This window comes from Carcharodon carcharias, chromosome 7 (genome assembly GCF_017639515.1).
Source record: "Carcharodon carcharias isolate sCarCar2 chromosome 7, sCarCar2.pri, whole genome shotgun sequence".
Classification (NCBI taxonomy): domain Eukaryota; kingdom Metazoa; phylum Chordata; class Chondrichthyes; order Lamniformes; family Lamnidae; genus Carcharodon; species Carcharodon carcharias.
In genome coordinates this window covers 100,722,150-100,794,238 of record NC_054473.1, presented here as the reverse complement: position 1 = coordinate 100,794,238, position 72,089 = coordinate 100,722,150, and the positions used below count along the sequence as shown (strand labels likewise).

General features: G+C 48.9%; 1 protein-coding gene across 1 annotated transcript; it reads left to right on the top strand.

Annotated features, from left to right (window-relative positions):
* The first annotated feature begins 17,309 nt into the window (after positions 1 to 17,309).
* On the top strand, positions 17,310 to 68,911 carry mrps25 (mitochondrial ribosomal protein S25). Its single transcript, XM_041190763.1, has 4 exons — positions 17,310 to 17,472; positions 52,547 to 52,653; positions 52,932 to 53,019; positions 68,696 to 68,911. Exons 1-4 carry the CDS (start codon positions 17,339 to 17,341, stop codon positions 68,886 to 68,888), a joined length of 522 nt encoding a protein of 173 aa, XP_041046697.1. The 5' UTR covers positions 17,310 to 17,338; the 3' UTR covers positions 68,889 to 68,911.
* The last annotated feature ends 3,178 nt before the right edge of the window (positions 68,912 to 72,089 follow it).

Genomic DNA, 72,089 nt, shown 5'->3' with positions numbered 1-72,089 from the left:
TGCTCAATGCGTGCACTTCTCACCACAAACACTGCTTGCAACACAGACTGCTCAATGTGTGCAATGCTTGCCACGCACTGCTCACCACACACACTGCACAATGTGTGCGCTGTTCACCATATGCACTGCTCACCTCACACACCGCAGTTTGCACGCTGTTTGCCATACGCACTGCTCATCACATGCATTGCTCGCCAGACATGCTACTCACCACACGCTGCTTATTGCGCGAACTGCTCACCACACACACTACTCAGTGTGCACACTTCTCGTCACGCACACTGCGCACCTCACACAGCGCTCAATGCGCTCACTGCTCTCCACACGCACTGCTAGACACACGCACTGCTCGCCACAGACACTGCTCAATGTGCACACTGCTTGCCCCACACACTGCTCAGGGCGGGCTCTGTTCGCCACACACACTATTCAATGCGAGTTCTGCTTGCCACACGCACTGCTCAATATGCACTCTGCTTACCGCACACTGCTCAGTGCATGCACTGCTCGCCACACACACTGCTCGCCACACACTGTTCAATGCGCGCACTGCTCGCCACATGCACTGCTCAACGCACACACACTTCAATGCGCACACTGCTCACCACACCCACTGCTCAACGTGTGCACTGCCCACCACCCACATTGCTCAATGCCCGCACCGCCCATTACGCACACTGCTCATTGTGCAAACTGCTCACCACACACACTGCTCAATATGCACACTGTTCACCACACATACTGCTCAGGATGTGCATTGCTCACCACACGCACTGCACAACGTGCACACTGCTCGCCACACACACTGCTCAATGCACACACTGCTCACCACACAAACTGCTCAGGATGTGCACTGCTCGCCACACACACTGCTCAACACGCACACTGCTCACCACACGCACTGCTCAATGTGCACACTGCTTGTCACACACATTGCTCAATGTGCACACTGCTCGCTATACACGTTGCTCAGTGTGCGCACTGATCTCCACACTCACTGCTCACCACACAAACTGCTCAGGATGTGCACTGCACGCCACACACACTGCTCAACGCGCACACTGCTCACCACACGCACTGCTCAATGTGCACACTGCTTGCCACACACATTGCTCAATGTGCACACTGCTTGCCATACTGCTCAGTGTGCGCACTGATCGCCACACACACTGCTCAATGTGCACTCTGCTTGCCACACACACTGCTCAGTGCATGCACTGCTCACCACAGACACTGCTCGCCACACACTACTCAATGTGTGCACTGCTTGCCACACACACTGCTCAGTGCGTGCACTGCTCGCCACACACTGCTTAACGCGCACACTGCTCACCACACGCACTGCTCAATGCGCACACTGCTCGCCACACACACTGCTCAATGTGCACACTGCTCACCACACACACTGCTCAGCACGTGCACTGCTCGCCACACACACGGCTCAATGCGCACACTGCTCACCACACGCACTGCGCAACGTGCACACTGCTCGCCACACACACTGCTCAATGTGCACACTGCTTGCCGCACACATTGCTCATTGTGCACACTGCTCGCCATACACACTGCTCAGTGTGCGCACTGATCGCCACACACACTGCTCAATGTGCACTCTGCTTGCCACACACACTGCTCAGGATGTGCACTGCTCACCACACGCACTGCTCAATGCACACACTGCTCGCCACACACACTGCTCAATGTGCACACTGCTCACCACACGCACTGCTCAATGTGCATACTGCTCACCACACACACTGCTCAGGATGTGCACTGCTCACCACACACACAGCTCAACGCGCACGCTGCTCGCCACACACACTGCTCAATGTGCACACTGCTCGCCAACACACACTGCTCAATGCGCGCCACACTCACTGCTCAATGCACACACTGCTCACCACACAAACTGCTCATAGCGCTCACTGCTCACCACACGCACTGCTCAATGTGCACACTGCTTGCCACACACATTGTTCAATGTGCACATTGCTCGCCAGATACACTGCTCAGTGTGCGCACTGATCGCCACACACACTGCTCAATGTGCACTCTGCTTGCCACACACACTGCTCAGTGCATGCACTGCTCACCACAGACACTGCTCGCCACACACTACTCAATGTGTGCACAACTTGCCACACACACTGCTCAGTGTGTACACTGCTCGCCACACACTGCTTAACGCGCACACTGCTCACCACACACACGGCTCAATGCGCACACTGCTCACCACAAGCACTGCTAAATGTGCACATTGCTTGCAACACACATTGCTCAGTGTGTGCACTTCTTGCCACACACACTGCTCAATGCGCACATTGGTCGCCACATGCACTGCTCAATGTACGCACTACTGCTCAATGTGCACACTGCTCGCCACACACTGCTCGCAGCACAAACTACTCAATGTGCACACTGTTCGCTACACACACTGGTCGCCACACGCACTGCTCAATGCACGCACTGTTCGCCATATGCACTGCTCACCACACACACTGCTCAGAGCACAAGCTACTCAATGTGCGTACTGCTCACTACGCACACTGCTCGCCACATGCACTGCTTATGATGCACTGTTCATTGCGCAAACTGCTCGCAACACACACTGCTCAATGTGCACTCTGCTTGCCACACACACTGCTCAGTGCATGCACTGCTCACCACAGACACTGCTCGCCACACACTACTCAGTGTGTGCACTGCTTGCCACACACACTGCTCAGGACGTGCACTGCTCGCCACACACACAGCTCAACGCGCACACTGCTCACCACACGCACTGAGCAACGTGCACATTGCTCGCCACACACACTGCTTAATGCACACATTGATCGCCACACTCACTGCTCAACGCATACACTGCTCACCACACAAACTGCTCAGGATGTGCACTGCTCACCACACACACTGCTCAACGCGCACACTGCTCACCACATGCACTGCTCAATGTGCACACTGCTTGCCACACTCATTGCTCATTGTGCACACTGCTCGCCATACACACTGCTCAGTGTACGCACTGATCGCCACACACACTGCTCAATGTGCACTCTGCTTGCCACACACACTGCTCAGGATGTGCACAGCTCGCCACACACACTGCTCAACGCGCACACTGCTCACCACACGCACTGCTCAGTGTGCACACTGCTTGCCACACACATTGCTCAGTGCATGCACTGCTCACCACAGACACTGCTTAACGGGCACGCTGCTCACCACACGCACTGCTCAATGCGCACACTGCTCACCACACACACTGCTTATTGTGCGCACTGCTCAACACATGCACTGCTAAGTGTGCACATTGCTTGCAACACACATTGCTCATTGTGTGCACTGCTTGCCACACACACTGCTCAATGTGCACACTGCTCGCCACACACAGCTCAATGTGCGCACTGCTCACAACATGCACTGCTCGCTGCAAACACTGCTCATTGCGTGAACTGCTCGCCACACATACTACTCAGTATGCACATTGCTCGCCACAAACACTGCTCATGGATCACATTGCTCGCCACACACTCTCCTCAATTTACGCCCTGGTCACCACACACACTGATTGCCACACACACTGCTTCAATGCATGCACTGCTCGCCGCACACACTGCTCAATGTGGACACTGCTCGCCGCACACACTGGTCAATGTGGACTCTGCTTACCAGACACACTGCTCAATGCGCGCACTGCTCAATGCAGGAACGTCGCGCCACACACACAGCTCACTGCGCGCACTGCTCACAACATGCACTGCTCGCTGCAAACACTGCTCAATGCGCGCACTGCTCGCCACATGCACTGCTCAACAAATGCACAGCTCAATGCGCACACTGCCCACCACCCTTACTGCTCAATGGTTGCCACACGTACTGCTCAATGCGCGCACTTCTCACCACAAACACTGCTTGCAACACAGACTGCTCAATGTGTGCAATGCTTGCCACGCACTGCTCACCACACACACTGCACAATGTGTGCGCTGTTCACCATATGCACTGCTCACCTCACACACCGCAGTTTGCGCGCTGTTTGCCATACGCACTGCTCATCACACGCATTGCTCGCCAGACATGCTACTCACCACACACGCTGCTTATTGCGCGAACTGCTCACCACACACACTACTCAGTGTGCACACTTCTCGTCACGCACACTGCGCACCTCACACAGCGCTCAATGCGTTCACTGCTCTCCACACGCACTGCTAGACACAAGCACTGCTCGCCACAGACACTGCTCAATGTGCACACTGCTTGCCACACACACTGCTCAGGGCGGGCTCTGTTCGCCACACACACTATTCAATGCGAGTTCTGCTTGCCACACGCACTGCTCAATATGCACTCTGCTTACCGCACACTGCTCAGTGCATGCACTGCTCGCCACACACACTGCTCGCCACACACTGTTCAATGCGCGCACTGCTCGCCACATGCACTGCTCAACGCACACACACTTCAATGCGCACACTGCTCACCACACCCACTGCTCAACGTGTGCACTGCCCACCACCCACATTGCTCAATGCCCGCACCGCCCATTACGCACACTGCTCATTGTGCAAACTGCTCACCACACACACTGCTCAATATGCACACTGTTCACCACACATACTGCTCAAGACGTGCATTGCTCACCACACGCACTGCACAACGTGCACACTGCTCGCCACACACACTGCTCAATGCGCACATTAATCGCCACACTCACTGCTCAATGCACACACTGCTCACCACACAAACTGCTCAGGATGTGCACTGCTCGCCACACACAGTGCTCAACGCGCACACTGCTCACCACACGCACTGCTCAATGTGCACACTGCTTGTCACACACATTGCTCAATGTGCACACTGCTCGCTATACACGTTGCTCAGTGTGCGCACTGATCTCCACACTCACTGCTCACCACACAAACTGCTCAGGATGTGCACTGCTCGCCACACACTCTGCTCAACGCGCACACTGCTCACCACACGCACTGCTCAATGTGCACACTGCTTGCCACACACATTGCTCAATGTGCACACTGCTCGCCATACACACTGCTCAGTGTGCACACTGATCACCATACACGCTGCTCAATGTGCTCTCTGCTTGCCACACACACTGCTCAGTGCGTGCACTGCTCGCCACACACTGCTTAACGCGCACACTGCTCACCACACGCACTGCTCAATGTGCACACTGCTCGCCACACACACTGCTTATTGTGCACACTGCTCAACACACGCACTGCTAAATGTGCACATTGCTTGCAACACACATTGCTCATTGTGTGCACTGTTTGCCACACACACTGCTCAATGTGCACATTGGTCGCCACATGCACTGCTCAGTGTACGCACTACTGCTCAATGTGCACACTGCTCGCCACACACTGCTCGCAGCACAAACTACTCAATGTGCACACTGTTCGCTACACACACTGGTCGCCACACGCACTGCTCAATGCACGCACTGTTCGCCATATGCACTGCTCACCACACACACTGCTCAGAGCACAAACTACTCAATGCGCGCACTGCTCACTACGCACACTGCTCGCCACACGCACTGCTCATGATGCACTGTTCATTGCGCAAACTGCTCGCAACACACACTGCTCAATGTGCACTCTGCTTGTCACACACACTGCTCAGTGCATGCACTGCTCAGCACAGACACTGCTTGCCACACACACTGCTCAGTGCGTGCACTGCTCGCCACACACTGCTTATTGTGCGCACTGCTCACCACACACACTGCTAAATGTGCACATTGCTTGCAACACACACGGCTCATTGTGTGCACTGCCTGCCACACACACTGCTCAATGCGCACACTGCTCGCTACATACACTGCTCGCCACACGCACTGCTCAATGTACGCACTGTTCACCATATGCACTGCTCACTACACACACTGCTCACAGCACAAACTACTCAATGCGCCCACTGCTCGCTACGCACACAGCTTGCCACGCGCACTGCTCATGATGCACTGTTCATTGTGCAAACTGCTCGCAACACACACTGCTCAATGTGTACACTGCTCGCCACACACACTGCTCAGTGTGTGCACTGCTCGCCACACAGTGTTCAATGCGCACACTGCTCACCACACACACTGCTCATTGTGTGCACTGCTCACCACACACACTGCTCAGTGTGTGCACTGTTCGCAACACACACTGCTTAGAGTATGCACTGCTCGCAACACACACTGCTCATTGTGCGCACGGCTTGCCACACACACTGCTCAATGCGCACATTGGTCACCACACGCACTGCTCAATGCACGCACTGCTCGTCACACACTCTGCTCAATGTACGTACTACTCACCATACTCACTGCTCGCAACACAAACTGCTCAATGCGCGCACTGCTCGCTACGCACACTGCTTGCCACACACACTGCTCAATGTACGCACTGTTCGCCATACACACTGCTCACCACAAACACTGCGCAATGCGCGCACTGTTCGCCATACGCACTGTTCGTCACATGCATTGCTCGCCAGATACGCTGCTCACCACACACACTGCTGATTGCACGAACTGCTCACCACAAATCCTACTCAATGTGCACACTGCTCGCCACACACACTGCTCAATGCAAGCAGTGCTCGCCACACACACTGCTCAACGTGCGCACTGCCCACCGCCCACACTGCTCAATGCCCGCACTGCTCGCCACACACGCTGCTCAATGTGGACACTGCTCACCACACACACTGCTCAATGTGCACACTGCTTGCCACACAGACTGCTCAGTCCGTGCACTGCTCGCCACACACACTGCTTAATCTTCGCACTGATCGCCACCTTCACTGCTCGCCACACGCACTGTTCACCACACGCACTGGTCGCCACACGCACTGTTCGCCACACGCACTGCTCGCCACACGCACTGCTCGCCACACAGACTGCTCAGTGCACGCACGCTCACCACACATACTGCTCAATGCACGCACTGCTTGCCACACACACTGCTCAATTCACGCACTGCTCACCACACACACTGCTCGCCACACATACTGCTTGCAACATACACTGCTCAATGTGCACACTGCTCGCCATGCACACTGTTCGCCACACACACTGCTCAATGCAGTCAATGCTCGCCACGCACACTGCTCTCCACACACACTGGTCCATGCGTGCACTGCTCGCCACACACACTGCTCAGCACAAGCACTGCTCACCACACGCTCTGCTCAATGCGCACACAGCTCGCCACACACACTGCGCATTTTGTGCACTGCTCAACACACATACGGCTCAGTGCGCGCACTTCTCACAACACACACCGCTTAGTGCACACACTGCTCGCCACACACTCTGGTCATTGTGCGCACTGCTCGCCACGCTCACTGCTCAATGCGCACATTGGTCGCCACGCGTACTTCTCCATGAGCGCACTGCTCACAACACACACTGCTCAATGTACACACTACTCACCACACACACTGCTCGCAGCAAAATGACTCAATGCGCACACTGCTCGCTACACACACTGCTTGCCACACGCACTGCTCATTACGCACACTGCTCATTGCGCAAACTGCTCGCCACCCACACTGCTCAATGTGCACACTGCTCACCACACACAGTGCTCAGTGCGTGCACTGCTCACCACACGCACTGCTCAATGCGCACACTGCTCGCCACACATATTGCTAATTGTGTGCACTGCTCACCACACACACTGCTAAATGTGCACACTGCTCGCCACACACACTGCTCATTGTGCGCACTGCTTGCCAATCACACTGCTCAATGCGCACATTGGTCACCACACGCACTGCTCAATGTACACACTCATCACCACACACACTGCTCGCAGCACAAACTGCTCAATGTGCGCACTGCTCCCTATACACACTACTTGCCACACACTACTCAATGCGCGCACTGTTCGCCATATGCACTGTTCGTCACACGCATTTCTCGCCAGACATGCTGCTCACCACACACACTGCTTATTGCGCGAACTACTTGCAACACACACTACTCAGTGTGCACAAATCTCGTCACGCACACTGCATGCCACACACAGCGCTCAATGCGTTCACTGCTCTCCACACGCACTGCTCTCCACACGCACTGCTCGCCACACACACTGCTCATTACGCCCACTGCTCATTGCGCAAACTGCTTGCCACACACACTACTCAATATGCACACTGCTCGCCACACACACTGCTCATTGTGCACACTGCTCGCCACACACACTGCTCAATGCACACACTGCTCGCCACACACACTGCTCAATGTGCACACTGCTCACCACATGCACTGCTCAATGCGCACACTGCTCGCTACACGCACTGCTCAATGCACGCACTGCTCACCACACACACTGCTCTATGCAAGCACTGCTCACCAAACACACTGCTCGCAACACACATTACTCAATGCACGCACTGATCCCTGCTCACATTGCTGAATGCAAGTGCTGCTCGCAACACATACTGCTCAATGCGCACACTGCTTACCACGCACGCTGCTCGCCACACACAATGCTCATTCTGCGCACTGCTCACCACACGCACTGCTTGCTACACACACAGCTCAACGCACGCATTGCTCGCCACATGCACTGCTCAACAAATGCACTGCTCAATGCGCACACTGCCCATCACCCACACTGCTCAATGCGCACACAGGTCGCCACACGCACTGCTCAATGCGCTTCTCAACACACACACTGCTTGCAACACAAATTGCTTAATGTGTGCACTGCTTGCCATGCACACTGCTCGCCACACACACTGCTCAACTCGCACACTGTTTGCCATACACACTGCTCACCACACACACTGCACAATGTGTGCGCTGTTCTCCATACGCACTGCTCACCACACACACCATTCAATGCTGTGCTCAGCATGCACTCTGCTCGCTACGCACACTGCTCACTACACATACTGCTCCTTTCAAGCACTGCTCACTACACACACTGCTCGCTATAAACACTGGTCACCACACACACTGGTAACCACACACACTGTTCGCTATACTGACTCCTCGCTGCACATGCTGCTCACTACACACACTGCTCACTGCAAATTTAGTGCACTGCAAACACTCTTCGCTACACACACTGCTCACTGCTCGGTATACAAACTGCTCACTACACAAACTGCCAACTATGCATGCTGCTCACTATGCACAGTGTTCACTACACACACTTCACACTACACACACTACTTAGTAGGGTCACTGCACACGCTGCTGACTGCACATCCTGCTCAGTACACTCACACATTAAACACATCGCACACACTGCTCACTTCACACACTGCTCACTTCACTCGCTGCTTACTACACACGCTGCTTACTACACACACTGCTTACTACACATGCTGCTTACTACAAACGCCGCTTACTACACATGCTACCCGCTGCACACACTGCTTGCTGCACACACTGCTCGCTACACCCAATGCTCACTTCACACACTGATCACTACACACTCTGCTCACTATGCATACTAATGATTACACTCTTTTCACTACAATCATGCTCGCTACTCTCCATGCTCACTACACTCACTGCACTTACTGCTCGCTACACTTACAACACTCGTTGCTCACTGCGCACACTGTTCACTACACTCACTGCTCACTATACTCACTGCTCACTACATCCACTGGTCACCACACCCACTGCTCACTGCAAACACTCATCGCTACTTACTGCACTCACTGCTCACTACGCCCACTGCTCACTACGTACAATGATCACACACTCTGTTTACTGCATCACAGGTCACTACACACACTGTTTGCAACATTGCCGGCTCACTGCATGCACTGCTCACTACACACTGCTATACTCGCTGCAAACTACACAATCTGCTCAGTACACAAACCGATCATGACACACACTGCTCACTCTGCACAATGTTCACTACACCCACTGCTCACTAGACACCCTGCTATCTAAACTCACTGCCCACTACACACACTGCACATTACACTCACTGCTTATTACACACACTATTCATTACATACACTGCTCACTATGTACACTGCTCACTACTCACACTGCTCATTACATAAACTGCTCACTATACATACTGCCCGCTAATACTGACTGCTCACTGCAAGTGCTGCTCACTACACACACTGCTCACTGCCAGTACTTTTCACTACATACACTGCTTACCACACTTACTGCTTGTTATACAAACTGTTCACTACACAAACGGCTCACTATTCACGATGCACAGTGTTCATACACTCCTCACTACTCACTAAACTCACTGCCCACTACACACACTACTCGCTGCACACACTACTCACTAGGGTCACTGCACACGCTGCTGACTACACACTGCTCACTTCACACACTACACACAATGCTCACTGCACACACCGATTAGTACAGTGTACAATGTACAGTGTACAATTAGTACAATGCTCACTGCTCATCTGCTCACTACATTCACTGCTCACTACACACATTTCTCATTGCAAACATTGTTCACTACACACAGTGCTCACTACAGATACTTCTCACTGCACACTGCACGCTACACTCGCTGCTCATTTACACTCGCTGCAAATACTGCTCACCACACTCACTGCACACTACACTCACTGCAAACACTGCTCACTACACTCGCTGCACACTACACTCACTGTAAAGACTGCACACTACACTCACTGCACACAATGCTCGCTGCACACTACGCTTGCCGCACACTACACACTCTGCTCACTGCACTCGCTGCTCACTACGTCACTGCACACTACACTCACTGCACATTACACTCACTGCACACTACACTCACTGCACACTACATTCACTGCACACTACATTCACTGATCACTGCAAACATTGCTTGCTACACTCACTGCACACTACACTCGCTGCTCACTACACTCACTGTACGGGACATCACTGCACACTACACACACTGCTCAGTGTAAGCACTGTGCACTGCAAACACTGCTCGCCACACCCACTGCTCACTACACCCAGTGCTCACTACATCCACTGCTCACTACACACTGCTCGCTACACAAATTGCTTCCTTCAAACACTGCTCACTATATTCACTGCTCACTACACCCACTGCTCACGACACCCACTGTTCACTACACACACTGCTCACTACACACACTGCTCACTACACATACTGCTCCCTTCAAACACTGCTCGCTACACACACATGCTCGCTACACACACTGCTCACTATACATACTGCTCCCTTCAAACACTGCTCGCTACACACACTTGTCACCACACACACTGTTTGCTATACTGACTCCTCGCTGCACGTGCTGCTCACTACACACACTGCTTACTGCAAATTTAGTGCACTGCAAACACTCTTTGCGACACACACTGCTCACTGCTCGGTATAAAAACTGCTCACTACACAAACTGCCAACCATGCATGCTGCTCACTATGCACAGTGTTCACTACACACACTTCTCACTACACACACTACTCAGTAGGGTCACTGCACATGCTGCTGTCTGCACATCCTGCTCACACATTACACACATTGCACACACTGCTCACTTCACAGACTGCTCACTTCAAAGACTGCTTACTACACACGCTGCTTACTACGCATGCTGCTCACTGCACACACTGCTCGCTTCACATACTGCTCGCTACACACAATGCTCACTGCACACACTGATCACTACAAACTCTGCTCACTATGCATAATAATGACAACAAACTGTTCATTACACTCATGCTCACTACACTCACTGCACTTACTGTTCGCTACACTTACTGCTCGTTACACTCACTGCTTACTGCACTTGCTACTTACTGCAAACATTGCTCAGTACGCACACTGCTCACCACATCCACTGCTCACTACACTCACTGCTCACTACACTCACTGCTCACTACACTCACTGCTCACTACACCTGCTGCTCATTTCACACGCTGCTCACTACACCACTGCTCACCACACCCACTGCTCACTACACTCGTTGCTTACTGCACACACTGCTCACTACACTCACTGGTCACTATACTCACTGCTCACTACATCCATTGGTCATCACGCCCACTGCTCACTGCAAACACTCATCGCTACTCACAGCACTCACTACTCACTACACCCACTGCTTACTGCACTCACTGCTCACTACGTACACTGATCACACAGTTTACTGTATCACAGGTCACTACACACGCTGTTTGCAACACTGCCGACTCACTGCAGGCACTGCTCACTACACACTGCTATATTCGCTGCAAAATATGCAATCTGCTCAGTACACAAACAGATCATGATGCACACTGCTCACTAGGCTCACTGCTCACTCTACACAATATTCACTACACCCACTGCTCACTAGACACCCTGCTAAGCTCACTGCCCACTACACACACTGCACACTACACTCACTGCTTACTACACACACTACTCACTACGTACACTACTCACTACGTACACTACTCACTACGTACACTGCTCACTACATACACTGCTCATTACATACACTGCTCACTATACATACTGCCCGCTATACTGACTGCTCACTGCAAGTGCTGCTCACTACACACACTGCTCACTGCCAGTAATTTTCGCTGCACACACTGCTTACCACACTTACTGCTTGTTAAACAAACTGTTCACTATACAAATGGCTCACTGTTCACGATGCACAGTGTTCATACACTCCTCACTACTCACACTGCTCACTAAACTCATTGTCCACTACACACACTACTCGCTGCACACACTACTCACTAGCGTCACTGCACACGCTGCTGACTGCACACTGCTCACTTCACACACTACACACAATGCTCAGTGCAAACATTGCTCACTACACTCGCTGCACACTATGCTCACTGCAAACACTGCTCACTACACTCACTACTCACTACACACACTTCTCATTGCAAACATTGTTCACTACACACACTGCTCTCTACAGATACTTCTCACTGTACACACTGCTCACTACACTCGCTGCTCACTTACACTCACTGCAAACACTGCTCACCACACTCACTGCACACTACACTCACTGCAAACACTGCTCTCTACCCTCGCTGCACACTACACTCGCCGCTCACTACACTCACTGCTCACTACACTCACTGCTCACTACACTCGCTGCACACTACACTCACTGCTCACTACATTCACTGCTCACTGCAAACACTGCTTGCTATACTCACCAAACACTACACTCACTGCTCACTACTGTCACTGTAAGCTATGTCACTGCACACTACACTCACTGCACACTACACTCACTGCACACTACATCACTGCACACTATGTCACTGCACACTACACTCACTGCACACTATGTCACTGCACGCTATGTCACTGCACACTATGTCACTGCACACTATACTCACCGCACACTACACTCACTGCACACTTCATCACTGCACTCTATGCTCACTGCATACTACGCTCACTGTAGTCATTGCTCACTATGCACACTGATCACTACATACTGCTTACTGCACTCGCTGGTTACTACACACTGTTTGCAACAGTATCTGCTTACCGCATGTACTGCTCACTACATGCACTGCTCATTGCAACCATGGTGCACTGCAAACACTGCTCGCTCTACTCACTGCTCACTACACACTGCTCACTACACAAACTCATGACGCACACTGCTCACCCTGCAGTGTTCACTACACCCACTGCACACTGGGCTCATTGCTCACTATGCAGCGTTCCTTACGCCCACTGCTCACTCGACACCCTGCTCACTAAACTCACTGTCCACTACACACACTGCGCACTTTACACACTGCCAACCACACACTGCTCACTACACTCACTATACTCTGCAGACATTGCAAATTACACTCTTTGTTCACTGCACTCACTACACACTATGCCCATTGCTCTCTGCAAATACTGCTTGCTACACTCACTACTCATGGCACTCACTGCTCACTATGCACTCTATACGCATACAATGCTCACTTTATACAAACTGCTCCTTCAAAATGCTGACTACACTCACTGCTCACTGCCACACACACTGCTCACTGTACTGCTGAATATACACTGCACGCATTGCTATTTACACACTCTCCTGTCGATCAGTGACTCTCTTTTTTCGCTGGACATTACTGAACATCCTGTTGTACTCCAATCCAGTCTGTCTCATTCATCGATGTATTTCCGTTCAAATGGTTGTTTTATATTCCTGACTTTGTTGTTTAAAATTAGAAATGTGTTTTGTTTGGTAAGAAAAGGCCTCTGATGAGGATGTTATTTTTTATGCAATTTTGCCCTTGATGGGAATTGAAATTTGAAGTGAGAAGATGTGGTCTGGTGAGCTATTGCCTGGGGCTGGTGCAATGCAGAATGCACTCTATAGGTTGTTAAGAGACAATGTATTATTAAAAATAAAAACAAAAAAAAAATAAAAACAAAAAACTGCGGATGCTGGAAATATTGTAATTTCTAGATGAGTGTCTGTGTCTGCTGTGTTGGCAGACCTTATATTACTGCTTTGTCAACTTTTTCATGGAATCACCTTTGTAAATGTGATTTCATGAAAATAATTGCATGATCCTTTTTTAAATCAGAATTTTATATTTAATCATGATGAGGAACTGCATTTTTTTTTGTATATAGAATGTAGCAATGCATGGAGGTGCATTTCACTAAATGCTCTCTGAATGTTGCATCCTGCTTTGTTGCAAAGAACTCCTGCCTTTGAAAGGTTTATACTATTAAAGTCAACCATTTCCTTCCATGCTGATTCCTTTACTTGGTTACTCTGTGCTTGTCCATTCCTCTGACTCTAGTGGAATGCCGCCCTTGATCTTGGATTGGACGGTCACTGCACCAGCACTTTGCTCCTTGGGCATTTGGACTTCCTTGTTCTGTGATGCTTCTGCTCGCACAACAGCCTTGGTGTCATTTTTAACGTATGAAATAATCTACTTGAATGTTTTACAACTTCCTATTTATAACTTGCAGACAGGATGGGGAAAAAGTCTTGGTCCCAGAGTCAGTGCTTTCGATGAAAACTTTCGTATCATGAACTGCTTAATTCACATGGGTTTCCTTGGCTATTACAGCACACTACAGCATCAGTACAAAAGGAGATTTACTCTGTATCTAGCCCTTGATTAGATTCCAGCCTGTAACTCACTCCCAGTTTCCTGCTCTATACATGAGCTACCTGAAACCCTTAACAGATTCTGTTAATAAATTTCTTGTGATTACTCACAATTAAAGATTTTTAGCCTTGAAACAATAACCTCTATGTGATTAAGGCCCAAGTTGTTTTAAACAACAAGCTTTAATATAACAGCTTTGGTGTTATATTGCTGTTGTACAATATTACATTGGCCAACAATTAATTCAACCCTGTTAATACACCATCTGTTGACCTGTCTCACAATCTCCTCTTTTCAACTGTTTAATTTCCCTTGCAAAGGTGGTGGAGAGCCTCTTGAACTGCTACAATCCGTGTGATATAGATTATGAAGTCTTATGATATATGGACCCTAATAATTGCTACATTTCCAAGCCTATATAACTTGAGTTTTCAGTGTCCATTTTGACCTCCACTCCAGACCAGAGGCCATCACTTCTGTTTCCTCTTTTTTTCCACCCCACTTTTCACTTCTTTTCTCTTTGTTTTCATTTCTCCTCTCATCTCTCCCCTCAATCCCTACTCCAACCCACAGTAGTCATTTCACCTTTCTACTCTGCTGCTTCTGTCCCAGGCCTGCCTTCCTCATAGACCCTGCCTCTCATGTTGCTGCTGATTTTCCAATCATCTTAAATCAATGTCCTCTGGTTCTTGACCCTTCTGCCACTGGAAACAGTGTCTCTCTATCTACCCTGTCTAAACCTTTTATGATTTTGAAAACTTTTACCAAATCTGCTCTCAACCTTTTCTTTTCTAAGAACATTTTATCTAAAGCATTCATAACCTTCCTAAAATGTGATGCCCAGAATTGAACACAATATGCCAATTCAGGCCAAACTAGTGATTTCTTAAAGATTCATTACAATTTCCTGCTGGTGCTGGTGCAGTGATTGCCTCTGTAAAGCCCTAGATCTTGTTTGCCTTTTTAACCCCTTTCTCGCCCTGCCATCTTTGATAAATGCACATATACCCCAGGTACCTCCGTTCCTGTACCCCCTTTAGAATTGTACTCCTTATTGCTTCTCCTCATTCTTCCTTCCAAAATGAATTACTTCACACTTCTCTGCATTAAATTTCATCTGCCACTTGTCTGCCTATTATACCAGCCTGTATATGTTTTCTTGAAGTCTATCACTATTCTCCACACAGTTCACAATACTTGAGAGCTTTATGTTATCTGTAATTTTTGAAATTGTATCCTGTACACCCAAGTCTGGGTCCATTGTACAGACCAAGAAAAGCAGTGGTCCTGGTACCAGCTGTATACCTTCTGATCTGAAAAACAACCATTCATCACTACCCTCTGTTTCCTATGCTTTATTCCAGTCTTCAACTTTGCTGGCAAGTTGTGACACTTTTATCAAACATCTTTTGGAAGTCCCTGTTCATCACATCAACTGCATTACTCCCATCAACCCTCTATGTTGTGTCAAAAAATAGAGTCAAGTTAGTTAAGCATGACTTGCCTTTAAGAATCCATTCTGGCCTTCCTTAATCCACACTTGCCCAAGCAACTGTTAATTTTGTCCTGGATTATCTTTTCGAAAAGCTTTCCCAATGCCAAGATTAAACTGACTGGCCTGTAGTTGTTTGCTTTGTTCATACACCTTTTTTAAACCAAGGTGCCAGCCCTCTGGCACCACCCCATATCTACAGCCAGTACCTTTGCAATTTCTTTCCGGCGATGGCCCCAGTGCAGGAGATTCAGAAACTGTGGGGATGCTGTGCCCCCACTGCCCGTCATGGGCTCAGAAACTGGCTTTAGGATCCAAATAAGATCCAACCAGGGTAGAAGCCCCTGATGGCCAAACACTGGATATGGAGGTTGTAATGTGGGATTGCGGCTGTCTCTGGGTAAATGTGAAGATCTATTCCTCTGCCCCAGGTGAGGCTTTTTAAATCACTATCTTTAATAACTGTTTGATAAACATTGATGTTCCTGTCACTCACAATGTCATCGCAGAGGGAAACAGTACAACTGCACTGGCCACAAACTCAGCCATTCAGGAAAGGAAGGAGAGAGCAGGAACCTAAAGGCCAGTTAGTCTGACATCAGTCATCAGGAAAATGCTCTTAGTCTTAGCAATGAACTTCACTTCCCGCCACCATTCCCCGTGACAGGGTAGCACGCAGGCGCGGTACGAGCAGCGGGAGGGCGCATGCGCGGTACGAGCAGCGGGAGGGCGCAGGCGCGGTACGAGGCAGGAGCAGCCATGCCGATGAAAGGTCGGTTCCCGGTTCGCCGGACACTCGAGTTCTTGCGGAGCGGGGCGGTGGTGTTCAAGAACTCCGTTAAGATCCTGACAGTGAATTACAATACGCACGGGGAGCGAAGCGACGGAGCAAGGTCAGTGGCGGTGGAGGGGAGGGGTTACTGTCAGCATGGACAGTGGGGGAGGGGTTGCAGTCACAATGGAGACTGGGGGGGGCTGCAGTCACCATGGAGACTGGGGAGGGGCTACTGTTGTCATGGGGACTGGGGGGGGGTCTTCTGTCACCATGGAGACTGGAGAGGGTCTACTGTCACTGTGGAGACTGGGGGAGGGGCTGTTGGCACCGTGGGGACTGAAGGAGGGGCTTCAATCACACTGGAGATGGAGGAGGGGCCTCTGTCACCAAGGGGATTGGGGGAGGGGATACTGTCACCAGGGCGGCTACTGTCAGGGTGGAGATGGAGAGGGGCTGCTGTCACCATGGAGACTGGGAGTGGGGCTGCTGTCACCTTGGAGACTGGGGCTGGGGCTGCTGTCACCTTAGAGACTGGGGAAGGGCGACTGTCACCTTGGACACTGAGGGAGGGGCTACTATCGCTTTGGAGACTGGAAGTCTTAATAAGAGAATCCACGAGTGAAAGACAGTTTTAGGCAGCTGGAAGCACGGCGCCAATATAAAACCAGGGATGTGAATGAGGCCAGAATTGGAGAAGTGTGAAGTGATATATTTTGATAGGATGAACAAGGAGAGGCGACGTAAAATAAAGGGTACAATTCGATAGGGGGTGCAGCAGCAGAGGGAGCTGAAGGTACGTGTACATAAATTGTTGAAAGTGGCTTGGTGGGCTGAGAAAGCAGTTAAATAAGTATTCAGAATCTGGACTTTATAAATAGAGGCAGAGTAAAAAACCGGGAAACAAATCCTGTAACTTTATAGAACATTGATTAGGTCCCAGCTGGAAGATTTAAGTTATTTCTGGGCAATGAACTTGAGGCTTTGGAAACAGTTCAGAAAAAATTGATAAGAAACATTCCAGGAAAGAAGGACCCACTCACCCCCAACACCCCCCCAACTTCTCACATTCGCTCCCCCTTCTCCCGCTCGCCCTCCCCACCTTCTCCCGCTCGCCCCCCCCACCTTCTCCCGCTCGCCCCCCCACCTTCTCCCGCTCGCCCCCCTTCTCCCGCTCGCCCCCCTTCCCCCGCTCGCCCCCCTCTTCCCCCGCTCGCCCCCCTCTTCCCCCGCTCGCCCCCCTCTTCCCCCGCTCGCCCCCCTCTTCCCCCGCTCGCCCCCGCTCGCCCCCCTCTTCCCCCGCTCGCCCCCCTCTTCCCACGCTCGCCCCCCTCTTCCCCCACTCGCCCCCCCCTCTTCCCCCACTCGCCCCCCCCTTCCACCACTCGCTCCCCCCCCTTCCACCACTCGCTCCCCCCCCCTCCACCACTCGCCCCCCCCCTTCCACCACTCGTCCCCCCTCCCAGTCGTCCCCCCTCCCTTCTCCCCCGCCACCTCGCGACCCCATCAAGCCCGCCACCACCTCTGTGAATCTTTTCTGCACTCTCTCTAATGACTTCACCTCTTTCCTAAATTGTGGTGCCCAGACGGGGAGATGGTTATTGGTAGTGACGCTCGGCTCGTGGTCACGTGGCCAAGGCGGACCCTCTGAGGACACGGGTTCAAATCCCACTGAGGCAGCTGGTGGAACTTAAATTCTTTGAATGAAATCTGGAATATAAGGTTAGTCTCAGTCATGGTGATTTATGAAACTATCATTTTTGTAAAAACCCATCTGGTTCACTAATGTTCTTTAAGGAAGGAAATCTGCTGTCTTACCTGGTCTGGCCTACATGTGACTCCAGACCCACAGCAATGTGTCTGACTCTTAACTGACCCCTGTAAGCCACTCAGTTCAAGGGCAGTTAAGGGTGGGCAATAAATGCTGCCTCTGCCCATGACGCCCACGTCCCTTGAAAGAATTTCAAAAACTGGATGTAGCCATACCAGTGTTCTATACAAGTTTAACATATCTTCCTTTCAGGGCAGTCGTATTGTCACTAGATTTGTAATCCCAGTTCTCCCAGGGTAATGTTCTGGGGACTCGGGTTCAAATCCCACGGCAGATGGTGGAATTTGAATTAAAAGTCTGATAATGACCGTTGTCGATTGTTGTGAAGACCCACCTGGTTCACTAATGTCCTTTAGGGAAGGAAAGCTGCTGCCCTCACCTAGCCTGGCCTACATGTGACTCTTAAATGTCCTCTGAAATGACTGAGCCAATTGTATCAAACTGCTACGGTCTATAAGGAATGAACCCGGCCGAAAAATGACAACAGCAAACCTGTCGACCTTATAAGGCCCTCCTTAACATCTGGGAGAGCTGTCTCACAGACTAGTACAGAAACAGAATCATAACTTACAAATCATGTCTCAGTCACCACCATCACCATCCCTGTCCCACCAGCAGGACAGACTCAGCAGAAGTGGCATCACAGTGATATACAGTTGGGAGGGAGTTGCCCTGGGAGTCCTCAACATTGACTCTGGACCCCATGAAGCCTCATGGCATCAGGTCAAACTTTTAACAAGGAAACCTGAATACCATGTACCGCCCTCCCTCAGCTGAATCAGTACTTTGCCATGTTAAAACCCACTTGGAGGAAGCACTGAGGGTGCAGAATGTACTCTTGGCGGCGGGGGGGACTTCAAGGTCCACCACCAAAAGTGGTTCGGTAGCACCACTACTGACCGAACTGGCCGAGTCCTAAAGGACATAGCTGCTAGACTGGGTCTGTGGCAGGTGGTGAGGGAACCGAGAGGGAAAAACATACTTGCCCTCATCCTCACCAACCTGCCTGCCACAGATGCATCTGTCCATGACAGTATCAGTAGGAGTGACCACTGCACAGTCCTTATGGAGACAAAGTCCCATCTTCACATTGAGGATACCCTCCATCATCTTATGTGGCACTGCCACCGTATTAAATGGGATGGATTTCAAACAGATCTAGCAACTCAAGAATTGGCATTCATAAGGCGCTGTGGGCAATCAGCAACAACAGAATTGTACTCAACCACAATCTGTAGCCCATAGCCCGGCATATCCCCCACTCTACCGTTACCATCAAGCCAGGGATCAACTTCATTCAATGAAGAGTGCAGGAGGGCATGCATGCCAGGAGCAACACCAGGCATACCTAAAAATGAGGTGTCAACCTGGTGAAGCTAAAACTCAGGACTACTTGCATACCAAACTGCATAAGCAGCAAGTGACAGACAGAGCTAAGCTATTCCACAACCAACGGATCAGATCTAAGCTCTGCAGCCCTGCCACATCCATTCATGAATGGTGGTGGACAATTAACTCATAGGAGGAGGAGGCTCCAATAATATCCCCATTCTCAATGATGGAGGAGCGCAGCAGATCAGTGCAAAAGATAAGGCTGAAGCATTTGCTACAATCTTCAGCCAGAAGTACTGAGTGGATGATCCATCTCGACCTCCTCCGGAGGTCCCCAGCATCACAGATGCCAGTCTTCAGCCAATTCGATTCACTCCATGTGATATCAAGAAACAGCTGAAGGCACTGGATACTGCAAAGGTTATGGACCCGAGCAATTTTCCGGCAATAGTACTGAAGACTTATGCCCCAGAACTTGCTGTGCCCCTAGCCAAGCTGTTCCAGTACAGATACAACACTGGCATCTACTGGCTATGTGGAAAATTGCCCACGTATGCCCTGTACACAAAAAGCAGGACGAATCCAACCCGGCCAATCACTGCCCCATCAGTCTACTCTTGATCATCAGTAAAGTGATGGAAAGGGTCATCGCAGAATTGTTACAGTGTAGAAAGAGGTCATTCGACCCATCATGTCTGAGCATTTTAACTTAGTGCCAACCTCAAGCTTTTTCCCCATAACCCTGAACATTGTTTCTGTTTAAATAATCATCCATTGCCCTCTTGAATGCCTCAGTTGAACCTGACCCCAACACACATCCCGACAGTGCATTCCAAACCCTACCTACTCGCTGTGTTTCTTCTCACCATGAACCCTGCTATCAAGCAGCACTGGCTTAGAAATAACCTGCTCGCTGAATTCAGTTTGCTTGTTGGAGGTCAATCATCTCAGTTCCAGGACATCACTGCAGGAGTTCTTCAGGGTAATGTCCTAGGCCCAACCATCATCAGCTGCTTCATCAATGACCTTCCTTCCATCATAAGGTCAGAAGTGGGATGTTGGCTGATGATTGCACAATGTTCAGCACCATTCACGACTCTCCCAGGAGGGAGAGAGAAAACATAGAACTGTGGACCAGTTAGCCTGTCATCAATACTATGGAAAATAAGGATGTGCTAACAGCCACTTGTAAAATCACAATGTGATTAGGCAGAGTCAACAGGGGTCCATGAACAGGTAATAAATAGTCTTTGGCAAATCGATACCAAGCCATCCATGTCCAAGTGCAGCAAGACCTAGACAATATCCAGGCTCGGGCTGATAAGTAACAAGTAACATTCGTGCCACACAAGTGCCAGGCAATGACCATCTCCGACAAGAGATGCATTACCTTCACTGAAATCCCCAACATCAACATCCCGGGGGTTATCATTGACCAGGAACTGAACTGGACTACAAGAGCAGGTCCAAGGTTAAGAATCCTGTGGCGAGTAACTCACCTCCTGACTTCCCAAAGCCTGCCCACAAGGCACAAGTCAGGAGTGTGATGGAATACTTGCCATTTGTCTGAATCAGTGCAGCTCCCACAACACTCAGCAAGCTTGACACCATACAGTACAAAGCAGCCCGTTTGATTGGCACCCCATCCACAAACATTCACTCCCTCCACCACTGAGGTACAGTGGCAGCAGTGTGTACCATCTGCAAAAGGCACTGCAGGAACTCACCAAGCCTCCTTAGACAGTACCTTCCAAACCCATGGCTGCTACCGTCTAGAAGGACAAGGACAGCAGATGCATGGGAACACCACCACCTGGAAGTTCCCCTCCAGGCCACTCACCATCCTGAATTGGAAATATATCGCCATTCCTTCACTGTCGCTGGGTCAAAATCCTGGAACTCCCTCCCTAACAGCACTGGACTGCAGCGGTTTAAGAAGGCAGCTCACCTTCTTAAGAACAATTAGGGATGGGCAATAAATGCTGGCCTAGCCACCGAGGCCCACACCCTATGAATGAATTTTTTAAAAATTATACTCTATACGCTTACTAATATTTTATCAAATGATGAAACAATCCTGAGGCTCTTTGCTCTGACATTCATATCAGGTCAATTTAAATTAATCAGTAAAATCTCTCCAGTATTGAAAAAATACTCATATAAAAATGGATTGTAAGAGTTTTTTAATAGGTATGTGAAAACGAAGAGAGCAGCAAAGTTAAATATGTGTCCCTTTAGAGGTAGCAAAATTATCATGGGGAATCAGGGCATTAAAGAGAATTTGGCCAGGATTTTCCGTTCGTTGAGCGTGGTGGGCGGGCCCGGGTGTGACCAGGAAGCAGCCAGCTGCCCGCAATCGGCCCCTGACCGTGATTTCATGCTGGCTGGCCAATTAACGGCCGGCCAGCGTGAAATGCGTGCTGAGAAGCTCAGCGCTACTGGACTGGGGGTAGGAGGAGAGCAAGCGTGGAAGTCTGTGCATGCATGGGGGAGTGTGCACTGAAAGCTTCCCGAAGGAACAGAGTTGCCTCAGGGAGCTGAAGAATTGGAGAAATGAAAGTTGAGATTTTAAAGATGATATAAACGTGTCCCCACGCGTGACTAAGTCACATGAAGAGGGACATGTTTAAAATGATGGTGAAAAATATTTAATGGACTTTTATTTTATTTACCCCATCCCCCACCTTGGATGAGGTTTTGTTAAAAGTTCAAAGGTCACCTTGTCTGTTCACCCACCCACCAGCCGTAAGGTTGGACGGGCAACAAAAAATACAAATTAATTAATTGCTTAAGGGCAATAATAGGCCTCTTAATTGTTGGCGGGCTCACTGCCGACTCTCGCGCTCACCCGCCAACCGAGAGATACAAGAGTGCGCGGTGACATCGGGACGCTCACCCAACGTCATCGCGCATGATTTTACACCCTATTGGGTTGGGCATGCACCCACATGATGAACGTAAAACCCTGCCCATCTTGTGTATGTCTTCACAGGAGAAGACACAAAGGGCATATCAGAAATAATGGCGAACCAAGTGACTAAGAAGAGTGAGGAACTTAAAGTAATTATTAGTGAAGAAAATATACTGGGAAATTAATTAAGATTTCCTGGACCAGATGGCCTACATGCTAGGTTTTAGAAGCGATATTGGTTTTAACTTCCAGAGTTCCCTAAATTCTAGAACAATCCTTGAGAATTGGAAGGTACCATCTGTTCAAGGAAGGAGGGAGAGAGAAAGCATAAAACTATGGACCAGTTAGCCTGACATCAATACAATGGAAAATAAGGATGTGCTAACAGCTACTTGTAAAATTACAATGTGATTAGGCAGAGCCAACAGGTGCCCATGAACAGGTCTTTGACAAATCGCATTACAGTGAGACACAGCCAGAGTGAGTGTGGGTATTGGCAATTTGGTGCACAGTGGGAAATCGGTGCATAAGGGAAGAGGTGCTCTTTGCATTTTTTCTTTGAAGATTTAAGAAGTTGGATATCAGAGAGTGGTCTTGCCCTGCTGCAGCACTAGAGGCTACAAGGGAAAGGAATGACTGGTAAATAGTGGGTAAAGTCAGGTAACATAGAGACGAGGAGCGGGGGTAGGCCATTCGGCCCTTTAAGCCTGCTCCGCCATTCATTATGATCATGGCTGACCATCCAACTCATTAGCCTGCTCCCACTTTCTCCCTACACCCTTTGATCCCTTTCGCCCCAAGAGCTATATCTAACTCCTTCTTGAAAACATACAATGTTTTGGTCTCAACTACTTTCTGTGGTAATGAATTCCACAAGCTCACCACTCTCTGGGTGAAGAAATTTCTCCTCATCTCAGTCCTAAATGGTCTACCCCATTTCCTCAGACTGTGACCCCTGGTTCTAAACTCCCCCACCATTGGGAACACCCTTCCTGCATCTACCCTGTCTAGTTCTGTTAGAATTTTATAGGTATCTATGAGATCCCTCCTCATTCTTCTGAACTCCAGTGAATATAATCCTAACCGACTCAATCTGTCCTCATACACCATCCCAGGAATCAGTCTGGTAAACCTTCGCTGAACTCTCCCTCTAGCAAGAACATCCTTCCTCAGATAAGGAGACCAAAACTACGCACAATATTCCAGGTGTGGTCTCACCAAGGCCCTGTATAATTGCAGCAAGACATCCCTGCTCCTGTATTCAAATCCTCTTGCTATGAAGGCCAACATACCATTTGCCTTCTTTACCGCCTGCTGCACCTGCATGCTTACCTTCAGCAACTGGTGTACAAGGACACCCAGGTCTCGCTGCACATTCCTCTCTCTCAATTTATAGCTATTCAGATAATAATCTGCCTTCCTGTTTTTGCTACCAAAATGGATAACCTCACATATATCCACATTGTACTGCATCTGCCATGATTTGCCCACTCACTCAGCTTGTCCAAATCACACTGAAGCATCTCTGCATCCTCCTCACAGCTCACCTTCCCACCCAGCTTTGTGTCATCTGCAAATTTGGAGATGTTATATTTAATTCCCTCACCTAAATCATTAATATATATTGTGAATAACTGGGGTCCCACCACCAATCCCTACGGTACCCCATTAGGAACTGCTTGCCATTCGGAAAAAGACCTGTTTATTCCTACTCTTTGTTACCTGTCTGCCAACCAGTTTTCTATCCATCTCAATACACTACCCCCAATCCCATGCGCTTTAATTTTACACGCCAATTTCTTATGTGGGACTTTGTCGAAAGCCTTCTGAAAGTCCAAATAAACCACACCCACTGGCTCCCCCAATCAACTCTACTAGTTACATCCTCAAAAAATTCCAGCAGGTTTGTCAAGCGTGATTTCCCTTTCATAAATCCATGCTGATTCTGTCCGATTCTGCCACTGTTTTCCACACGCTCAGCTATTAAATCTTTTATAATGGACTCTAGAATTTTCCCCACTACCGACGTCAGGCTGACTGATCTATAATTCCCTGTTTTCTCTCTGCCTCCCTTTTTAAGTAGTGGGGTTACATTAGCTACCCTCCAATCTGTAGGAACTGTTCCAGAATCTATAGAATCTCGGAAGATGACCACCAGTGCATCCGCTATTTCTAGGGGCACTTCCTTAAGCACTCTGGGATGTAGATTATCAGGCCCTGGGGATTTATCGGCCTTCAATCCCATCAATTTCCCCAACATCATTTCCCTACTAATACTGATTTCTTTCAGTTCCTCCCTCTCACTAAACCCTGTGTTCCCCAACATTTCTGGTATGTTATTAGTATCCTCCTTTGTGAAGACAGAACCAAAGTATGTATTTAGTTGGTCAGCCATTTCTTTGTTCCCCATTATAAATTCCCCTGTTTCTGACTGTAAGGGACCTACATTTGTCTTCACCAATCTTTTTCTCTTCACATATCTATAGAAACTTTTATAGTCAGTTTTTATGTTCCCTGCAAGCTTACTCTCGTACTCCTATTTTCCCCTTCTTAATCAATCCCTTGGTCCTCCCTTTGTTGAATTTTAAAGTGCTCCCAATCCTCAAGTCTGTTGTTTTTTCTGGCCAATATGTATGTATTACTTTTGCGTCAGACAAGAATAAACAATTGTTGCAGTTCACCCATGTGCTCTTTGAATGTTTGCCATTGCCTATCCACCATCATCCCTTTAAGTAACCTTTCCCAACTCATCATAGCCAACTCGTGCCTCATACCATCGTAGTTTCCTTTATTAAGATTCAGGACCCAAGTCTCAGAACCAACTACATCACTCTCCTTGATGAAGAATTATATCATATTATGGTCGCTCAGCCCCAAGGGGCCTCGCACAACTAGATTGCCAATTATTCCTTTCTCATTATACAATATAGCCGAGGATGGCCTGTTCTGCTGTTGGTTCCTCAACATATTGGACCAGAAAAACATCCGGTATACACTCCAGGAATTCCTCCTCTACGATATTGTTACTAATTTGATTTGCCCAATCTCTATGCAGATTAAAGTCACACAAGATTACAGATGTTCCTTTATTACATGCATCTCTAATTTCCTGTTTAATGCCATTCCCAACATCACCACTACAGTTTGGGGGTCTATATACAGCCCCCACTAACATTTTTTGCCCCTTAGTGTTTGTCAGCTCTACCCATACAGATTCCACATCATCAGAGCTAATATCTTACCTCACTATTGCATTAATTTCCTCTTTAACCAGCAGAGTAAGTATTTCCTACTTTTATCGCTTATAGTTTAAGGTCTTTTTGTGGTTTATAGTTTTTATATTCTGTAGTAACAAGGATCAGGAAAGAAGGACCCGAGAGTAATTGATTTAAAAGGTTTAATTTAAAGGGATAAGTCATGGCAGGAATGCTCAAAGCTGTGGTGTGCTCCTTATGCTCCATATGGGAAGCCGGGAACATTTCCAGTGCCCGGGACCAGCAGGTGTGCAGGAAGTGTGTCTAGCTGCAGCACCTGGAAGCTCGGGTTTCAGAGCTGGAACGGCAGCTGGGGACACTGTGGAGCATCCGCGAGTTTGAGAGCATCGTGGATGGCACGTTTAGAGAGGTGGGCACACCTCAGTTGAAGGGAGTTGAGGAAGGAAGAGAATGGGTGACCACTAGGCAGTCCAAGACAAACAGGCAGGTAGTTCAGGAGTCCCCTGGGGTCCCGCTCGCAAATCGGTATTCCAATTTGGAGGCTGATGAGGACGCTGGTTCCTCCAGGGAGTGCAGACAGAGCCAAGCTTCTGGCACCACCACAAGGAGCCTGTCTGTACAGGAGTGGAGGAAGAGCAATAGTAATAGGGGATTCTATAGTCAAGGGAACAGATAGCGCTACTGTGGCCGTCAAAGTGACTCCAGGATGGTGTATTGCCTCCCTGGTGCCAGGGTCCGGGATGTCACTGAACGGCTGCAGGGCATCCTGAAGGGGGAGAGTGATAAGGCAGAGGTCATGGTACATTTTGGTACCATTGACATAGGTAGAAAGAGGGATGAGGTCTTGCATCAAGAATTCAGGGAGTTAGGCAGTCGACTGAAAAGCAAGACCTCTCAGGTTGTAATCTCTGGATTACTCCCAGTGCCACGAGCTAGCGAGCTCAGAAATAGGAGAATAGCATAGATGAATACGTGGCTTAAAATTTGGTGCAGGAGGGAGGGTTTTAGATTCCTGGATCACGGACCGTTTCGGGGGAAGGTAGGACTTGTACAAGCGGGGACGGTCTACATCTGAACCAGAGCGGGACTAACATCCTTGCAGGATGTTAATTCGGCAGGGGGAGGGTACACAGAATGTTAACAGAATAGGGACACATCATAATACAGTAAAACAATCAAGTCAGAGGGAGTACAGCTACATTAAGCTTCAAGGGAGTAAGGCAGGGCTAGATGGCCTCTACTTTAATGCCAGGAGTATTACAGGTAAAACGGATGAGTTAAGGGTGAGGCTTGACACATGGAATTGTGATATAGTAGCCGTCACCAAGACATGGTTGAGGAAGGGGCAGGATTGGCAGCTCAACATTCCAGGATATAGAATCTTCAGGCGAGACGGGTGGGGGTAAAAGAGGCGATGTCATTGCATTATTAGTTAAGGACTCAGTTACTGCAGTAAGGAGAGATGATATCTTGGAGGGGGCATCGAATGAAGCTTTGTGAGTAGAGCTTAGGAATAAAAAAGGGACAGCCACATTGTTAGGTGTTTATTCTTGACTCACAGATAGTCAGCGAGATATTGAGAAGCAAATATATGCACAATTTGTGGAGGTGTATGAAAATAATAACAATAGGGTAATTATATTAGGTGATTTCAACTTTCTCAAGGTTAATTGGGATAGACATACTGTTAAGGGCTTGGATGGAATGGATTTCTTGAAATGTGTACAGGAGAACTTTTTAGGTCAATATGTAGAGGGTCCAACAAGGGATGGCGCAGTGCTGGACCTAATTCTGGGGAATGAAGCCGGACAGGTGACTGAGGTGGTAGTGGGGGAGCATTTTAGTGATAGCGGCCACAACATGGTACAATTTTAGCTTGTTATGGACAAAGAAATAGACCAGTTGCAAAAAAATATTTTCGAGTGGATTTTAGTAAAATAAGGCAGGATCTGGCCAAAATAGACTGGGAACAGCTATTTGTGGGGAAATCTACAAAGGGGCAATGCAGTTCAGAAAGGAAATGGGGAGGGTACAGGCTCAACATGTTCCCTCTAGGATGATAGGAAGGAGCAACAAGCCCAGAGAACCATGGATGACCAGAGATATTCAGGCTACGATGAGAAGGAAAAGAGAGGCTTTTAGCAGGTATAAGGGAAGCAAATCAGCAGAGGCATTAGTGGAGTACAGAAAGTGCAGGGTGGAGCTTAAGAAAGCAATTAGGAGAGCAAAGAGGGGATATGAGAAAGCTCTGGCTGGTAAAAGTAGGGAAAATCCCAAGATATTCTCTAAGAATATCAATGGGAAGAGGGTAACCAGGGAAAAAGTAGGGCCCATTAGGGACCTAGGGGACAATCTATGGGTGGAGGCAGAGGATATTGTTAGAGTGTTGAACGAAATCTTCACGTCCGTCTTCACCCGAGAATGAGGATGAAGGTATCGAACTCAGGAAGCGAGACTGTGAGGTTCTTGAGCAAATTGCTATATGGAGTGCCAAGGTATTGGAGATGTTGGCAGGCTTAAGAGTGGACAAATCTCCAGGTCCAAATGACTTGTGTCCCAGACAGCTGAGGGAGGCAAGGGAGGAGATCACAGGGGCTCTGACCCAAATTTTTAATTCCTTTCTGGTCACGGGGGAGGTGCCAGAGGACTGGAGAACAGCTGATGTGGTTCTGCTATTTAAGAAGGGTTGTAGAGATCAGCCAGGGAACTACAGGCCAGTGAGTCTCACGTCAGTGGTAGGGAAATTATTGGAGAAAATTCCGAAGGAGAGAATCTATCTCCACTTGGATGTTTGATCAGGGATAGTCAGCATGACTTTATCAGAGGGAGGTCATGCCTAACAAATTTGATTGAATTTTTTGAGGAGTTGATCAGGTGTGTAGATGAGGGTAGTGCAGTTGATGTAGTTTATATGGATGTCAGCAAAGCCTTTGACAATGTCCCACATGGGAGACTTATAAAGAAGGCAGATGCACATGGGATACAGGGTAATTTGATAAAGTGGATTCAAAATTGGCTTAGTTGTAGGAGACAGAGGGTGATGACAGAAGGATGCTTTAGTGATTGGGAGTCAGTCTCCACTGGCGTACCACAGGGATCTGTGCTGGATCCCCTATTATTTGTCATTTATATGAACGACATAGATGACTATTGGAGGGGGGCGGGGGGTAGGATTAGTAAGTTTGCGGATGACATAAAGATTGGCCGGGTGGTTAACAGTGAGGTTGAGTGTCTTCACAGAATCACACAGTGCAGAAGAGGCCCTCCAGCCCATTGAGTCTGCACCAACACATGAGAAACACCTGACCCACCTACCCAACCCCATTTACCAGCACTTGGCCCATAGCTACCGGAAGATATAGACGGGATGGTCAAATGGGCAGATGTGGCAGATGGAATTTAACCCTGAAAAGTGTGAGGTAATACACTTTTGAAGGAGAAATTTGACAAGGAAGTATTCAATGACCGGCATGACATTAGGAAGTTCTGAGGAACAAAGGGTCCTTGGCGTGTGTGTCCATAGATCTCTGAAGGCGGAGGGCATGTTAGTGGGGTAGTGTAAAAGGCATATGGAACACTTGCCTTTATCAATCAAGGCATTAGATTACAAAAGTAAGGAGGTCATGTTGGAGTGTTATAGAACCTTGATGAGTCCACAGCTGGAGTACTGTGTGCAGCTCTGGTCGCCACATTATAGAAAAGATGTGATTGCACTGGAGGGGGTGCAGAGGAGATTCACCAGGATGTTGCCTGGGATGAAATATTTAAGTTATGAAGAGAGGTTGGATAGACTTGGGTTGTTTTCTTTGGAGCAGAGAAGACTGAGGGGCGACATGATCGAGTTGTACAAGATCTCATAATGCCCTCATAGGGCATGGACGGGGTGGATAGGGAGCAGTGACTAACTTCCCCTTAGTTGAAGGGTCAGTCACGAGGGGACATAAGTTCAAGGTGAGGTGCAGGAGATTTGGGGGGACGTGAGGAAAAACTTTTTTACCCAGAGGGCGGTGACAGTCTGGAATGCACTGCCGAGGAGGGTGGTGGAGGTGGGTTGCCTCACATCCTTTAAAAAGTAACTGGATGAGCACTTGGCACGTCATAATATTCAAGGCTATGGGTTAAGTGCTGATAAATGGGATTAGGTAGGTAGGTCAGGTGTTTCTCACATGTCGGTGCAGACTCAATGGGCCGAAGGGCCTCTTCTGCGCTGTGAGACTCTGTGATTCTATGATTTTTTTTGTGTGTGACTGAGAGTATAGATAAGAGAGACCCACTCATCAGGTATAGATTAACTTACAGCAGGCATTCAGAAAAGTGCTACAGTAAAGATTAGTACAGAAGATGAGTATTCATTGGATTGGGGTGAATAGATTAGCATGGGCCAGGACTCTGGTTAATGGACAGACAACAGGCAGTAGGAATAAATGTGAGTCATTTAGTTTTTTTTTATTTCTTGTGTTCTCAGGTGGGCAGGGCCAGAGCGATCTGGGAGTTCATGTGCATCAATCTTTGAAGGGGGCAGAACGTATTGAGAGAGTAGTTCGCAAAGCACATGGGATCCTGGGCTTCATAAATAGAGGCATTGAGTACAAAAGTGGGGAAGTTATGCTAAACCTTTATAAAGCTCTCTATAAAGGCCCCAACGAGAGTATTGTGTCAGTTCTGGTCACTATGCTATAGGAAGGATGTGAGGGCCCTTGAGAGGTTGCAGAGATTTACCAGAGTAGTTCCAGGGATGAGGAATTTTTCTACAAGGTTAGGTTGGATAAATTGGTGTTCTCCTTGGAGCAAAGGAGATTGAGGGGAGATTGGAAGGTATACTAGATTGACAGATTTAGGTAAGAACATAACACAAGAACTAGGAGCAGGAGCTGGTCATAGAGCCCCTCGAGCCTGCTCCACCATTCAATATGATCGTGGCTGCCTTAATTCCACTTTCCCACCTGCTCACCATATCCTTTGACTCCCTGAGAGAACAAAAATATGTCTCCCAACCTTAAATATATTCAGCTATGGAGTCACAACCCTCTGGCATAGAGAATTCCAAAGTGAAGAAATTTCTCCTCATCTCAGTCCTAAATGATTGACCCCTTGCCCTGAGACTGTGCACCCTTGTTCTAGATTCCCTGACTAGTAGAAACAATCTGTTATATTTCCCAAACTCATGTATGTTTTGATGAGACTATTCTTATTCTTCTAAATTCCAGAGAGCACAGGCTCAATTAACAAAGCTTCTCATCATAGGACAACACTTTCATCATGGGAAACAATGTAGTGATTCTTCGCTGCACCACCTCCAACGCAAGTATATCCTAGGTAGACAGAGAAAATTTGTTCCAATTAGCTGATACTACAAGGACCAAGATTTCACATGTTTGAGGTTTTGGGTAGGAGGGGTTGAATATGAGGAAGAACTTGTACTCAACGAATGGCCATGACCTTGAACCTGTTGCACATGAGGGTGATGGAAGCAGAGACAATCAATGATTTCAAAAGGAAATTGGATGGACCCTCGAGGAAAATAAACTTGCAGCGGTGGAATTGTTCTTGATGGAGAGCAATGGGCTGAATGGCCAACTTCTGTGCCAAAATGACTCCATGATGGACCTTATCTTATGCCTTCTGGAAATCCATATAAATATTGTGCATGAACATTCCCCTTGTCCACTACGACCATTTCTCCAAAACATTCAACACATTTGTCAGTTTTAAATTATTTTACAAATCCATGCTGGGTCTCTGAACAGCTGAACATATTCAAGATATTTGGCCATGCTAGACCTATTATTCCCTGGTTTTCCTTCTCATCTTTCTTAAATAGCGGAGTGACATGCACAGTTTTCCAATCTACAGTAACCAATCAAAGGATCTTTGCAGATGCCCCAACCATTATAGTATTTTTGCCCCTGTTAATTTTGGTGGGTCCCTGTCTCTGATTGAATATTCACTGTAACTCCTGCCACTGACCAAAAAGACATCAGGAAGGGCTGCGCATCCACATACAGCTCAAAAGTTTCTTGCTCGGACAGGAGGGGCAAAAGTTTAATAAGTTTCAGGCAATGAGTTATGGAGCTGTTACCCAAGTTGGAAAGGTTTTGCGGAGCAACTTTCTGTGCTCCCTGGCTGGCTCGGTAAGTAATTATTGTGACTCTTAATCCTACTTAATCATGGTCTTAAACCCCACACTAGGTGATGATTTTTGATTTAATATTTTATTTAAGAAGGTAATAAATTGTGCTCAGATAATGGAATTACGATTTTTTAATCCAAAAGCACAATTCCTAAATCTAGAGAGCTTTAGAAAATAATGACTGACACATATGCAATTTCCCTACTTGTTTCTTTTAATATTCTGATGTGGAAACCAGAGTGCTTTATCCTTTGCTGTTCTTTAATATTTAGCAATAGTGTCTCCACTGCCCAGTCACCCTTACTGGACATCATGGGAACCAACCAAAGTGAGTTATGCTGGTGGGATCCACTCAGGAGGTGACTGAGTGCAATCAAATTCTCAGCCCTTCAGTCTTGTCTTGTTTCACATGCAGTTCACAACAGTGATTGAGGATTTTTTTTTTATTCATTCACTGGATGTGGGTTTCACTGGCTGGGCCAGCATTTATTTCCCATCCCTAGTTTCCCTTGAGAAGGTGGTGGTGAACTGCCTTTTTGAACCACTGCAGTCCCTGTAGGAATGTTTACTGATGCATCCCCTCCTGTCAGTTGCATTGTTGTTTCCCGCCATCCTGTACTGGATGTAATAGGAATGTAAGAGCTTTCGTCTGACCCATTGTTCGTGGGGCATGAGTTTGCACCTGAGACACTCTTACATGTTAGTAGGGATGAGATAAAGCCTGGACTCCCCAAGGGTGATGGGAGAGGGTGGAGTTTGGATGGTGTGGAGCCTGGATTACAGCAGGGTGAGCCCTTTATTTGTCCAGTGGTGCAGTGGATCACTTCCCTGTGGATGCCAGACGTGCCAGGTTCAGTGGATCACGGCCCTGTGGATGCTGTGTGTGCCTGGTTCAGTTGATCACAGCTCTGTGGATTCTGGATGTGGCTGGTTCAGTGGATCACTGCCTTATGAATGCTAGATGTGTCTGGTTCAGCGGATCATTGTCCTATGGATGCCGGGTGTGGCTGGTACAGTGGATCTTGCCCTGTGGTGTCAGGTGTGTCTGGTTCAGTGGATAACTGCTCTATATATGCCAGGTGTGTCTGCTTCAATGGATTACTGCTCTGTGGATGCCGGGCGTGTCTGGTTCAATGGATCACTGCCCTGTGGTTGCTGGATGTGTTTGGTTTGGTTCAGTGGATCACTGTCCTGGGGACCCTGGGTGTGCCTGATTCAGTGATCACTGCCCTGTGGATGCCGGGTGTGGCTGGTACAGTGGCTCTTGCCCTGTGGTGTCAGGTGTGTCTGGTTCAGTGGATTACTTCGCTGTGGATGGTCGCGTGCCTGGTTCAGTGGATCATTGCCTTGTGGATGTGTCTGGTTCCGTGGATCACTGCCCAGTTGGTGCCGGACATGTCTGGTTCAGTGGATTGCTGTTTTGTGGATGTTGGGCATGTCTGGTTCAGTGGATCACCGCCCTGTGCATGCTGGATATGTCTGGTCCTGTGGACCACTGTCCTGTGGATGTCAGGTGTGTCTGGTTCAGTGTATTATTGCTGTGTGGATGCTTGACAAATCTGGTTCAGTGGATCACTGCTCTGTGCATGCTGGACATGCCTGGCTCAGTGGATCACTGCCTACGCATGCTGGGTGTGTCTGGTCCTGTGGATCACTGCCCTGTGCATGCTGGACATGTCTGGTTCAGTGGATTACTGCCCTGTGGATGCTGGGTGTGTGTGGTTCAGTGGATTACTGCCCTGTGGATGCTGGGTGTGTCTGGTTCAGTGGATCACTGCCCTGTGCATGCTGCATGTTTGTGGTTCAGTGGATCACTGCCCTGTGGATGCCAGGTGTGTCTGGTTCAGTGGATCACTGCCCTGTGGATGCCAAGTGTGGCTGGTTCCGTGGATCACTACCCCATGGATGCTGGACGCATCTGGTTCAGTGGATCACTGCCCTGTGAATGCCAGGTGTGGCTGATTTAGTGAATCACTGCCCTGTGAGTATCAGGTGTGTCTGGTTCAGTATATTAATGCTCTGTGGATGCTTGACAAGTCTGCTTCAGTGGATCACTGCCCTGTGGATGCTGGATGTGTCTGGTTCAGTGGATCACTGCCCTGTGGATGCCGAGTGTGGTTGGTACAGTGGCTCTTGCCCTGTGGTGTCAGGTGTGTCTGGTTCAGTGGATTACTTTGCTGTGGATGATCGGCATCTCTGGTTCAGTGGATCACTGCCCTGTGAATGTGTCTGGTTCATTGGATCTCTGCCTTGTCGCGCCGAGCATGTCTGGTTCAGTGGATTACTGTTTTGTGGGTGCCGCGCTTGTTGTGGATCAGTGGATCACCGCCCTGTGCATGCTGGATGTGTCTGGTCCTATGGATCACTGCCCTGTGGATGCCAGGTGTGGCTGGTTCAGTGGATCACTGTCCTGTGGGTGTCAGGTGTGTCTGGTTCAGTGTATTACTGCTCTGTGGATGCTTGACAAGTCTGTTTCAGTGGATCACTGCCCTGTGGATGCTGGATGTGTCTGGTTCAGTGGATCACTGCCCTGAGGTTGCTGGATGTGTTTGGTTCGGTTCAGTGGATCACTGCCCTGGGGATGTGTCTGATTCAGTGCATCGCTGCTCTGTCGGTGCCGGGCATATCTGGTTCAGTGGATTACTGTTTTGTGGGTGCCGCGTATGTTGTGATGCAGTGGATCACCACCCTGTGCATGCTGGATGTGTCTGGTCCTGTGGATCACTGCCCTGTGGATGCCAGGTGTGGCTGGTTCAGTGGATCACTGCCCTGTGGGTGTCAGGTGTGTCTGGTTCAGTGTATTACTGCTCTGTGGATGCTTGACAAGTCTGTTTCAGTGGATCACTGCCCTGTGGATGCTGGATGTGCCTGGTTCAGTGGATCACTGCCCTGCGGTTGCTGGATGTGTTTGGTTTGGTTCAGTTCCATGGATCACTGCCCTGGGGATGTGTCTGATTCAGTGGATCTCTGCTCTGTCGGTGCCGGGCATATCTGGTTCAGTGGATTACTGTTTTGTGGTGCCGGGCATGTCTGGTTCAGTGGATCACTGCCCTGTGCATGCTGGATGTGTCTGGTCCTGTGGATCACTGTCCCGTGGATGTCGGTCATGTCTGGTTCATTGGATCACTGCCCTGTGCGTGCTGGATGTGTCTGGTCCTGTGGATCCTTGATATTTCTGGTTCAGTGGATCTCTGCCCTGTGAGTATTAGGCGTGCCTGGTTCATTGGATCACTGCCCCATGGGTGCTGGATGCATCTGGTTCAGTGGATCACTGTCCTGTGGATGCTGGTGTGGCTGCTTCAGTGAATCACAGCCCTCTGGGTATCAGGCGTGCCTGGTTCAATGGATCACTGCCCATGTATGCTGAACGTGGCTCGTTCAGTGGATCATTGCTCTGTTGATGCTGGGCGCGTCTAGTTCAGTGAATCACTGCCCTGTGGATGTGTCTGGTTCAGTGGATCTCTGTCTTGTCAGTGCCGAGCATGTCTGGTTCAGTGGATTACTGTTTTGTGGGTGCCACGCATGTTGTGGTTTAGTGGATCACCACCCTGTGCATGCTGGATGTGTCTGGTCCTGTGGATCACTGCCCTGTGGATGCCAGGTGTGCCTGGTTCAGTTGATCACTGCCCTGTGGGTGTCAGGTGTGTCTGGTTCAGTGTATTACTGCTCTGTGGATGCTTGACAAGTCTGTTTCAGTGGATCACTGCCCTGTGGATGCTGGATGTGTCTGGTTCAGTGGATCACTGCCCTGTGGTTGCTGGATGTGTTTGGTTTGGTTCGGTTCCGTGGATCACTGCCCTGGGGATGTGTCTGATTCAGTGGATCTCTGCTCTGTCGTGCCGTGCATATCTGGTTCAGTGGATTACTGTTTTGTGGTGCCGGGCATGTCTGGTTCAGTGGATCACTGCCCTGTGCATGCTGGATATGTCTGGTCCTGTGGATCACTGTCCTGTGGACGTCAGGTGTGTCTGGTTCAGTGGATTACTGCCCTGTGGATGCCAGGTGCGGCTGGTTCAGTGGATTACTGCCCTGTGGGTGTCAGGTGTGTCTGGTTCAGTGGATCAATGCCCTGCAGTTGCTGGATGTGTTTGGTTTGGTTCAGTAGATCACTGTCCTGGGGACCCTGGATGTGCCTGATTCAGTGGATTACTGCCCTGTGGATGCCGGGTGTGGCTGGTACAGTGCCTCTTGCCCTGTAGTGTCAGGTGTGTCTGGTTCAGTGGATTACTTTGCCGTGAATGGTTGGCGTGCCTGGTTCAGTGGATCACTGCCTTGTGGATGTGTCTGGTTCAGTGGATCTCTGCCCAGTCAGTGCCGGACATGTCTGGTTCAGACGATTACTGTTTTGTGGATGTCGGGCATGTCTGGTTCAGTGGATCACTGCCCTGTGCGTGCTGGATGTGTCTGGTCCTGTGGATGTCTGCCCTGTGGATCCTTGATGTGTCTGGTTCAGTGGATCACTGCCCTGTGAGTATCAGGCGTGCCTGGTTCATTGGATCACTGCGCCATGGGTGCTAGATGCATCTGGTTCAGTGGGTCACTGTCCTGTGGATGCCAGGTGTGTCTGGTACAATGAATCACTGCCCTGTTGATGCAGGGTGTGTCTGGTTCAGTGGATTACTGCCCTGTAAATGCCAGGTGTGGCATGTTTCAGTGGATCACTGCTTTGTAAGTATCAGGTGTGTCTGGTTCATTGGATCACTGCCCCATGGATGCTGGACGTGCCTGATTCAATGGATCGCTGTCCTCTGTCTGTTGGGCATGTCTGGTTCAATGGATCAATATCCTGTGGATGCCAGGTGTGGCTGATTCAGTGAATCACCGCCCAGTGGGTATTAGTTGTGTCTGGTTCAGTGGATCACTGCCCTGTGGATGCCAAGTGTGGCTGGTTCAGTGGATCACTACCCCATGGATGCTGAATGCATCTGGTTCAGTGGATCACTGTCCTGTGGATGCTGGTGTGGCTGCTTCAGTGAATCACAGCCCTCTGGGTATCAGGCGTGCCTGGTTCAATGGATCAGTGCCCATGTATGCTGAACGTGGCTCGTTCAGTGGATCACTTCTCTGTGGATGCCAGGTGCGTCTGGTTCAGTGAATCACTGCCCTGTGGGTATCAGTGTGTCAGTTGCAGTGGATCACTGCCCCATGGATGCTAGACATGCCTCGTTCAGTAGATCACTGCCCAGTGGATGCCGGAGGTGTCTGGTTCAGTGGATCACTGTCCTGGGGACCGTGGGTGTGTCTGGTTCAGTGGATCACTGCCCTGTGGATGCCGGGTGTGGCTGGTACAGTGTCTCTTGCCCTGTGGTGTCAGGTGTGTCTGGTTCAGTGGATTACTTCGTCGTGAATGGTCGGCATGCCTGATTCAGTGGATCACTGCCTTGTGGATGTGTCTGGTTCAGTGGATCTCTGCCCAGTCAGTGCCAGACATGTCTGGTTCAGTGGATTACGGTTTTGTGGATGTCGGGCATGTCTGGTTCAGTGGATCACTGCCCTGTGCGTGCTGGATGTGTCTGGTCCTGTGGATCCTTGATATTTCTGGCTCAGTGGATCTCTGCCCTGTGAGTATTAGGCGTGCCTGGTTCATTGGATCACTGCCCCATGGGTGCTGGATGCATCTGGTTCAGTGGATCACTGTCCTGTGGATGCTGGTGTGGCTGCTTCAGTGAAACACAGCCCTCTGGGTATCAGGCATGCCTGGTTCAATGGATCACTGCCCATGTATGCCGAACGTGGCTCGTTCAGTGGATCACTGCCCTGTGGATGCCAGGCACGTCTGGTTCAGTGAATCACTGCCCTGTGGATGTGTCTGGTTCAGTGGATCTCTGTCTTGTCGGTGCCGAGCATGTCTGGTTCAGTGGATTACTGTTTTGTGGGTGCCGCGCATGTTGTGGTTTAGTGGATCACCACCCTGTGCATGCTGGATGTGTCTGGTCCTGTGGATCACTGCCCTGTGGATGCCAGGTGTGCCTGGTTCAGTGGATCACTGCCCTGTGGGTGTCAGGTGTGTCTGATTCAGTGGATCACAGCCCTGTGGATGCAGGATATGTCTGGATCAGTGGAACACTGTCCTGTTGATGCAGGGTATGTCTGGTTCAGTGGATTACTGCCCTGTAAATGCCAGGTGTGGCATGTTTCAGTGGATCACTGCTCTGTAAGTATCAGGTGTTTCTGGTTCATTGGATCACTGCCCCATGGATGCTGGACGTGCCTGATTCAATAGATCGCCGTCCTCTGTATGTTGGGCATGTCTGGTTCAATGGATCAATATCCTGTGGATGCCAGGTGTGGCTGATTCAGTGAATCACCGCCCAGTGGGTATTAGTTGTGTCTGGTGCAGTGGAGCACTGCCCTGTGGATGCCAAGTGTGGCTGGTTCAGTGGATCACTACCCCATGGATGCTGAATGCATCTGATTCAGTGGATCACTGTCCTGTGGATGCTGGTGTGGCTGCTTCAGTGAATCACAGCCCTCTGGGTATCAGGCGTGCCTGGTTCAATGGATCAGTGCCCACGTATGCTGAATGTGGCTCGTTCAGTGGATCACTGCTCTGTGGATGCCGGGCGTGTCTGGTTCAGTGAATCACTGCCCTTTGGGTATCAGTGTGTCAGTTGCAGTGGATCACTGCCCCATGGATGCTAGACGTGCCTCGTTCAGTGGATCACTGCTCTGTGGATGCCGGGCGCGTCTGGTTCAGTGAATCACTGCCCTGTGGGTATCAGTGTGTCAGTTGCAGTGGATCACTGCCCCATGGATGCTAGACGTGCCTCGTTCAGTAGATCACTGCCCAGTGGATGCCGGAGGTGTCTGGTTCAGTGGATCGCTGTCCTGGGGACCCTGGGTGTGTCTGGTTCAGTGGATCACTGCCCTGTGGGTGCCGCGTGTGGCTGGTACAGTGTCTCTTGCCCTGTGTTGTCAGGTGTGTCTGGTTCAGTGGATTACTTTACTCTGGATGGTCAGCATGCCTGATTCAGTGGATCACTGCCTTGTGGATGTGTCTGGTTCAGTGGATCTCTGCCCCGTTGGTGCCGGACATGTCTGGTTCAGTGGATTACTGTTTTGTGGATGTTGGGCATCTCTTGTTCAGTGGATCACTGCCCTGTGCGTGCTGGATGTGTCTGGTCCTGTGGATCCTTGATATTTCTGGCTCAGTGGATCACTGCCCTGTGGATGCCAGGTGTGGCTGGTTCAGTGGATCACTGCCCTGTGGGTGTCAGGTGTGGTCTGGTTCAGTGTATTACTGCTCTGTGGATGCTTGACAAGTCTGTTCCAGTGGATCACTGCCCTGTGGATGCTGGATGTGTCTGGTTCAGTTAATCACTGCCCTGCGGTTGCTGGATGTGTTTGGTTTGGTTCCGTGGATCACTGCCCTGTGGATGTCAGGTGTGTCTGGTTCAGTGGATCACTGCCCTGTGGATGCCAGGTGTGGCTGGTTCAGTGGATCACTGCCCTGTGGGTGTCAGGTATGTCTGGTTCAGTGTATTAATGCTCTGAGGATGCTTGACATGTCTGGTTCAGTGAATCACTGCCCTATGGGTGTCCGGTGTGCCTGGTTCAGTGAATCAATGCCCTGCAATTGCTGGATGTGTTTCGTTTGGTTCAGCACATCACTGTCCTGGGGACCCTGGATGTGCCTGATTCAGTGGATTACTGCCCTGTGGATGCCGGGTGTGGCTGGTACAGTGCCTCTTGCCCGGTGGTGTCAGGTGTGTCTGGTTCAGTGGATCACTTCGCCGTGAATGGTCGGCGTGCCTGGTTCAGTGGATCACTGCCTTGTGGATGTGTCTGGTTCAGTGGATCTCTGCCCAGTCAGTGCCGGACATGTCTGGTTCAGTGGATTACTGTTTTGTGGATGTCGGGCATGTCTGGTTCAGTGGATCACTGCCCTGTGCGTGCTGGATGTGTCTGGTCCTGTGGATGTCTGCCCTGTGGATCCTTGATGTGTCTGGTTCAGTGGATCTCTGCCCTGTGAGTATCAGGCATGTCTGGTTCATTGGATCACTGCGCCATGGGTGCTAGATGCATCTGGTTCAGTGTGTCACTGTCCTGTGGATGCCAGGTGTGTCTGGTACAATGAATCACTGCCCTGTTGATGCAGGGTGTGTCTGGTTCAGTGGATTACTGCCCTGTAAATGCCAGGTGTGGCATGTTTCAGTGGATCACTGCTTTGTAAGTATCAGGTGTGTCTGGTTCATTGGATCACTGCCCCATGGATGCTGGACGTGCCTGATTCAATGGATCGCTGTCCTCTGTCTGTTGGGCATGTCTGGTTCAATGGATCAATATCCTGTGGATGCCAGGTGTGGCTGATTCAGTGAATCACCGCCCAGTGGGCATTAGTTGTGTCTGGTTCAGTGGATCACTGCCCTGTGGATGCCAAGTGTGGCTGGTTCAGTGGATCACTACCCCATGGATGCTGAATGCATCTGGTTCAGTGGATCACTGTCCTGTGGATGCTGGTGTGGCTGCTTCAGTGAATCACAGCCCTCTGGGTATCAGGCGTGCCTGGTTCAATGGATCACTGCCCATGTATGCTGAACGTGGCTCGTTCAGTGGATCACTGCTCTGTGGATGCCGGGCGCGTCTGGTTCAGTGAATCACTGCCCTGTGGGTATCAGTGTGTCAGTTGTAGTGGTTCACTGCCCCATGGATGCTAGACGTGTCTCGTTCAGTAGATCACTGCCCAGTGGATGCCGGGTGTGTCTGGTTCAGTGGATCACTGTCCTGGGGACCCTGGGTGTGTCTGGTTCAGTGGATCACTGCCCTGTGGGTGTCAGGTGTGTCTGATTCAGTGGATCACAGCCCTGTGGATGCAGGACATGTCTGGATCAGTGGATCACTGTCCTGTTGATGCAGGGTGTGTCTGGTTCAGTGGATTACTGCCCTGTAAATGCCAGGTGTGGCATGTTTCAGTGGATCACTGCTCTGTAAGTATCAGGTGTGTCTGGTTCATTGGATCACTGCCCCATGGATGCTGGACGTGCCTGATTCAGTGGATCGCTGTCCTCTGTATGTTGGGCATGTCTGGTTCAATGGATCAATATCCTGTGGATGCCAGGTGTGGCTGATTCAGTGAATCACAGCCCAGTGGGTGTTAGTTGTGTCTGGTTCAGTGGATCACTGCCCTGTGGATGCCAAGTGTGGCTGGTTCAGTGGATCACTACCCCATGGATGCTGAATGCATCTGGTTCAGTGGATCACTGTCCTGTGGATGCTGGTGTGGCTGCTTCAGTGAATCACAGCCCTCTGGGTATCAGGCGTGCCTGGTTCAATGGATCACTGCCCATGTATGCTGAACGTGGCTCGTTCAGTGGATCACTTCTCTGTGGATGCTAGACGTGCCTCATTCAGTAGATCACGGGCCATGTCTGCTGAACATGGCTCGTTCAGTGGATCACTGCTCTGTGGATGCTAGATGTGCCTCGTTCAGTAGATCACTTGCCCAGTGGATGCTGGACGTGTCTGGTTCAGTGGACCACTGTCCTGGGGACCCTGGGTGTGTCTGGTTCAGTGGATCACTGCCCTGTGGATGCCGGGTGTGGCTGGTACAGTGTCTCTTGCCCTGTGGTGTCAGGTGTGTCTGGTTCAGTGGATTACTTTACTGTGGCTGGATGGCATGCCTGGTTCAGTGGATCACTGCCTTGTGGATGTGTCTGGTTCAGTGGATCTCTGCCCCGTTGGTGCCGGACATGGCTGGTTCAGTGGATTACTGTTTTGTGGATGTCGGGCATCTCTTGTTCAGTGGATCACTGCCCTGTGCGTGCTGGGTGTGTCTGGTCCTGTGGATCCTTGATATTTCTGGTTCAGTGGATCTCTGCCCTGTGAGTATTAGGCGTGCCTGGTTCATTGGATCACTGCCCCATGGGTGCTGGATGCATCTGGTTCAGTGGATCACTGTCCTGTGGATGCTGGTGTGGCTGCTTCAGTGAATCACAGCCCTCTGGGTATCAGGCATGCCTGGTTCAATGGATCACTGCCCATGTATGCTGAATGTGGCTCGTTCAGTGGATCACTGCTCTGTGGATGCCAGGCACGTCTGGTTCAGTGAATCACTGCCCTGTGGATGTGTCTGGTTCAGTGGATTACTGTTTTGTGGGTGCCGCGCATGTTGTGGTTTAGTGGATCACCACCCTGTGCATGCTGGATGTGTCTGGTCCTGTGGATCACTGCCCTGTGGATGCCAGGTGTGCCTGGTTCAGTTGATCACTGTCCTGTGGGTGTCAGGTGTGTCTGATTCAGTGGATCACAGCCCTGTGGATGCAGGACATGTCTGGATCAGTGGATCACTGTCCTGTTGATGCTGGACATGTCTGGTTCAGTTGGTCACTCTCCTGTGGATGCTGGGTGTGGCTGATTTATTGGATCACTGCCCTGTGAGTATCAGGTGTGCCTGGTTCAGTATATTAATGCTCTGTGGATGCTTGACAAGTCTGCTTCTGTGGATCACTGCCCTGTGGATGCTGGGTGTGTCTAGTACAGTGGCTGTTGCCCTGTGGTGTCAGTTGTGTCTGGTTCAGTGGATTACTTTACCGTGGATGGTCGGCGTTCCTGGTTCAGTGTATCACTGCCCTGTGGATGTGTCTGTTTCAGTGAATCTCTGCCCTGTCGGTGCCAGGCATGTCTGGTTCAGTGGATTACTGTTTTTTGGGTGCCACGCATGTCTGGTTCACTGGATCACCACCCTGTGCATGCTGGATGTGTCTTGTCCTGTGGATCACTGCCCTGTGGATGCCTGGTGTGCCTGGTTCAGTGGATCACTGCCCTTTGGGTGTCAGGTGTGTCTGGTTCAGTGTATACTGCTCTGTGGATGCTTGACAAGTCTGGTTCAGTGGATCCCTGCCCTGTGGATGCTGGGTGTGTCTGGTTCAGTGGATCAATGCCCTGCGGTTGCTGGATGTGTTTGGTTTGGTTCAGTTCAGTGGATCACTGCCCTGGGGATGTGCCTGATTCAGTGGATCTCTGCTCTGTCAGTGCCGGGCATATCTGGTTCAGTGGATTACTGTTTTGTGGGTGCCGGGCATGTCTGGTTCAGTGGATCACCGCCCTGTGCATGATGGATGTGTCTGGTCCTGTGGATCACTGTCCTGTGGATGTCAAGTGTGTCTGGTTCAGTGTGTTACTGCTGTGTGGATGCTTGACAAGTCTGTTTCAGTGGATCACTGCCCTGTGGATGCTGGGCGTGTCTGTTTCAGTGGATCACGGCATGCGGTTGCTGGATGTCTTTGGTTTGGTTCAGTTCAGTGGATCATTACCCTGGGGATGTGTCTGATTCAGTGGATCTCTGCTCTGTCAGTGCCGGGCATATCTGGTTCAGTGGGTTACTGTTTTGTGGATGCCGGGCATGTCTGGTTCAGTGGATCACCGCCCTGTGCATGATGGGTGTGTCTGGTCCTGTGGATCACTGTCCCGTGGATGCCAGGTCTGTCTGGTTCAGTGTATTACTGCTGTGTGGATGCTTGACAAGTCTGGTTCAGTGGATCACAGCTCTGTGCATGCTGGACATGCCTGACTCATGGATCACTGCCTACGCATGCTGTGTGTGTCTGGTCCTGTGGATCACTGCCCTGTGCATGTTGGACATGTCTGGTTCAGTGGATTACTGCCCTGTGGATGCTGCATGTTTGTGGTTCAGTGGATCACTGCGCTGTGGATGCCAGGTGTGTCTGGTTCAGTGTATTACTGCTGTGTGGATGCTTGACAAGTCTGTTTCAGTGGATCACTGCCCTGTGGATGCTGGCCGTGTCTGTTTCAGTGGATCACTGCATGCGGTTGCTGGATGTCTTTGGTTTGGTTCAGTTCAGTGGATCACTACCCTGGGGATATGTCTGATTCAGTGGATCTCTGCTCTGTCAGTGCCGGGCATATCTGGTTCAGTGGATGACTGTTTTGTGGATGCCGGGCATGCCTGGTTCAGTGGATCACTGTCCTGCGGACCCTGGGTGTGTCTGGTTCAGTGGATCACTGCCCTGTGGATGCCGGGTGTGGCTGGTACAGTGGCTCTTGCCCTGTGGTGTCAGGTGTGTCTGATTCAGTGGATTACTTCGCTGTGGATGGTTGGCGTGCCTGGTTCAGTGGATCACTGCTCTGTGGATGTGTCTATTTAAGTGGATCTCTGCCCCGTTGGTGCCGGACATGTCTGGTTCAGTGGATTACTGTTTTGTGGGTGTCGGGCATGTCTGGTTCAGTGGATCACTGCCCTGTGCGTGCTGGATGTGTCTGGTCCTGTGGATCCTTGACATTTCTGGTTCAGTGGATCTCTGCCCTGTGAGTATCAGGCGTGCCTGGTTCATTGGATCACTGTCCTGTGGATGCCAGTTGTGTCTGGTACAATCAATCACTGCCCTGTTGATGCATGGTGTGCCTGGTTCAGTGGATCACTGCCCTGTAAATGCCAGGTGTGGCATGTTTCAGTGCATCACTGCCCTGTGGATGTGTCTGTTTCAGTGGATCTCTGCCCTGTCGGTGCCGGGCATGTCCGGTTCAGTGGATTACTGTTTTGTGGATGCCGGGCATGTCTGGTTCAGTGGAACACCGCCCTGCGCATGATGGATGTGTCTGGTCCTGTGGATCACTGTCCTGTGGATGTCAAGTGTGTCTGGTTCAGTGTATTACTGCTGTGTGGATGCTTGACAAGTCTGTTTCAGTGGATCACTGCCCTGTGGATGCTGGGCGTGTCTGTTTCAGTGGATCACTGCATGCGGTTGCTGGATGTCTTTGGTTTGGTTCAGTTCAGTGGGTCACTACCCTGGGGATATGTCTGATTCAGTGGATCTCTGCTCTGTCAGTGCCGGGCATATCTGGTTCAGTGGATCACTGTCCTGTGGATGCTAGGTCTGTCTGGTTCAGTGTATTACTGCTGTGTGGATGCTTGACAAATCTGGTTCAGTGGATCACAGCTCTGTGCATGCTGGACATGCCTGTGTCATGAGATCACTGCCTACGCATGCTGTGTGTGTCTGGTCCTGTGGATCCCTGCCCTGTGCATGCTGGACATGTCTGGTTCCGTGGATTACTGCCCTGTGGATGCTGCATGTTTGTGGTTCAGTGGATCACTGCGCTGTGGATGCCAGGCGTGTCTGGTTCAGTGGATCACTGCCTTGTGGATGCTGGATATGTCTGGTCCAGTGGATCACTGCCCTGCGGTTGTTGTATGTGTTTGGTTTGGTTCAGTGGATCACTGTCCTAGGGACCCTGGGTTTGTCTGGTTCAGTGGATCACTGCCCCGTGGACGCCGGGTGTGGCTGGTACAGTGTCTCTTGCCCTGTGGTGTCAGGTGTGTCTGGTGCAGTGGATTACTTTACTGTGGATGGTCGGCATGTCTGGTTCAGTGGATCACTGCCTTGTGGATGTGTCTGTTCAGTGGATCTCTGCCCCATTGGTGCCGGACATGTCTGGTTCCGTGGATTACTGTTTTGTGGATGTCGGGCATGTCTGGTTCAGTGGATCACTGCCCTGTGCGTGCTGGATGTGTCTGGTCCTGTGGATCCTTGATATTTTTGGTTCAGTGGATCTCTGCCCTGTGAGTATCAGGCGTGTCTGGTTCATTGGATCACTGCTCCATGGGTGCTGGATGCATCTGGTTCAGTGGATCACTGTCCTGTGGATGCCAGTTGTGTCTGGTACAATGAATCACTGCCCTGTTGATGCAGGGTGTGCCTGCTTCAGTGGACCACTGCCCTGTAAATGCCAGGTGTGGCATGTTTCAGTGGATCACTGCTCTGAGAGTATCAGGTGTGTCTGGTACATTGGATCACTGCCCCATGGATGCTGGACACATCTGGTTCAGTGGATCACTGCCCTGTGGATGCAGGTGTGTCTGGTTCAGTGTATCACTGCCCTGTGGATGCTGGATATGTCTGGTTCAGTAGATCACAGCCCTGTGGTTGTTGTATGTGTTTGATTTGGTTCAGTGGATCACTGTCCTGGGGTCCCTGGGTGTGTCTGGTTCTGTGGATCACTGTCCTGTGGATGCCAGGTCTGTCTGGTTCATTGTATTACTGCTCTGTGGATGCTTGACAAGTCTGGTTCAGTGGATCACAGCTCTGTGCATGCTGGACATGCCTGGCTCATGGATCACTGCCTACGCATGCTGTGTGTGTCTGGTCCTGTGGATCACTGCCCTGTGGATGCCTGGTGTGTCTGGTTCAGTGGATCACTGCCCTGTGGATGCTGGATATGTCTGGTCCAGTGGATCACTGCCCTGCGGTTGTTGTATGTGTTTGGTTTGGTTCAGTGGATCACTGCCCTGGGGAACCTGGGTTTGTCTGGTTCAGTGGATCACTGCCCCGTGGATGCCGGGTGTGGCTGGTACAGTGTCTCTTGCCCTGTGGTGTCAGGTGTGTCTGGTTCATTGGATCACTGCTCCGTGGGTGCTGGATGCATCTGGTTCAGTGGATCACTGTCCTGTGGATGCCAGTTGTGTCTGGTACAATCAATCACTGCCCTGTTGATGCATGGTGTGCCTGGTTCAGTGGATCACTGCCCTGTAAATGCCAGGTGTGGCATGTTTCAGTGGATCACTGCTCTGAGAGTATCAGGTGTGTCTGGTACATTGGATCACTGCTGTGTGGATGCTTGACAAGTCTGGTTCAGTGGATCACAGCTCTGTGCATGCTGGACATGCCTGTGTCATGGGATCACTGCCTACGCATGCTATGTGTGTCTGGTCCTGTGGATCAATGCCCTGTGCATGCTGGACATGTCTGGTTCAGTGGATTACTGCCCTGTGGATGCTGCATGTTTGTGGTTCAGTGGATCACTGCGCTGTGGTTGCCAGGTGTGTCTGGTTCAGTGGATCACTGCCTTGTGGATGCTGGATATGTCTGGTCCAGTGGATCACTGCCCTGCGGTTGTTGTATGTGTTTGGTTTGGTTCAGTGGATCACTGTCCTGGGGACCCTGGGTTTGTCTGGTTCAGTGGATCACTGCCCCGTGGACGCCGGGTGTGGCTGGTACAGTGTCTCTTGCCCTGTGGTGTCAGGTGTGTCTGGTTCAGTGGATTACTTTACTGTGGATGGTCGGCATGCCTGGTTCAGTGGATCACTGCCTTGTGGATGTGTCTGTTCAGTGGATCTCTGCCCCATTGGTGCCGGACATGTCTGGTTCAGTGGATTACTGTTTTGTGGGTGTCGGGCATGTCTGGTTCAGTGGATCACTGCCCTGTGCGTGCTGGATGTGTCTGGTCCTGTGGTTCCTTAATATTTCTGGTTCAGTGGATCTCGGCCCTGTGAGTATCAGACGTGCCTGGTTCATTGGATCACTGCTCCATGCGTGCTGGATGCATCTGGTTCAGTGGATCACTGTCCTGTGGATGCCAGTTGTGTCTGGTACAATGAATGACTGCCCTGTTGATGCAGGGTGTGCCTGGTTCAGTGGATCACTGCCCTGTAAATGCCAGGTGTGGCATGTTTCAGTGGATCACTGCTCTGAGAGTATCAGGTGTGTCTGGTACATTGGATCACTGCCCCATGGATGCTGGACACATCTGGTTCAGTGGATCACTGCCCTGTGGATGTAGGTGTGTCTGGTTCAGTGTATCACTGCCCTGTGGATGCTGGATATGTCTGGTTCAGTAGATCACTGCCCTGTGGTTGTTGTATGTGTTTGATTTGGTTCAGTGGATCACTGTCCTGTGGATGCCAGGTCTGTCTGGTTCATTGTATTACTGCTGTGTGGATGCTTGACAAGTCTGGTTCAGTGGATCACAGCTCTGTGCATGCTGGACATGCCTGACTCATGGATCACTGCCTACGCATGCTGTGTGTGTCTGGTCCTGTGGATCACTGCCCTGTGAATGCAGGACATGTCTGGTTCAGTGGATTACTGCCCTGTGGATGCTGCCTGTTTGTGGTTCAGTGGATCACTGCGCTGTGGATGCCAGGTGTGTCTGGTTCAGTGGATCACTGCCCTGTGGATGCTGGATATGTCTGGTCCAGTGGATCACTGCCCTGCGGTTGTTGTATGTGTTTGGTTTGGTTCAGTGGATCACTGCTCTGGGGAACCTGGGTTTGTCTGGTTCAGTGGATCACTACCCCGTGGATGCCGGGTGTGGCTGGTACAGTGTCGCTTGCCCTGTGGTGTCAGGTGTGTCTGGTTCATTGGATCACTGCTCCGTGGGTGCTGGATGCATCTGGTTCAGTGGATCACTGTCCTGTGGATGCCAGTTGTGTCTGGTACAATCAATCACTGCCCTGTTGATGCATGGTGTGCCTGGTTCAGTGGATCACTGCCCTGTAAATGCCAGGTGTGGCCTGTTTCAATGGATCACTGCTCTGAGAGTATCAGGTGTGTCTGGTACATTGGATCACTGCCCCATGGATGCTGGACACATCTGGTTCAGTGGATCACTGCCCTGTGGATGCTGGGCGTGTCTGTTTCAGTGGATCACTGCATGCGGTTGCTGGATGTCTTTGGTTTGGTTCAGTTCAGTGGATCACTACCCTGGGGATATGCCTGATCCAGTGGATCTCTGCTCTGTCAGTGCCGGGCATATCTGGTTCAGTGGATCACTGTCCTGTGGATGCCAGGTCTGTCTGGTTCAGTGTATTACTGCTGTGTGGATGCTTGACAAGTCTGGTTCAGTGGATCACAGCTCTGTGCATGCTGGACATGCCTGTGTCATGGGATCACTGCCTACGCATGCTGTGTGTGTCTGGTCCTGTGGATCACTGCCCTGTGCATGCTGGACATGTCTGGTTCCGTGGATTACTGCCCTGTGGATGCTGCATGTTTGTGGTTCAGTGGATCACTGCGCTGTGGATGCCAGGTGTGTCTGGTTCAGTGGATCACTGCCCTGTGGATGCTGGATATGTCTGGTCCAGTGGATCACTGCCCTGCGGTTGTTGTATGTGTTTGGTTTGGTTCAGTGGATCACTGTCCTAGGGACCCTGGGTTTGTCTGGTTCAGTGGATCACTGCCCCGTGGACGCCGGGTGTGGCTGGTACAGTGTCTCTTGCCCTGTGGTGTCAGGTGTGTCTGGTTCAGTGGATTACTCTACTGTGGATGGTCGGCATCCCTGATTCAGTGGATCACTGCCTTGTGGATGTGTCTGTTCAGTGGATCTCTGCCCCATTTGGTGCCGGACATGTCTGGTCCAGTGGATTACTGTTTTGTGGATGTCGGGCATGTCTGGTTCAGTGGATCACTGCCCTGTGCGTGCTGGATGTGTCTGGTCCTGTGGATCCTTGATATTTCTGGTTCAGTGGATCTCAGCCCTGTGAGTATCAGGCGTGCCTGGTTCATTGGATCACTGCTCCATGCGTGCTGGATGCATCTGGTTCAGTGGATCACTGTCCTGTGGATGCCAGTTGTGTCTGGTACAATGAATGACTGCCCTGTTGATGCAGGGTGTGTCTGGTTCAGTGGATCACTGCCCTGTAAATGCCAGGTGTGGCATGTTTCAGTGGATCACTGCTCTGAGAGTATCAGGTGTGTCTGGTACATTGGATCACTGCCCCATGGATGCTGGACACATCTGGTTCAGTGGATCACTGCCCTGTGGATGCAGGTGTGTCTGGTTCAGTGTATCACTGCCCTGTGGATGCTGGATATGTCTGGTTCAGTAGATCACTGCCCTGTGGTTGTTGTATGTGTTTGATTTGGTTCAGTGGATCGCTGTCCTGGGGTCCCTGGGTGTGTCTGGTTCTGTGGATCACTGTCCCGTGGATGCCAGGTGTGTCTGATTCAGTGTATTACTGCTCTGTGGATGCTTGACAAGTCTGGTTCAGTGGATCACTGCTCTGTGCATGCTGGACATGCCTGGCTCAGTGGATCACTGCCTATGCATACTGGGTATGTCTGGTCCTGTGGATCATTGCCCTTTGCATGCTGGACGTCTGGTTCAGTAGATCACTGCCTACTGGATGCTGGGTGTGTCTGGTTCATTGGATTACTGTCCTGTGGATGCTGGGCGTGTCTGTTTCAGTGGATCACTGCCCAGTGCATGCTGGATGTTTGTGGTTCAGTGGATCACTGCCCTGTGGATGCTGGGTGTGTCTGGTTCAGTGGATCACTGCCCTGGGGACCCTGGGTGTGTCTGGTTCAGTGGATCACTGCCCTGTGGATGCCGGGTGTGGCTGTTACAGTGGGCTCTTGCCCTGTGGTGTCAGGTGTGTCTGGTTCAGTGGATTACTTTGCTTTGGATGGTCGGCGTGCCTGGTTCAGTGGATCACTGCCTTGTGGATGTGTCTGGTTCAGTGGATCACTGCCCCATTGATGCTAGACGTGCCTCGTTCAGTAGATCACTGCCCTGTGGGTGCTGGGCATGTCTGGTTCAGTGCTTCTCTGCCCTGTGGATGCTGGATGTGCCTGATTCAGTGGGTCACAGCCCTGTGGATGCGGGACATGTCTGAATCAGTGGATCACTGTCCTGTTGATGCTGGACATGTCTGGTTCAGTGTCACTGTCCTGTGGATGCTGGTGTGTCTGGTTCATTGGATCACTGCCGCATGTATTCTGGACACGTCTGGTTCAATAGATCACTGCCCCATGGATGTTGGGTGTGTCTGGTTCAGTGGATCAGTGCCCTGTGGATACCAAACGTGTCGTGTTCAATGGTTCACCATGTCATGACTCACTGGGGATAGTGTGCTGTAATATGAAGCCCCACTGCTCCCTGAGCCACGACAAATGTGAAAACTTTGATCAAACCACCTGATTGTTTAATTTAGGTGAACAGAATATGAGCACCAGGTTTGTAAACTTAACAAGTGAATAACTTTATTGAGCCAATTGTCTTTAACCAGTGGTACAAGAAAGAAACATGTAGCTGCTAATTTCTAACTCTGTAGCCTAAACTCTACCCTTCCTTAAATCCTGATGCACACACATACAAGACACATAAGGCACACAAAAACATGGATATTGAGGGTGGGATATAGCAATTCAGTAGCATCAATATTGGAGTACAACATTCGATGGGTTGATTTGGATCTATGTCTTCCAAATTCCTTTCAGTTCTTTGTTGATAGCACAAGGTGGTCTTCCAGCGTTTTCGGTCTTTGATTCACTGGTTGAGCACTTGCTTTTCAATATCTCTAACGGTGATTTTCCCCTTTTCCTCTTGTCAGGGGTTTTTCAGAGAGAGAGCAGGTTATAGAGATGTGAGGGGAAAAATATCTAAAAATAACTAGAATCTTACACACACAGGAGAAAAAGGCTTTAGGCCTTTTTTCAGGCTAGGAGCTTTTTTCTCTGCTGCACTGCTCTCACACAAACCCTGGTCAGCTGGTTAGGAGCTAATGAAAATGTTGTTGCTAAGCAGTTCCCCGTTAGACCGGAGTCCTTGGCACCACCCTGTCTTTCGTGGCACACTCTGTTCTAGGACAGCAACATTGTATAAATCCCTCACACTGTTCCAGCAGACATGTCTTTCAAACTGCAGCCATTGTAATTTTGTAATGTGGAGTCCATAAAAGATATGTTCTTTACAACAGTCTAACAGAAATAAAAAGATATGTTCTTTACAACTGCCCTGTAGATGCCGGGTGTGTCTGGCTCAGTGGATCACTGGCCTGTTATAGCCGGGCATGGTGAGTTCAATGGATTACCGCCCTGTGGATGCCGTGCATGTCTAGTTCAGGAGCTCTTCCACCTATTCTGGATGTTGCACTAGTTCAATGTTCAATGAAACTGGTTATGTTTTAAACAGATATCGTTAAACAGGAAAATACCATGTAGAACTAATCCAGCACTGCAATCTCAGGCATCCTCAGGTTGATCATGACCTTGCAGTACTTCAGCTTGTGATATTGACCTATTTCAATTTGTTTCTTTTCAGAAAGTTTGTTTTCTTCAACGTGCCTCAGATCCAGTACCAGAATCCCTGGGTTCAAATTGTTATGTTCAAAAACCTGACACCATCACCATTTCTAAGATTTTATTTAGGTAAGCCTTCAGTTCCTCCTGTACTTAAAAGTTTGTTATTAAACTGTGGCAGCTCTAGAGAGCTTGAACAACCTGAGTTTTGGTGACAGATATGATGCTGCTTTAGGGGAATGGGGCTGGTCAGACTCGGGGAGAGGAGGGAACAAGGATGAGATTGTCTGAGCAGTGAGGCCAGACCATTTTTCGGGGGGTGTGGTTGGCCTGTCTCGGATATGGGAGATAGTGTCAAATTGTTTCAGTATTATGTCTAAATTTGCACTTTTGCCATTTCTCCCCAGATGATGGTGAACAGGTCTTGGTTGATGTAGAAGGAAAGAACCACAAAGAAATTGTTGAACATGTGAAGACAATCCTGGGAAAGAGCCGGTGAGCTTTGTTTTACTGTATTAATACCATAGGTATGTAATGTTCAATTTTATCTGTTTGCATTGCAGGATCCCATCTTAAAATCTACCTGCTTGGCTGTAGTGGATAAAGCCACAGTGCAAGATGGTCTAACGGGAGATTTCATAGTTTCATTCGTATATGCCTCTCTCTCCCCCAGAATTTTCACCCTCCAATTCTCTGCTCCCACTCAGGAGTTCACTCAGGTCAGGAACTGCTTATAAAATGAATTTTAATGGGGTAGAGGACAAAGGGATCTAGGGGCACAAATCACCAAAAATAGCAACACAGGTTAACAAGCTTCTCCAGAGCTCTGAAGAAGCGGCCTACAGACTTGAAATGTTAACTCTGTTTTTCTCTCCCTACAGATGCTGCCAGACCTGCTGAATTTTTTGAGCATTTTCTGTTTTTATATAGATTTGAATGTCATTGTCAAAGCATTAGAAGCAGTTCAAAGAAGGTTCACTCGACTGATACCCGGAATGGGGGCGTTATCTTGCAGGGAAAGGTTGGACAGATTGGGCCTGTATCCATTGGAGTTTAGAAGACTGAGAGGTGATCTTATTGAAACATATAAGATCCTGAGGGGACTTGACAGAGTGGATGTTGAAAGGATGTTCCCCCCCTCCACTGTGGGAGAGAGTAAAACCAGGGGGCACAATTTAAAAATAAGGGGTCTCCTTTTTAAGATGGAGATGAGAAAAAAAAAATTTCTGAGAATCGTGAATCTTTGGAACTCTCTTCCCCAGAGTGTGGTGGAGGCAGGGTCATTGAATATTTTTAAGGCAGAGATAGATAACCCTTGACTCCCTTGTTAGTCAAGAATCTATCAGGGGTAGATGGAATGTGGAGTTGGGGCCACAAAGAGATCAGCTTGGCCCTACTCCTGCTCCTAATTTGTAGGTTCGTATTGATATACGTACACAAACACCTATATACCTAAGACGTGTTCAGATATTAGTATTACCTGCAAATTTGTTATTGGTGCCCCCAACACTTTGAGATTCACTAAGTTACTTGAACTTTTATTCAGGTTCTTGTCAAAGCAGTAAGTTGGCAGACAGTTTCGATGTAACAATTTAAGACGATTTATTAAGTAATATTTAACAACCAGGCGATAGTTTACAAGTCACACAGCCATTACTTACTGGAGCAACTCGGACACAGGTCAACACTCATTCTGGTCTGCTCTGACTTCTCTTTCTTCCCTCTCTCTTCCATCTTCTTTTGTCTATGAACCTGTACACCAATTTACTGGACCCTTTTGGAGAGCCCCTGTTATCTTTCTCTAGCTCTGATAGCCAGGATTTCTCCTACCATATTTGGCAAAAGCAATTGACTTGCATTCATAATGCAATCAATACAATCGAAACTCCATTCAGGCTTACATCAATAGACCCTCAATACTCCAGCAATAATCCACCAATAATTGTATCAATGGGCCATGAATACTCAAGTCAGTAGTTACGCCCTGGACAATTAACAAAGTTAGCACAAAGACACCTTAATAGGCTTATGTTGTTTTTTATTCATTCGTGGTATGTGGGCATTGCTGTCTAGGCCAGCATTTATTGCTCATACCTAATTACACTTGAGGAGGTGGTGATAGGCTTCCTTCTTGAACTGCTGCAGTTCATGAGATGTAGGTACACCCAAAGTGCTGTTAGGAAGGGAGCTCCAGGATTTTGACCCAGCGACAGTGAAGGATATTTCCAAGTCAGGATGGTGTGTGGCTTGGACTTCCAGGCGGTGGTGTTCCCATGTATCTGCTGCCCTTGTCCTTCTAGATGGTAGTAGTCATGGCTTTAGAAGGTACTATATAAGGAGCCTTGGTGAGTCCTGCCGGGCATCTTGTAGATGGTACACACTGCTGCCACTGTGCATCAGTGGCAGAGGGAGTGAATGTTTGTGGAAGGCATGCCAATCAAGCGGGCTGCTTTTTCCTGGATTGCGTTGAGCTTCTTGGGTCTTGTGGGAGCTGCACTCATCCAGGCAAGTGGGGAGTATTCGATCATACTCCTGACTTGTGCCTTGTGGACAGGCTTTGGGGAGTCAGGAGGTGAGTTACTCACCACAGGCTTCCTAGCCTCTGACCTGCTCTTGTAGCCATTGTATTTATATGGCTAGTACGGTTCAGTTTCTGGCAATGATAACCCCCAGGATATTGATAGTGGGGGATTCAGTGATGGTAATGCCATTGAATGTCAAGGTGCAATGGTTAGATTCTCTTCTGTTGGAGACAGTCATTGTCTGGCACATGTGTAGCCCAAATGTTACTTGCCACTTGTCAGTCCAAACCTGGGCATTGTCCGGTTCTTGCTGCACTTGGACATGGACTGCTTCAGTATCTGAAGAATTGCGAATGGCCTTCACAGGAGGTCTGCATTGGAGTGCTGTTTTGGGCTGCATTAAAGTGCTTAAGTTTGAGTTTGGTGAGTGAAGGATTCTTAAGGGTTAATTTAGGGGTTATTTTCTATCTAAAGTCCAGTCTTTCTTTAATTTAGCAATTAACTAAAAGTTGCTCTTTGGGTTGGCAGTGAGTTTTAGTCCAGCTTTAAAGTAGGTGGTTATACAGGCTCTGCTTGTAGCTGTAGCTAGTTAATTAGATAACAGGCTTAAACAGGTTTTCAGAAGCTTGATTCAGAGAGGAGAAAAGCAGGCCATCTATAGTGCTGGCTTGTCTGCACTGGAGTGCTGCTTTGGGCTGCATTAGAGTACTTAAGTTGGAATTTGGTGAGTGAGGGAGTTCAGTGAAGAGGGAAGGGGGGGTGATCCTTTCATTTTCAACCTTTCCTCAGAAAGAAGAGCAGAGGCCTTGGTAAGTAGGACCTGGTGAGTATTTCTACTGTCCTTAATATTCCCTAAAATAGAGGAAATAAGAGTAAAGTGAGTAATTTAATGGTAAGTCACAGCAGGGCAGCTCAGTCATGTGGAACGTTTCTCCTGTGCAATGTGGGAAGACAGGGACACTTCCACGACCATGTGTGCAAGAAGTGGCCCCAGCTGTAGCTACTTGAAATCTGCTTTTTCGGAGCTGGAGTTGCGGCTGGAGTCACTGTGGGGCATCCACAGGTCTGAGATTTTCATGGATAGCACTTAGTGAGGTGGTTACACTGCAGATAAAAAGTGCACGGCTAGAAAGGGAATGGGTGACCACCAGACAGAGTAAAAGCACTAGGCAACTAGTGCCGGAGTCCTCTGGGTCCATCTCCCCCTTTAACAGATTTTCCATTTTGGATACTGTTCGGAGAGATGGTTTCACAGGGGAAGGTAGCAAGAGCAAAGTCTGTGGCACCATGAGTGGCTCAGCTGCACAAGAGGGGGAGAAAAAAGAGCAGGAGAGCAATTGTGACAGGGGATTCTATCATAAGGGGCGCATATAGACGTGTCTGCACCACAGACATGAAAGCAGGATTGTGTGTTGCCTCCCTGGTGCAAGGGTCAAGGATGCTGCTTGAGCGGCTGCAGGACATTCTGAAGGGGGAGGGTGAACAGCCAGAGGTCGTGGCCCATATCGGTACCAATGACATAGGTAAAAAGAGGAATGAGGTCCTAAAAGCAGAATATAGGGAGATAGAAAAAAACCAGGACCTCAAAGGTAGTAATCTCAGGATTACCCCGAGTGGCACATGCTAGTGAGATCAGGAATAGGAGAATGAATCAAATGAATGCGTGGCTGGAGCTATGGTGTAGGAGGGAGGAATTTAGATTCCTGAGGCATTGGGACTAATCCTGGGGAAGATGGAATCCGTACAAGCTGGACGAGTTGCACCCCAGCAGGACTGGCACCATTATCCTCACAGGGGTATTGGTTAGTACTGTGGGAGAGGGTTTAAACTAGAGTGGCAGGGGTTGAGAACCTGAGCAGGGAGACACAAGAGAGAGAAACAAAGATAGGAATGAAGGACAGAAAAGTAGAAAGCAAAAGTGGAAGGCAGAGGAAACAATGGCCAGCAGCAAATTGGGCCATAATATAAAAATTGTCTAAAAATGTTAAAAGGACAAGTCTAAAGGCACTGTACCTGAATGCACAGAGCATTCGCAATAAGGTAGATGAATTGACAGTGCAAATAGATGTAAATGGTACAATATGATTGCAATTATGGGAACATGGCTGCAGGGTGACCAGGGCTGGGAACTGAATATCCAAAGGGTACTCGGTATTTAAGAAGGACAGGCAAAAAAGAAAAGGAGGTGGCATGGCATTGCATTGTTAGTTAAGGATGAAATCGGTGCAATAGTGAGAGAGAATATTAGATCAGAAAATTTAGATGTAGAATCAGTCTGGGTGGAGCTAAGAAGCAACAAGGGGCGGAAAACATTAGTGGGAGTTATCAATAGGCCTCCAAACAGTAGTAGTGAGGTAGGAGACAGCAATAAACAGGAAATTCGAGATGCATGTAACAGTAATCATGGGTGACTTTAATCTACATATAGACTGGGGCAAACCAAATTAGCAATAATGCTGTGGTGGATGAATTCCTGGAGGGTATACAAGATGGTTCTTCAACGTACTGGTCTAAAAAACCAACGAGGATACAGGCTATCCTAGATTTGGTAATGAGCAATGAGAAGAGGTTAATTAATAATCCTGTTGTGCGGAATCCTTTAGGGAACAGTGACCATAACATGAATTCTTCATTAGGATGGAAAGTGAAGATGGACGATCCAAAATTAGGCTCCTAATTCTAAACAAAGGAGCTAAACACAGAGCTAAGAGGTGTAAGTTGGCCAAGATAGATTGGGGAACTTCATTAAAAGGCATGACGGTGTGTAGGCAATGGCTAATATTTAAGGAACATGTAACGAATATTTAAGTATGCATTGCGACAGTTACATACATCCCTTTCTGGCGCAAAAACAGAACAGGAAAAGTGGCCCAACCATGGCTAACAAAAGAAATTAAGGATAGTATTGGCTGTGTGGGAGAAGACAAAGAGTGGTAGTGGATGATTGCTTCTCAGACTGGAGGTCTGTGACTCAGGGATCTGTGCTGGGCCCATTGTTGTTTGTTGTCTATATCAATGATTTGGATGATAATGTGGTGAATTGGATCAGCAAGTTTGCTGATGACACTATGATTGGAGGCGTTGTGGACAGCGAGGAAGGCTTTCAAAGCTTGCAGAGAGATCTGGACCAACTGGAAAAATGGGCCAGAAAATGGCAGATGGAATTTAATGCGGAGCAGTGTGAGGTGTTGCATTTTGGAAGGACAAACCAAGGTAGGACATACATAGTAAAATGGTAGGGCACTGAGTAGTGCGGAGGAACAAAGAGATCTGGGAGTTCAGGTACATATTTCCCTGAAAGTGGCATCACAGGTGGACAGGGTTGTAAAGAAGGCTTTTGGCATACTGGCCTTCATAAATCAAAATATTGAATATAGGAGTTGGGATGTTATGATGAGGTTGTATAAGACATTGGTGAGGCCAACTTTGGAGTATTGTGTGCAGTTCTGGTTGCCTAACTACAGAAAAGATATCAGTAAGATTGAGAGAGTGCAGAGAAGATTTACTAGGATGTTGCCGGGTCTTAAGGAATTGAGTTACAGGGAAAGATTAAACAGGTTAGGACTTTATTCCTTGGAGTATAGACAGAGTAAATGCGAGTAGGCTCTTTCCACTTAGATTAGGAGAGATAAACACGAGAGGACATGGTTTTAGGGTGAAAGGGGAAAGGTTTAGGGGGAACATTAGGGGGAACTTCTTCACTCAGATAGTGGTGAGAGTGTGGAACGAGCTACCATCTGTCGTAGTAAATGCGGGCTCACTCTTAAGTTTTAAGAATAAATTGGATAGATACATGGATGGGAGAGGTCTGGAGGGTTATGGACTAGGTGCTGGTCAATGGGACTAGCGGAATAATATTTTGGCACAGACTAGAAGGGCCGAATGGCCTGTTTTCTGTGCTGTAGTGTTCTATGGTTCTATTAGATCCAAAGAGGAGTCATATAAACTTGCTTAAAAAAAGTAGCAAACCTGAGGTTTGGGAGCAGTTTAGAATTCGGCAAAGGAGGATCGAGAGATTGATTAAGAGGGGAAAAATAGAGTATGAGGGTAAACTTGCAAGGAACATAAAAGTGGACTGTAAAGCTTCTATAAGTATGTAAAAAGATTAATGAAGGCAAATATAGGTCCCTTACAGTCCGAAATGAGACAATTTACAATAGAAAACAAGGAAATGGCAGAGCAATTAAACAACTACTTTAGTTCTGTCTTCACAGAGGAAGACACAAATATCTTCCCAGAAATGCTAGTGAACCAACGGTTTAGTGAGAAGGAGGAATTGAAGGAAATTAGTATTACTAAAACAATTGTGCAGGAGAAATTAATGGGATTGAAAGCCGATAAATCCACAGCCGAGGGTACTAAAGGAGGTGGCCATGGAAATAGTGGTTGCGTTGATTGTCACCTTCCAAAGATCCTGGAACAATGCCAGCAGATTGGAGAGTGGCAAATGTAACCGCAATATTTAACAAAGGAGGGAGGGAGAACCCAGGAAATTACAGACCGGTTAACCTAACATCAATATTAGGGAAAATGCTACTAGAGTCTATGACAGTATTATAAAGGATGAGATAACAGAAAACTTAGAAAATATCATCTGGTTTAAACAAAGTCAGCATGGATCTATGAAAGGGAAATGCTTGACAAAACTACTGGAGTTTTTTGAGGATGTAACTAGCAGAATAGATAAGGGAGAACTAGTGGATGTAGTGTATTTGGATTTTCAGAAAGCTTTTGATGAACTCCCACTTAAGAGGTTATTGTGCACATGGGATTGGGGATAGGTAATATGTTGGCATGGATTGGGAATTGGTTAGCAGACAGGAAACAGAAAGTTGGAATAAATGGGTCTTTTTCAGAATGACAGACAGTGGGACACCAAAGGGATCAGTGCTTGGGCCCCAGCTATTCACAATATATACCAATGATTTGGATCAGGGAGCCAAATGTAATATTTCCAAGTTTGCTGACGACACAAAGTTTGGTGAGAATGAATGGTGAGGAGGATGTAAAGAGGCTTCAAGGTGATTTAGACAAGTTGAGTGAGTGGGAAAATACATGGCAGATGCAGTATAACATGGATAAGTGTGAAGTCATCCGCTTCTGTAGGAAAAACAGAATGGCAGAGTATTATTTAAATGTTGATAAATTGGGAAATGTTGATGTACAAAGGGACCTGGGTGTCCTTGTACACCAGTCAGTGAAAGCAATGCTTGCAGCAAGCAGTTAAGAAGGCAAATGGTATTGTTGGCCTTCATTATAAGAGGACTCGGGTATAGGAGCAAGGATGTCTTAATGCAACTGTACAGGGTCTTGGTGAGACCACACCTGGAGTATTGTGTGCAGTTTTGGTCACCTTACCTAAGAAAAGATGTACTTGCCATAGAGGGAGTGCAGCAAAGGTTCACCAGACTGATTCCTGGGATGGCAGGATTGTCATATGAAGAGAGATGAGGTCATCTAGGGCTGTATTCATTGGAGTTTAGAAGAATGAGATGGGATCTCACTGAAATGTATAAAATTCTGACAGGGCTGGGCAGACTGGATGCAGGCATGATGTTTCCTCTGGATGGGGGGGGTGTCAAGAATGAGGGGTCACAGTCTCAGGATACAGGGTAGGCCATTTAGGACTGAGATGAAGAGAAACTTCTTCATTCAGAGGGTGGTGAACCTGTGAAATTATCTACCACAGAGGGCTGTGGAGTCCAAGTCACTGAATATATTTAAGAAGGAAAGAAATAGATTTCTAGACTCTAAAGGCACCAAGGGGTATGGGGAGAGAGCGGGAGTATGGCGATGAGATGGAGGATGAGCCATGATCATATTGAATGGCAGAGCAGGCTCTAAGGATCAACAATCTACTCTTGCTATTCTCTATGTTTCTGTAATGGTGCTTTACATTTAGGTTTTTTAGTAGTACAATCAGGAATATAGAGACAGAATAACAATATAACTGTCTTCCTGCCTCTTACTGTTATGACTGGACATTCTGCAGACAGACTCAGTCTGTTTTCATCTCCATTGTCTTACTGAATCCCTTTGGCCGGGATTTTCCAGCCCCACCGTGGTGGGAGCTGCCGCGGGAGATTTGGCAGCCCAGCCAAAAGCCCATTGACTTTCGGTGGGACCGGACAATCCCAATGGCAGCCGGGGCAGGAAAATCCCGCCCTTTGCTTCTATGAATATCTAGATTCATGCAATATCCATCCCTAATATCTAAACTAATCAAAATAAATGGTTATTCACATACCATCACTTACCTCTTGGTTTACCAAAAGCCCACAGAAACATTTATAAAGCACAGTCTGAAATTCATAATACAAGAAAAAGTATATTAAAGCCCATAATTCTTACAAAACCAACATTTGGATTATTAATAAAATTAGTAAACAGCAACAGTCCCAACATTGATTCCTAAATGTAATTATCTATATCTCTCTCTCCATCTTTTTCTCCATATATAAAATAACTATGGGAAAAAATCTTTTGTTGTGTTTCTATGTATATCCCAATACTTATAAACATTTCTATGTTCCTCTCAGTATCTCTGTGGGGGGCTACATTGTGCAATGTAGCCCCATTTTTCAGGAGCTATGCAGCTATCTAATGCTTGAAATCAGGTTCAAGATGTAGATGCACACTTCTGATGGGAAGTGCGTAGATTGTCCTGGTAAAGGGGTTTACATGCGCACATCTACTGACTGGCAGCAGCATGTGGAGCAGGCAGCCCATGATGCAAATCAGTGTGCTTGCTGATTTGATGGCAGCACTGCCATTTTACAACTGCACACTCCAGCCAATGCCTTGTCATAGCCACATTATCACTAAGAACGCCAACTTCCACTTCCACAAAAGTGACCGACCCTGCCCCTGCCTAGGCTCACCTGATGATGAAATCCTCACCCATGCCTTTGTTACCTTGTGACTTGATTGTTTCAATGTATTCCTTGTTGGCCTCCCACATCCTATCCTACATAAAACTTGAGGTTGTCCAAAACTCTGTTGCCCAGTCCTTACTTGTACCAAGTCCTATTCACATATCACCCCTGCTGTACGTACTGACCCACATTGGATCCCAGTTAAGAAACACCCTGGTTTTAAAATTCTCATTCTTTTTTCAAATCCCTCCACGTCCTAACCCCTTCTTATCTCTGGAATCTCCGCTAGCAATCTTCTGAGATATCGGCACTCATCTAATTCTGGCCTCTTGAGCATTCCCGATTTTAATTGTTCCGCCATTGATGACCATGTCTTTAGCTTCAAAAACCCTGAGCTCTGGAATTCCCTTCACCTCTCTGTCTCTCTACCTCTCTTTTCTCCTTTTAAGTCCCTCTTTAAAACCTACTCCTTTGACCAACCTGTTTACCTAACCTAAAGCCTTGTGTCTCGGTGTCATATTGTGTTTTATAATACAAGAGTAAGGAAGTCTTGTGGTGCAGTGGGTAGTGTCCCTGCCTGTGAGCCAGAATCCCCAGGGTTCAAGTCCCGCTCCAGGACTTGAAGGTCAAGGAAGGTGAATTCATAACGCAACAAAACAGATTAGCCCAAATCTTCTGAGCAGGATCAGAAACCTATTTCCAACCCTGATCAGGCAAAAAAAAACCCATTTATCTTCCTCTAGTTTTTCTAAGCAATCTTCCGAGAGAGGATCCTTCCAAACTGACTCAGTGTAGCAAAGCTCGGAGAGAGCAGCAAAGAGGATCGGCTGGTGAATAAGATGGGTTGGCTGGGTGAAGTAAAGGGGTAGGGTGGCACATGGGTGAGGTAGTGGGATGGCAGGTTCCTTCACTGTCACTGGGTCAAAATCCTGAACCTGTCCCTAACAGCACTGTGGGTGAACCTACACCACATGGACTGCAGAAGTTCAAGAAAGCAGCTCACCACCACCTTCTCAAGGGCAATTAAGGATGAGGAATATGCTCGCTAAGCTAGTGATGTCCACATCCTGTGAAAGAATTTTTAAAGAAAGGGTGGGTAGGGTGGCAGGTGGTTGAGTGAGTAGGTGGGTCAGGAGGGGTTGTTGGGTCAAGGGGGGAGTTGGATGGTGGGGGCATTTCAGGTCAGTTGGGGACTAGTTGGGTCGGTAGTGGGGTAGAGGGGTAGTCATGTGGTCAAGGGGTTAGTTTGTGGGGAGGTCAGTATAAGTGATTTGTATAGTTATCCAGGGATGGACTAGGTTTTGCACTGTAACATTTCTTGGGTAACTATGCAGGTAAGTACGTCGGAACCGCCCGAAGTCTCCAAATCTCACTCAGACTTGGAGACTTTCTCAGAGGGTTGCAGGGAGCAGGGGAATTGCCCATCAGAAGTTCAAACTTCCCAGGCAATCCCCAAGGATTTCTTGCATTGGGACTTCCATGGGGTCCCATGGCACATCTCCCAGGGGACGTCCAGTTTCTGACTATCCTGAGATTGGAAGATCTGGGCCATTGAGTATCAACCTGTAAATTCTTCCAACATACACCAATGGCCATTGGTAAGAGGTGAAGAGGTCAGCCATGTGATGGGAAAACATTGGAGCCTTTACCATCACTATTCATTGCTGTAGACTACAACATGTATATTAAAGCACATGTTGCCACAGCAACTCTGACTCCTTGGTGCTGCAGTTTGGTTCAGTTAGCTGGCTGGCAAGGTTTGAATCAGATTGGTGCCAACAGCACTGGATTTGAACCCTGTTCCGGCAGGGGTGCATTTGGGACCTGCTTCCTACCCGTGGTGTAGCTTGCGGTACTGTAGGTTGGACCTGCCTGCAGACTGAAGAGAATGCTCCTGTGAAGCATCTTGAGATGCCTTATTAAATTAGAAGCACTATATAAATACAGATTGATGCTTTCTAGTCGAGGCAACAGAAGCTGAATCTCACGGACAAGGTACAGCGCTCCCCCAACACAGCACCTCCAACGGCGCAGCACCCCCTTAGTGCTGACCATCCAACACTGCAATGCTCCCTTTGTACTGACCCTCCAACACTGCAATGCTCCCTTTGTACTGACCCTCCAACAGTGCAGTGCTCCCTCAGTACTGACCCTCCAACAGTGCAGCGCTCCCTCAGACTGACCCTCTGACAGTGCAGCGCTCCCTCAGTACTGACCCTCCAACACTGCAGTGCTCCTTTAATACCGACCCTTTGACAGTGTGGCGCTCCCACAGTACTCTCCCTCCGACTGTGCAGTGCTCCCTCTGACCCCTCTATCTGACAGTGTGGTGCTTTCTCAGTCTTTGGCTGTCTCTCAATTCGTGGATCATATCTCCTCAGGTTACATGCTAGGGCATCCGACAAGGTAGTGGGATCTAGAGTGTAGGATCTGTTTCCTTTTCTTTCCTTGTCTGCCAGTGCTGTGTATCATCATTAAGACATTGTGACCCAAAGCATGATGCAGCTTGATGGCCAGATTGTCGCCATTTTGAACAACTGCTAGCAAGCCCCTCATAGTCATGCTGACGTGCTTCAAGGAGCTTCAGAGTGTCTTTGAAGTGTTTTGTTTGTCCTCCGCTGAAACCTCAGCCATTTGAGAGTAGGGAAACCTGATCGGGGAGGTGGTTTTTGACCACCCGGACACAGTATCCAGTCCATCAAAGTTGATTTTGCAGGAGTTTTGCCTGAATGCTTGTGCAGCTGGCTTCAAGAAGGGCCCTAGCATTTATTTGACTTCCTTCCCATTGAACCCAGAGGATGTGGTGGAGGTATTGCTGGAGTTCCTCTAGTGCTCTTACGTGTCACTAATGCACAGTCCAGATCTCACTGCAATACAGAAATCTGATGACGACAGCTGCTCTGTACACTAGGACTTTGTTGACTTGCAGAGGTCTCTGTTGTCAAACACTTGCTGCTGTAGTTTGTAGAAGGCTGACCAGGCACGGCTAATCCTGTGTTGGATCTCCTCATCAATGCAGCGGTTCCTCGCTACTGACCCTCCGACAGTGCAGTGCTCCTCCCAAACCTCGTTCCTGCTCCCTCCAACATTAAAGCCCTCACTCGGTATTGCCCCTTCTGACAGTCTAGCACTCGATCCCTCCCCCCACCGGTAGCATAGATATTCCACTATACTGCCTGTCCAACTATGCAGCTCTACCTCAGTGGATTCCCTCTGATAGTACAGCACTGCCTCAGTGTGGATCCTCTGATGGAGCAGCTCTACCTCTGCAGTCCCTCTGATGGAGCAGCTCTACCTCTGCAGTCCCTCTGATGGAGCAGCTCTACCTCTGCAGTCCCTCTGATGGAGCAGCTCTACCTCTGCAGTCCCTCTGATGGTGCAGCTCTACCTCTGCAGTCCCTCTGATGGTGCAGCTCTACCTCTGCAGTCCCTCTGATGGTGCAGCTCTACCTCTGCAGTCCCTCTGATGGTGCAGCTCTACCTCTGCAGTCCCTCTGATGGTGCAGCTCTACCTCTACAGTCGCTCTGATGGTGCAGCTCTACCTCTACAGTCCCTCTGATGGTGCAGCTCCACCTCAGTGCAGGTCCTCTGATGGTGCAGTTCCACCTCAGTGCGGATCTTCTGATGGTGCAGCTTAACCTCAGTGCGGATCCTCTGATGGTGCAGCTCCACCTCAGTGCAGATCCTCTGATGGTGCAGCTCCACCTCAGTGCAGATGCTCTGATGGTGCAACTGCACCTCAGTGCAGATGCTCTGATGGTGCAACTCCACCTCAGTGCGGATCCTCTGATGGTGCAGCTCCACCTCAGTGCGGATCCTCTGATGGTGCAGCTCCACCTCAGTGCGGATCCTCTGATGGTGCAGCTCCACCTCAGTGCGGATCCTCTGATGGTGCAGCTCCACCTCAGTGTGGATCCTCTGATGGTGCAGCTCCACCTCAGTGCGGATCCCCTGATGGTGCAGCTCCACCTCAGTGCGGATCCTCTGATGGTGCAACTCCACCTCAGTGCAGATGCTCTGATGGTGCAGCTCCACCTCAGTGCGGATCCTCTGATGGTACAACACTGCCTCAATGCAGTCCCTCTGATGGTGCATCTCTATCTCAGTGCAGTCTCTCTGATGGAACAGCCCTTCCTCAGTGTGGATCCCCTGATGGTGCAGCTCCACCTCAGTGCAGTCCCTCTGATGGTGCAGCTCCACCTCAGTGCAGTCCCTCTGATGGTGCAGCTCCACCTCAGTGCAGTCCCTCTGATGGTGCAGCTCCACCTCAGTGCAGTCCCTCTGATGGTGCAGCTCCACCTCAGTGCAGTCCCTCTGATGGTGCAGCTCTACCTCAGTGCAGTCCCTCTGGTGCAGCTCTACCTCAGTGCGGATCATCTGATGGTGCAGCTCCACCTCAGTGCGGATCATCTGATGGTGCAGCTCCACCTCAGTGCGGATCCTCTGATGGTGCAGCTCTACCTCAGTGCGGATCCTCTGATGGTGCAACTCCACCTCAGTGCGGATCCTCCGATGGTGCAGCTCCACCTCAGTGCGGATCCTCTGATGTTGCAGCTCCACCTCAGTGCGGATCCTCTGATGGTGCAGCTCCACCTCAGTGCGGTCCCTCTGATGGTGTAGCTCCACCTCAGTGCGGATCCTCCGATGGTGCAGCTTTATCTCAGTGCGGATCCTCTGATGTTGCAGCTCTACCTCAGTGCGGATCCTCTGATGGTGCAGCTCTGCCTCAGTGTGGATCCTCTGATGGTGCAGCTCCACCTCAATGCGGTCCCTCTGATGGTGTAGCTCCACCTCAGTGCAGTCCCTCTAATGGTGCAGCTCCACCTCAGTGCGGTCCCTCTGATGGTACAGCTCCGCTTCAGTGCGGATACTCTGATGGTACAGCACTGCCTCAGTGCAGTCCCTCTGATGGTGCAGCTCCACCTCAGTGCGGTCCCTCTGATGCAGCTCCACCTCAGTGCAGTCCCTTGATTGCGCAGCTCCACCTCAGTGCAGTCCCTCTGATGGTGCAGCTCCACCTCAGTGCAGTCCCTCTGATGGTGCAGCTCCACCTCAGTGCAGTCCCTCTGATGGTGCAGCTCCACCTCAGTGCAGTCCCTCTGATGGTGCAGCTCCACCTCAGTGCAGTCCCTCTGATGGTGCAGCTCCACCTCAGTGCAGTCCCTCTGATGATGCAGGTCCGCTTCAGTGCAGTCCCTCTGATGGTGCAGCTCCACCTTAGTGCGGATCCTCTGATGGTGCAGCTCCACCTCAGTGCAGTCCTTGTGATGGTGCAGCTCCACCTCAGTGCGGATCCTCTGATGGTGCAGCTCTACCTCAGTGCAGTCCTTGTGATGGTGCAGCTCCACCTCAGTGCGGATCCTCTGATGGTGCAGCTCCACCTCAGTGCAGTCCTTGTGATGGTGCAGCTCCACCTCAGTGCGGATCCTCTGATGGTGCAGCTCTACCTCAGTGCAGTCCCTCTGATGGTGCAGCTCCACCTCAGTGCAGTCCTTGTGATGGTGCAGCTCCACCTCAGTGCGGATCCTCTGATGGTGCAGCTCTACCTCAGGGCAGTCCCTCTGATGGTACAGCTCCACCTCAGTGCAGTCCCTCTGATGGTACAGCTCCACCTCAGTGCAGTCCCTCTGATGGTACAGCTCCACCTCAGTGCAGTCCCTCTGATGGTACAGCTCCACCTCAGTGCAGTCCCTCTGATGGCGCAGCTCAGCCTCAGTGCGGATCCTCTGATGGTGCAATTCCACCTCAGTGTTGTTCCTCTGATGGTGCAACTCTGTCTCAGTGTGGCATATCTGATGGTGCAGCTCCGCCTCAGTGCGAATCCTCTGATTGTGCAGCTCTGCCTCAGTGCGAATCCTCTGATTGTGCAGCTCTACCTCAGTGCGGATCCTCTGATTGTGCAGCTCCACCTCAGTGCGAATCCTCTGATGGTGCAGCTCTACCTCAGTGTGGTCCCTCTGATGGTGCAACTCCACCTCAGAGTGGTCCCTCTGATGGTGCAGCTCTACCTCAGTGCAGATCCTCTAATTGTGCAGCTCTACCTCAGTGATGGCATGCACTTTGCGCTGAATTTTCTGAGGTATCGGACTTTGAGGAGAGAGATAGGGGTGGCGGCTGTTTCTAGCCCTCTGGGCCCAATGGATCTGTTAAGGAGGGACTCCCTCCTTCACTGCTAACAGGTGATGAGGCCAGGCCGGCCTCTCTTGCCTCCAGTTAATCAGGTCAGCGGCACGATGAGCAGGAGAATCTTGCCTACTCAAAGGCCACAATTGGCCTACTGTTGCGCATCTCAATGCCATCCCTTCTGCTGATAAAATTTGTGTGGGAGCAGCGACAAGCCGTTGGGTTGCGGGCAGGTTCCCCTCCAAGTCTCATACATCCTGACTTGGAAATATATCGCCGTTCCTTCACTGTCGCTGGGTCAAAATCCTGGAACTCCCTAACAGCACTGTGAGTGTACCTACACCACATGGATAGCAGCCGTTCAAGAAGGCAGCTCACCACCACCTCCTCAAGGGCAGTTAGGGATGGGCAATAAATGCTGGCCTAGCCTTCTTCAGAGAGTCATTCAGACTTGAAAAGTTAACTCTGTTTTTCTCTCCACAGATGCTGCCAGACTTGCTGAGTTTTTCTGGCATTTTCTTATTTTTATTTCAGATTCCCAGCGCCCGCAGTATTTTGCTTTTATCTTGCTAATGTTAATGATGTTGATATTTGTTTATGTACAACAAAATGGTAACTAGCTGCTGGTGATATCTTGTGTTTTCTCACAGAGAGTTACTGGAAGCGGATGAGCAAGCGCAGAAAGAGCATTCACACCCTGCACACTTTGGGCCCAAGAAGTACTGCCTGCGAGAATGCATATGTCAAGTGGAAGGGCAGGTTCCCTGCCCAGGTCTGATGCCTTTACCCAAGGAAATGACTGGGAAGTATCGGACTGCCCTGCGAGCAGGGTCTGCTGTGTAAATAAAGCTTTCATCAAGAATTCATATATGTGTTTAGTTTCAGAAGACAGGGACTACTCAGTTTCAATTCACAGAGACCTGAGAGAGTCAGTATGAATTTGTAGGTAAAAACAAAAAACTACAGATGCAGGACTCAACGTCAACTCTTTTCTTCTCCGCAAATGCTGCCAGACCTGCTGAGTTTTTCCAGGTAATTCTGTTTTGTTTTGGATTTGTAGGTCATGTCTCGCAAACCTGATTGGTTTTTTTGAAGACGTAACTCAAGTACTGAAGAGGAGAATGTCTTTGCATGTTATTTATGTAACTTCCAGAAGGCATTTGATATTTTTGTCAAAGAGACTGTAAGCCATAGATGAATGTCATTGCATTGAAGGCAAATTAGGAACTCGGCTGAGTGGAAGGAGACAGATTAGGGATAACTTTAATTGGCAGCATGTGACAGCTCCGGGGCTTGAATACAATGTAGTCATTATCAACTCAAATAATGGGATAGAAAGTCACAAATCTAAATTTGCCGTTGACAAAGATAGACAACAAACAATGTAGATGGAAGTATAAAATTACAAAGAGATGTTGATCGACCGATTGAATGGACAAAGTTGTGGCAAATTGACTTCAATGTAGGCAAATATGAAGTCATCCACTTAAGACCGAAAAGGGATAGAACAGGGTACTTTCTTAATGGTGAAAAGCTAGAAACAGTTCCCAATTCTCCTAATCTCCTTCTGTTTCTCAGTATTCAGTATTCCACTGAACTTGAGTTTTGTCCAATTCCATTTTGTTAAAAGTTGTCACTTCCTCTTTCTGAAGTTTTAACTTATATTCATGCACGTATTTGCATTCCTGTAACACTGGACTCAGTTTTTCTATCCCCCCCAAAGCATGTCTTTTCTTTGTCTCTTCATTAGCTGTGAAAACTGTCTCTATCATTTTTGCCACATCCTGCACATGCTTTTTCTGTGTTTTTTTTTATTTAGGCTGTTTTATAACTTCTTGGGATTCCAAAGATTGGACTCAAAATGTTGCTGCCAGACCTGCTGAGTTTTTCCAGTATACTCTGTTTTTATAACTACATCTGTAACTGTCACTAACTTTTCCTCCTCAGCCTGAGGCTCTAATGTCCATTTTAAATAGCAGACTGAGTTTTTGATTCGTTCAACAAATCTCCAGTCAGAACATCAATTTTAATGTCGGGTTATTCTAAGTCATTCAAATTTCCATGTAAAACTTCAGTTTCAGCAGTTTCAGCCAGCTTTCCTGAAACCACTGGAGGCATCAATCATCCCCAGCCAAGTAATTTCCTGATAAGAAATCCACCCCTTCCATAGGGAAATTAGGAACAAGTAATAAGACCATTAACATAGTCTCATTTTAAAATAACCTGATACAAAGGAACAGGTAAACAATTTCCAGGAATACCCCATATCAATACTTCATTATTCACTGAGCCTTTTGGAGAGTGCTTCAAATAATCTGCCACCATCAGTGACTGAGTTGCTCTAGTATCTCAGGATAACAATCAACTTGATGAAGGCAAAACACTGCAGATGCTGGAAATCTGAATAAAAACACAAAATGTTGGAAAAACTCAGAAGGTCTGACAGCATCTGTGGAGAGAGAAACAGAAACATTTTGAGTCTGTATGACTCTTCTTCAGGTGGGGCCTTATTCTTATCCTTGTCATAAGATTTACCTACTATGACAGTACTCTCTGGAGGGACACTGGGCAACTGTACTAGTGCTAACACATGTCTTTATCCACTTCCAAAGTTCCGCCTTTACATGTGCTTTTTTTTTTGTGACAAAAATAACAGGTCAGTCTCCTCAAATAAGACTTATCCGCTGGATTTTCTCTTTCACTAACGTGAGAACTGCCTGCATCTTTACCTTTGCCATCTTTCTCACCAGAATCAGATTTCTTTTTAGTATCAAACACCCCCATCTCTCCAGTTTTTCTGTGAGATTCCAAACTGGGGTCTGTTGTTAATATGCTTGAGTCGTTTCCTAATTATCTCCCATTTCCTCAACATCCTTTATTTTACGAACTTTACGTTCATCTGGGTGGGACTTTTTTCCCAAGGGGACACTTTTTAAATTCTTCCACCAGAATCATTTCCTTCAGGTTCTCAAAGCCTTGTTCAACCCTCATTGATCTATACCACTTATAAAACAACATCTCTGGCAAATTCCACAAGGGTTTGGCTACTTTCAAATTTCTGTATTTCTGACTGTCGGCTCCTGGTACTAACTCATTGGCATTGAGGACAGCATTCTTTACTCTGTTAGTCACCTGACTGCTCTTCTGAGTACATCTCCAAAGCTTTTCCCAAGAAAACATTCTATAAGATCACAGTCCACCCTTCTTTAGGCCATTTCAGTTTTGTAGCAACTTTCTCAAATGACACCTAGTACATTCCTACTCCTTCCTCACTAAATTTAGATAACAAGAGAATATTCTTTGCCAAATTGAAAATTTGAGGCGTTGGCTTTGGGTTATCCTCACCATTCCCCACCAATGTACAGGCTTTAAGCTTGTCTCTTCCCAATTCTCTCTCTCTCCTTACTCTTTCCCTCTCTTTCTAATTTCTCTCTTTCTAATTCTAACTCAAATTTTCAGATCCTTCTTTCTCTTTTCCTATCTAATTCGGATTTCTTCATTTCACTTTCAAATTCAAGTTTTAACTTTTCCCATTCTAATTCACAGAATCACACAGTGCAGAAGAGGCCCTTCAGCCCATTGAGTCTGCACCGACACATGAGAAACACCTGACCTACCGACCTAATCCCATTTACCAGCACTTGGCCCATAGCCTTGAATGTTATGACGTGCCAAGTGCTCATCCAGGTATTTTTTAAAGGACGTGAGGCAACCTGCCTCCATCACCCTCCCAGGCAGCGCATTCCAGATCATCACCACCCTCTGGGTAAAAATGTTTTTCCTCACATTCCCCCCTGAACCTCCTGCCCCTCACCTTGAACTTGTGTCCCCTCGTGACTGACCCTTCAACTAAGGGGAACAGCTGCTCCCTATCCACCCTGTCCATGCCCCTCATAATCTTGTACACTTCGATCAGGTCACCCCTCAGTCTTCTCTGCTCCAATGAAAACAACCCAAGTCTATCCAACCTCTCTTCATAACTTAAACGTTTCATCCCAGGCAACATCCTGGTGAATCTCCTCTGCACCCCCTCCAGTGAAATCA

Coding starts and splice junctions, on each gene's coding strand:
- mrps25 (XM_041190763.1), top strand. CDS start 17,339: ATGCCGATGAAAGGTCGGTTCCCGGTTCGCCGGACACTCGAGTTCTTG. Junction 17,473..52,546: donor GAGCGAAGCGACGGAGCAAG/GTCAGTGGCGGT, acceptor GTTTCTTTTCAG/AAAGTTTGTTTTCTTCAACG. Junction 52,654..52,931: donor ATTTCTAAGATTTTATTTAG/GTAAGCCTTCAG, acceptor ATTTCTCCCCAG/ATGATGGTGAACAGGTCTTG.